This window comes from Cupressus sempervirens, chromosome 3 (assembly GCF_028749045.1).
Source record: "Cupressus sempervirens isolate cs-2001-9-10 chromosome 3, ASM2874904v1, whole genome shotgun sequence".
Classification (NCBI taxonomy): Eukaryota; Viridiplantae; Streptophyta; class Pinopsida; order Cupressales; family Cupressaceae; genus Cupressus; species Cupressus sempervirens.
Window position 1 is genome coordinate 470,782,119 of NC_143120.1, and position 72,089 is coordinate 470,854,207.

Here is a 72,089-nt window from a genome sequence, read left to right on the forward strand (position 1 = left end):
GACTTCAGATTTATGTAAGTTACTTGCAAGTAAAAGGACTTTACAAAATAAATGGATTTAGGCTAAAAGAAGAGGATGGAAGTAAGAAATTTTTTAAAGTTAGGTTAGTGGTAAAAGGACTTACACAAAATAAGGACATTGATTTTGATGAGATTTTTCTCCTATTTTTAAAATGACTTCTATTTGTATTGTTTTAAGTATCATGGCTATTGAAGATTTGTATTTGGAATAACTTGATGTTAGAACAAATTTTCTTCATGGTGATTTGGATGAATATTTTTATATATAGAACAACCATAGGATTTGAGGTCAAAGGTAAGGAGGATTTAACATGAAAATTGAAGAAAAGTTTATATGGCTTGAAGTAAGTACCTCAACAATCGTATCTTAAATTTGATAGTTTTATGAATGAGCATATTTGCACTTAGTGCATTCAAAATATTGTAACTATTATAAGAGGTTAGATGATGACAAATACATTATTTTATGTTTATATGTTGATGTCTATGCTTGTAGTTGGGTCTAATATGGATCAAATTAAGGAATTAAAACAACAATTAGTACACTCATTTTCTATGAAGGATTTGGGGATGACAAAATAAATTGTTGCTGTGAAAGTTGTAGTGATAGGAAAAATGGGAAATTGAATCTATCTCAAGTTGATTTTATTGAGAAGGTGTTGCAAAATTTCTATATAGAGAGTGCCAAAGTTCTCAACACACCTTTGACTAGTCATTTGAAATTGACTAAGGAGATGTGTCCAAAGACACAGGTTGAGGAGGATAAAATGTCAAAGGTACCTTATGCTTCACTTGTAAGAAGTTTAATGTATGTTATGTACTTGGCCAAATATTGCATATGTGGTGGGAATCATCAGTAGGTATATGAGTCATCTCAAGATTGAGCATTGGAATGCAGTCAGATGAATTCTCAAAATATTTAGGATGGACATCTAGTAAATGTTTACATTTTAAAGGATTTATTACTAATTACAGGGATATGTTGATCCAAATTTGGAAGGGGACCTCTAGATACTAGGCAGAGTCCTACATGATATGTATTTAATGTTCGTGGTACAATAGTGAGTTTGGTTTCTTGGTTACCGAAGTTGAATGCTTTATCCACTATAGAGGTAGAGTATATTTCTACTAAAGAGGCATCCAAGGAGATGGTATGGATTCAATTTTTCATGGAAGAGTTGGGGTATCCACAAATGGACATTTATTTGTTTACATCTATAGCCAGAGTGTTATTCATCTTATGGGGCATCCATATATGGACAATTATTTGTTTACATCTATAGCCAGAGTGTTATTCATCTTATGAAGAATTATGCTCTACACTAAAAAACAAAACACATATAGTTGTGATACCATTCCATTTGGTCAATTTTTGATGATGGACAGTTAAAGCTAGAAAATATACATACATATGATAATCTAGTAGATATGTTTAAAAGGGTAGTAACAAAGGAAAATTTGAACTCCTCTTCAACTTTAATTGGCCTTCTAGATTGAATAGAATCGAAGAACAATTGAGTCCAAGGTGGTTCAATCCAGTGGGAGCCCCAAGGGGTAGTGGTATTGCTACATGATCAATCTCAAAGTGGGAAATTGTTGTTTAGTGTGGAGTCTGATCAGTCACCAAGAGGGATATTGTTAGCTTTTGGTCACAGATCAAGTAAGTATTGTACACTCACCATGTATGCTCATCAGGGTTCAGGATTGAGTTAAGTCTCGAGAGGAGTTTTAGGGGCGACAACCCCCAACTATAGTCTAGGTTGATAGCCCCTGACTATTGAGGGTTTGAGGGCAGTATCCCCAAAGGAAAAAAATTGGGGATATTTTTCTGGGGTTGACATGTTGTAACTGACTCTAGCTCTAATTTTGTTAGTAGAAAAACACTTGTATAAAATGGCTTAGGATATTGGCCTATTAATGGACTTGCAAGGGCTAATCCTAAACTGAAAAGGGATAAGGTGTGTTGGCTACCACCAAAGGAAGGATGGGTTAAAATAAACTTTGACAGGACAGGACTACTAGAATGTGTTGTGGCAAAAAAGGTTTTAGTCCTAGGGGCTAAATTGGGTATCAAAAGAGTGCATCTGGAAGGGGATCGTAGATAATCACTAATGGAATAAAGCAAGGGAAGTTGGAAGTGTTGCATCTTGACAAACACATACAACAAATTAGATGTCTGTTAAAGGAGTTTGAAGACTTTAAGGTTTTCCATGTTTACAAAGAAGGAAATAAGGGGGTAGACAAGCTAGCCAATATGGGCATGAATGCAGCTTTGGGGATTCAAAACAAAATTTATGAAGACCTTAGACTTCTCGAATTAAATTAAAGAAAGGAAGTAATAATGAGGAGGCCAAAAAATCATTTTTGTTGATAATTTAGGGAGTACAACTATAATCCTAAATCCATTACCCCAACAACATTCATGAGATTACAATCCCCAGTGCATGTTAGAGCTTGTAGTTATTTATTGGCACCCCAGTGGGAGTTTTCTTCCATATTTTTTGAAGTACGTGAATTTAAGGAGGAAAGACAGGGAACTTCACAGGGTTTTTTGTAAGAGAGACAAAAATGGAGGCAAATTGTGTGCTTGAATTAGAGAATCAAACACAAACTTATGAAGGGAAGATTATAGTCTAACATTTGAAGAACATATTCATGTTTGATGATTCAAAAATTTTGGAGGGCATAGAACAAATGTTTGGTGTGGAGTACCTGGACTCTTACTAGAAGAGACACTCCAATTTGGATGTGGCTTCACTCTTCATGGCATTGACACTAGTTGTGGATGAATCCTAGAAGGAAGTCAGCAAAATTATGGAAGCTTCTGTCAACCCACAATGGCTGCAGGGGCTAGAAGAGATTATGGAATGAGTTTTTTTGGGTGTGGGGTTGGAGATGGGATAGGAGCCATGGAGACTAATTGGAGGAGGGAAGACTTCTATACAATCCCTAATCGTCTAATCTTTTGCAAGCCCAAAAGGGGTGCATGTCCCACAAGTAGAAAAAGGATGGAAGAAGCTTCTCGATTTCCTACATATAAAGATATGAGTGCCGACTAAGGATAGGGATGGATTCATGAAGGCAACACTATGTAAGAGTGTGACTGCTTGAGGACAACCCCAACACCATCAAATTATGAGGAAAAACTCAAAGGAAGTGGGAGAATCCACACTGAAAGGAATGTGGGTGGACATCTTTTTGACTAAGGAGGAGGGAGCAAGTGGTATCAAGCATCATCAAGATTTCATTCCACTCGAGAAGCCAAGGTTTAGATCAATGTTGGATGATTGGACTACTCCGAATTTCATGAGGGAGGAGGCGGCTCAATGGTTCAAGGATTAGTCAGAGGTGGCTAGTGGAGGTGGATGATGATAGTGCCTTGGGTACCTAAACATTTCCTTTTTGGTGGTTTGGTGGGATTGGGTTATTGGTGTTTTTTGGTAGGGTGTTAATGCTCGTTTCTATGTTTATACGTTTATGTATGTCTGTGAGGTAGAGTAGATATATGTTTGTAATGACTTTGGCCAAATTATACATATGGTAGCCTGATGTAGTTCCTCTTTTAATATTAATACAAAATCCAAAATGTTACCTATAAAAGAAAAAGGCTTAGGGTTAGGGATTTTAAGTGTGATGATGAAAATAGTAGCTTCTTGCAGCAACATTGAGCTACAAGGGATTGCAAATTGTAATTAGGTTGTAGTGACTAGACAATAAGAATATTGGACTCATTGTTTAGTGGATGTAGCCCATGGATTGGGTGAACCATGTTAAATCTTTGTGTCTTGTGTTCTCTTATGGGTGTTTTATTATTTTATGATATTGATTATATTTGCATGCAATTGTTATTGATGTCTCTTTAATCCTAACAATTAATGTGTTGAATATCTTTATTAAATATTAGCACATAACATCAAATTATGTTGGACTTGTTTAGTTAACTAAAGGAAGAAGAGTGAATGAGGTTAGAAGGGAAATTGTGAATTTTATAATCCAAAAAAGGAAAATTACATGATTGTAGTGTGTCACCCTTGTGACACAATTTTGAATTGGTATTGGCTTACAAATAGATCCTGGGAGAAAATAGTGAAATAAAAGGTAGATGTAGATAAGTGGGAAAATAAGGAAAATATATAGGGCAAAGTGAGTAGTTGATAGGATGACACTTATTACACATGGATAATTTTGTGGGATAATTTATAAGAAGCTAGATAAATAGGTCCAAATTTCCACAAGATTGTATTATCTACCGCTATGTGATTTTGTCTCAATTTACATTACTTCAAATTAGTTACAAAGCTAAATGTGAAATTTTATGGGTACATAGATTTAACCATTACATTTGTCTCCCATTTTGAGGTGTATACAAATCTCAAGGTGATGATAAATATTCTTGGGACTCATGGATTAGTGAACCAACATGGTGAATAAAAAAAGGGATAAACATGACCAATTCTTTTATAAAATCAACTAAACCTAAAATTGGAGGAGAAACTTGAAACTCATGCATGCTTTAAATTTAAATATGCCAAAATAACATAAATTGTAGTACTCTAAATTAATTTCTAAGTTGCTTGAAATTTTCAAAAATGGATAAGATTAAGGGGGGTTAGTGCACCAAAATATTATAGAAAAACATATCGTAAAGTCAAAAATGTGCAAGAAAAATGGATATAGCTACATTCAATATTTTGAAAAAATCTTTTATAAAAAGATAGTTAAGAGTGAGAACCGTAAATTGTGGTTTTTTTTTTGGAAAATTTTTGTTGAGTATTTTTTTATGAATTTTCAAATTAAATACAATTAGATACATGCTCATGTACTTCAAATAACTTGCACTTTTTTTAATAGTAAAGAATGAAATGTAAAATACTAATATGGAATTCATTTCAAATTTTGACAAGTAGGTAAAATATATATTAATATGTTAGTTCTAAGGGATCAGATTACTAAGAGGGGTGGTGAATCAGTGATCAACCAATTAAACAACATTTCAACTTGTTAAACCCTTATCACAGTAACAAATTAATAATAGAAAATGAAATCATTAAACACATAAATATGTCCACAAGATAATGCAATACTGATATGGATATTTTCTCTCATAAAAACCCAACTTGGGTGAAAAATATGGTGGACATTACTACCCATAAATTGTGCACTCTTGTGAAGTACACCTTGTTTGGAGTTCACAAAGACATTGTTAAGTATCACTTGGTCAAGGGGGTTAACCTCTACCCCTGTTAGGAGCCTTACCTTATAAAGAGTAGCCTTGTCAAAGGACTTATAACACTAGTTAATGTGCCACCTTGTTAGAGGATTTACAATAAAGGATCTATTAAGATCCACTTGGTTAAGAGATTTTACTATTGCAAATGTTACGAAACAGGTAGAGTAATCTATAGAATAGCACCTACTTTACCTAATCAAATATAATATAACACCTAAACATTTTATTTTATATCCAACCATCTTGTGGTTTAATCACACATTTACATTAATAGTCACCACATGATCAACACACAATTCTCTTATCTTCATCAAATATATAATGTTCTTCAAACCCTAAAATATTTCACAACCTTAATCTTGTCATAAAACATTTCATTTTGAATTTTAAACACATAAATCACATACCACATAGCCAAAAATATATCTTGATGCACACAAAAAAAAATTCCTATATAGTGTTGTTCCACAATTAACTTTATATTTGAATTAATGAAGAACAATCAATCATTTTTTGACCTAACAAACTCTTCCTCTAGAATCTTCATGACATGCTTACATCGATCACTGAAATGCTAGATCATAAACTCTAAATGTTAATAAATGTGACCACATAATTTCCAACTCAAAAACATTCACCATGTCATACATAGTAGTCATTGATCCAAGATCTACCACCAGTAACTTAAGAACACAAATGCATTATCTAGAAACTTTATTTATCACTACAGTACTTGTTCACTAGTCATTCAAATGAGTTACAATTTCAATCGTAGCATAAAAGGACTACATTCCACCTTGTCTTGTGACTGATACACTTAACTCTTAATAGATTTGACAAAGCAATCAATTCACCTATAGCTTGGCAATCACTATTCTAGTCGTTGCACTATCAACCTTCATTTGATCATAATTTACTCAAATCTTTACATGAAGAGTGGTAGTCATACATTTGACTTTCAAAGGCATCCCCAAGTATCTCGTAAAGATAAAAACCAATAATACTCATTGCAACACCTTATTCAACAAATTTATACTTAGGAACATGCTAGGAATACTAGGTCAATACTTGACATCAATGACAGCATAATAAATAATCATCATGCAACCAAATGTGTGTCATGAAAACTCTAGACATCACCTATTATTACTACATCAATTATACAAACAATCCCTCCCTTTGGTATTGATGGAAACACCTCTAAACATCTTCTTCTATCTAAACTAGTAACAAAAAATCACACCTCTAGCATCTGTAAGGTTTCTCTCCCCTTCACTGATCTTTTATCTTCTTCTTGTCTTCTTTATCATCTTAATGCACATTCTCTTTGTCACATTTTCTCTCCTTCTCATATTTCCTTCTCATGCTTCCCCTTTCACACTCTCCTTGTATATTTCTATCTTTCTGTCCCCCTTTGACAACAATGCCAAAGGTGCCAAGCACACCAACCAGTAATATAGATGCAAACCTTTGACATGATTTCATTGATCTTCTTGACCATATTGACTGAATTACTATGTCAACTTCTTCATTACACTTCACTATGTTGACTAACCCGCTATACTAACTTCTCCCCCTAAGGAGTAGTCCTAAACCATCAATTCATGCATAAGATATTTAGTTAATACAATGGACTGATGCACCCACATCTTCTTCTAGTACAATTCATGTATGGGAATAACCCCTAACCTAAATCATAGATACTCAAATGTCTCCTTAAGTAATAAATTTTTGAATATATCTTCTACTTTCTCCTTGGTTGGCACATACTCCAACCACACATATTTTTCCAAAACCTATTCTCTAAGAAAGTGACATTTGATAGAAATATGCTTGGTCTTAGAGTACATCATTGGGTTATTAGATATGTTGATAGTACTTGTATTGACACAATAGATAATCAATAGTTTAGTTAAATTTCCCTAAATTCCTTCCAATATCTACTTGATCCACACCATATGTGTATAGTTAATAGAAACAACAACATATTTACCTTCACTTGTGGATTAATATTTAGAAATAACCATTTTGAGCATACCAAAGACCATAGTCTCTAGTTCCCTTCAAGTACCTAAATATTGTTTTCACTTCCATCAAATGAGATTTTGTAGGATTAGCATAGAATCTAGAAAATAATCCAACTACATGTGTTATATTTGATCTACTATAAAAATAAAATTATAACTTCCCTATTAGATATTTGTGCAATGGCTTATACACTTAGATTCATCTTTATTGGACAATTCACAACTAATCATCATAGGTGTACCAACTAGTTTTGAGTCTTCTAACCCAAATGTGCTCAAGATCTCTCTCACATATTTGGAAAAAATGATGTATATTCCATCTCTAAGTTGTGATACATAATCATCATGCAACCAAATGTGTATCATGACAAATCTAGACATCATGTACCATTACTGCATTAATTATGCAAACAATCCCTCCTTTGGTAGTGATGGAAACACCTCTAAACATCTTCTTCTATATGAATCAGTCACAAAAAATTATACCTCTAGCATCTATAAGTTTTCTTCCCCCTTTACTGATCTTTTATCTTCTTCTCGTCTTCTTTATTGTCTTAATGCACATTCTCTTCATCACATTTTCTCTCCTTGTCATATTTCCTTCACATGCTTTCCTTCTATCTTTCTCTCTTTCTCTCCCTCTTTGATAACAATGCCAAAGGTGCCAAACACACTAACTAGTCATATACTTGCAAACTTTTGACACAATTTCACTAATCTTCTTGACTAGATTGACTGAATTACTATGTCATCTTCTTCATTACACTTCACTATGTTGATTGACCCTCTATAGTAACTTCTCCCGCTAAGGTGTATTCCTACATCATCAATTCATGCATAAGAAATTCAATGAATACAATGGACTAATGCACCCACATCTTCTTCTAGTACAATTCATGTATGGGAATGACCCCTAACCTACATCATAGATACTCAAATGTCTCAATAAGTAATAGATTTGTGAATATATCTTCTACTTTCTCCTTGGTTGGCACATACTCCAACCACACATATTTCTCTTTAACCTATTATCTAAGAAAGTGTCATTTGATAAAAATATACTTGGTCTTAGAGTACATCACTGGGTTATTAGATATGTTTATAGTACTTTTATTGACACAATAGATAATCAATAGTTTAGTTATATTTTCCTAAATTCCTTCCAATATGTACTTGATCCACACCATATGTATAGTTAATAGAAACAAAAACATATTTAGCTTCACTTGTGGATTAATATTTTTTCTTTGCTTGTCCAAGATACACACTTATCACCAAGAAATAATGCACCTCTACTTGTGCTCTTCCTATCATCCACATTTCATACCTAGACTAAATTAATAAGAAAATTCAAAGAGAAATCACCATTTTGAGCATACCAAAGACCATAGTCTTTAGTTCCCTTTAAGTACCTAAATATTACTTTCACTTCCATCAAATAAGATTTTGTAGGATTAGCATAGAATATAGAAAATAATCCAACTACATTTGTTACATTTGATCTACTATAAACAAAAACATATTGTAAATTCTCTATCAGAACATATTGTAACTTCTCTATCAGATATTTGTGAAATGTTTCATACACTTCCTTAGATTCATCTTCATTGGACAATTCACAACTAATCACCATAGGTGTACCAACTAGTTTTGAGTCTTCTAACCCAAATGTGTTCAAGATCTCTCTCACATACTTTGATTGACTGATGTGTATTTCATCTCTAAGTTGTGGTACATGCAATCCAATGAATAACTTGATCTCCCCAGTCACTAACATCTCAAATTCCTTCTTCATCTCATGTGTAAATTTTATGCTTAGCTCATCATTTCCTCTAAAAATAATGTCATCCAAAAATATCTCCATAATCAACTATTTATCATCCTTATCTATCTTCATATGTACATCTCTATCATCACTTATTCTAATGAAACCAATCTTGGTAATAAAACAAATGTGGTCTTTTATACCATACCCTTGGTGCTTGTTTCAATTCATATATAGATTTCTTTGGCTTGCGTACCATATCATTTCCATATGATGAAGCAAACCCTTCAAGTTTTTTAACATACATACATCTTCTTCCAAAACATCTTTCAAAAATGTAGACTCAACATCCATTTGGTATACCTTGAACTTTTGTATGAAACATATATAAGTAAAATACTCACACCTTCAAGTTTGGCCATAGGTGAAAATGTTTCATCATAGTCCAAACTTCCTCTTATGCATAACCTTTACACAAGAATGTGGCTTATTTATCACCACTTCACCATATTCATTCACCTTATTCCCGAAAATCCACTTGGTACTTACCACATTCTTATCTACTAGTTTGGGAACTAGTGTCCATGTCTTGTTTTGCTTAATTTTCTCCAATTCATCTTTTGTTTCCTTCCCCCATTCATCATCCTTTAGAGCTTCTTCACAATTTTAGGTTTAAATTTAGAAAGAAAACATGTAATCTCTCTTTCCTTCCTTCTTGTTAGAATATCAACACTCCTATCTCCAATAATTTTGATCAAAAAAGTGATTCAATTTCATATACCTTAGTAATAGAGGTTCATGTCTACAATATTCTTCTTTTTCTTGTACTTGTTCCTTTTTAGTGACTTTCCTTTCTAGGTCTTCAATAACCTTCTCAACTAGTTGTACATATACAATTCCTTTGTACTCTTCTAGTCCCTTCTTGTTGAGTTCATCTAACTACTCGAAAAATCCATTGACTCCCACATTTGCACTTTCTAATATCTTGTTAGATCCTGTTCAGACATTTGTAGGCCCGCTCTATTTAGAATACCCTAAGAATATCCCTTCATTGCTCTTAGGATCAAACTTGCATGTGTTCTCATCTCTTTTAACTAAACATGTTGAAATAATTCACATTAGGTGAATGGCAATGACATAGCTCATATAGAGTTCTATTTTTACCTTTCTTTATATGTACCAAATTTAGTGTATACATTAAAGTCCTTTCGCACTCAAAAAATGATTTCTTTCTTCTTTTTGTAATACCATTTTGTTGAAACATTCTAGATAGATTCTTTTTCACTTTGATTCATTTCTCTTCATAATATGCAATGAACTCTTGTGAAGTAGATTCACCTCCTTTTTTTGATCTCAGACACTTTAGGCTCTTATCAATCTCCTTCTCTACTTTGGCTTTGTACATCTTGAACATATTAAGGGCTTCTAAATTTTCCTTAAGAAACACATGCTACATCATTCTTAAAAGTGCACCAATAAACAACAAAAATTACTTGTCACTATGATAGCTTTGAGTTCTCATAGGAACATAGAAGTCAATATGTATCAAATCCAAAATAATTGTAAAATAGTACAACTTACTCATGAAACTAGAACTAGTTAACTCACTCCACTAAAAATCATTACATAACACATTATTTGGCTTAACTAAATATGGAAATTCCCTTACAAATTTCATTAAATTCCTCTAATAATACCATCAAAGTCAATATGACATAATCTTATTTCCATAGCCAACTATCCTCAACCTTAGAAACTATACAATGTCTAACAATAGTGTTAAGATGGAACAAGTTATCTTTAGTATGTTCACTAGTAACAATCAATTCTCCTTTTTTTACCAAGAATCATGCACATATTTCTATTGAACTTTAACACATATCCTTTATTGCTCAATTTTGCAACACTCAACAAATTATACTTCAGGCCTTCAACCCAATAGACATCACCAAAAAATTTCTTTTTATTTAGTGGATTATAACCTTTATCTTTTACCAAACAAGGACCATCCTTACTAAACCTTACTGATCCTCCATCACATTCCTCCATTTTGATGAACATGCTACTATCACTGGTCATATGATGAGAGCATACATTATCTATTATCCAATCTCCTTTGTGGTTCCTATTAAAAACTAATGTTTTCTCACCAATTTTTGAGGGATCCTCCTTAACTGCAACAAATACTAATTCTTACCATCAGACTCTTCATCATTGAAACCCCCTTCATATAGATAACATGTCTTCTTGATCTTCTCCTTGTATTTCCTTGTCTTATCTTTCCTATTATTGTCAAGACATCTAAAAGCATTATGACCGATATTTCTACATGAGAAACATTTTGAAGACAATTTATCCTTGTACAATTACCATTTCCTCTAGGCAACTTCCTAGCAAGACATGATTCCATCTCTTCCTTCATGAAACAACATTTCTTGATATTGATTGACAAATTCTCTTCTTTCAATCTACACAATACTTTTTTCAAGTGTGAAAAATGGTCTTCCTTATTCTTACTAAAAAATAGAATATCATCCTAGGTACATGATCACAAATTTACCCAAGAATTTATGTTGGTTTAATTAAATATGACTAATTACACTTTGATTAAGTTTACTTAGGATAATGCATTTTCATATCAGTTCTCATGTAGACACACACAAGTTTGCACTTTATTTGAGAACACATTCTCTCACAACTCTCTTTGTGTGATACATCATTATGTTCTTATCCTCTCAATGTTGCATGTATATTTTCATGTACAATGGAAAATAATCCACCTTAAGTGGACATGTGATTACACCTAGTCTAGTTGATAGATTATCACTTCCATCACTCCTAGTTCTCATGCATTACCTATTTATTAAGGTACATCTATAGTTATTGTATTTGATTATAAATAAATCAAGTCATTTTAGGATCATATCATTATTTACACTCTTGTTCTATCAATTGATTTTCTAGATTTTGGCATTTTCATTCATTGCATTAAGAAAAGTTTAACAAAATTTTTTATACAGTTCATCCATCATCTCATGAAAGTAATGTGTGTTAGTTAAATCCAAAGGCATAAAAAAAAATTCATACAAACCTTCATTAGTCTCAAAGTTAGTCTTCCATTCATCACCTTCTCTAGTTCTAATATGATGATACGTAGTCTTCAAATAAATCTTGGTAAAATACTTTTCTCTAGTCCAACAATTCATTATGTCATCCATCCTAGGCAAAGAAATTCTATACATCATTGTAATCTTTTTGATAGCTCTAGAATATGTACACATTCTACATTCTTCTTAGGAGCCAATATTATAGGTACTTCACAAGGACTCAATCTTTCTCCAATCATACCTATCCTGAATAATTCTTGTACTTATCTATTTAAATCCTCAATCAATACAAGTGTCATTTAGTGTGGTTCTTTGTTCAATAAAATTTCTCTTGGTACTAATGTTGGAAACTACAATTGGAACAATTGTTATGTTGTCATTGATGTCAAACCTATTGGCGAGATAGTTTGCCACCTAATCTAAGTGTCATATCTAAATTGATTTCTTGGGATGTGGAAAGCATGTTAGAGACATAGATCGATAAGTTGGCTAATTTAATTCTAGGAGAGGATTGGGTAAATAACCCAAGGAATGGATTCCAAGAGAAGTTTCTAGAAAATAAGAGGAAAAATGAAATGGCAATCAAATTCATTGTATGTGACAAATTGAATCGTAAACCCTAAGATCTACAGTGGTGTGTAAGTAGAAAAAGATTAGGGTTACCTATTTAAGGAGGTAAAAGGCCTAACCTACAAAGTGTTTCTGTGTGTGCATGTATGAGGATGCTTGTAAAGTTGTAGTGACTGGTGTTATTGATTGGAAAATCTAAGAAGAAGGCTGAGAAGAGTTGAGAAAAAGAGTGATTTCTTGAAGGGTTGTCAAGAGAATCAAAGACAAAGATGAGAATGGAGGCCAGATAGTGAATCAATACATGAGAGCTGAATAGAGATATGTACATGCAAAGTGAGTTGTACTTAACATATCAAAACCTTGCACTATTACTTTCTAACCATTGTGAATAGTATTTGAAATCCTTTAATCAAGGTTGACCTAACAATTAGTGACCTAATAGTTGTATGCAAATCCTTTAACAGGATGACATTCTAATGGAATGTTCTAAAGTCCTCAAACAAGGCCACTCATAATAGGGTGATTAAATCATTTTAAAAGGTCACATTTAATAGTGTGTTTTGTAACCTTTAATAGGGTTGGCTCCTAGCAAAGCTCACTTCAAAATAGTGAAAAAATGGTGACATGTTGCTAGTGGTTTTTTCCAAATTGGGTTTCCACATTAAATCCTAGTGTAAAACTTGTGTGGATGTTATTATGGTGTTTGACTAATTAATATTTACATTCTACAAGTTTGTCATTTTAGGACAATGAGCTAGTAGCTGATGTTGCTAAAAGTTTACAATAGAGACTGAGCTATGGAATGATAAGATTTGAAGTTTCCTAAGTTTTTGTTTTTTCAATTGGTACATCTAGACCTTGGATAACAAATCCCTCCCTCTCAGTTATTCTAAACATTCTAACAACTCGATCCATATAATGATTATTGTAGACACCTAAATTTGATTACACTGCTTTAGTAATCCTATTTAGTTATCTCTAAAGGCATCATTAATTAAATTTTTATTTAATTAATCCTTTGCCATCCCTAGTTGATTAATTTAATTAATCATCTATAGTCCTAATTGATAAATCAAAAAACTTATTATTTATCAATTAAATCCTATTCTTCTATCTAATTCTAAAAATCCCCATTTATTAAATAAATCTATTTGATAAATAAAATTCTCAAATCTAAAAACCCCTAACTTATCCCTAATCCTCCATTTAGCCTAATCCACCCCATCCACCCATACTAACCTAGCTTAGCCACTAACTCACCCACCCTCATTAATGCCATCCACTTGCACATCTCTAACATCCTTAATCTAATCCTAAACCCAAGCCTAATCCACCCCCTAATGTTGTCACATTCCTTAAGCAAGTTTAAGACTTTCCTAATCCAAACCAAAGTCTCCCCTCAAAAATCCCAACCAACAAGTCATGAGTGCTCTTACAAACCATAAAAGACTCTTACAAGCCCACTCATGACTCTTACATCCATATTCCACACTCTTCCCTCTTCCACACTCATTCCTCTTACATCTCTCTTACATACTCAACCACACTCATCATGCCTTTAACCAAACCTTTACCCTACCCTCTCACACTTATCCTCCTTGTGACAAGTGTCACCTTCCCATTGGTGCTAAACAAGCAAAATCTATGTGCTCTCCTTTGAGTGCATCTTAGCCCTCCTTAACCATCTCCCCATCCTTGCATCTAAGCCCTCCATCCCTCTACCCCTTGGCCTATAAATTGAATCCCATCCCAAGCCATTTCAACAAAAATCTTTGAGCTGAAGTTACCATGCTATTTTGAGAACCAAAGTCATCAATCTTAACCTTATAATGCCAAATTGAGAGCTCACAAGGCTACCAATTTGCCATTACCCATCTTCACCATTGAAGCAATTGGGCAAATAATTGAGCATACATCCACATCAAAGGACACATCTACAAAATCAAGGAAGCATGGAGTGTTTTCTCTTTTGAGGTTTTCATTTCTTGTTTGCTTTCTTTGTCTAAGCTTATATGTGAATTTAGTTTTAGTTTGTGAATATTTCTCCTATTGGTAATGTTTCTTGCACACTAAGATCTAGTTCTACATTTTGGCACGCCCGGTGGGACCCCACTATGGGTCATTTAATCATCCATTTTCATCTATATGTTGTTTTTTCTAATAATCTAATGTTTCTTGTTGTTTGAGTGAGTTGTAGGGTGTTTCACTTGTTTTTGCAGGTTAAAGAATGCACTTGGGAAGAAGACATACCCTCAAAAATCCGAAAATAACAAAAAAAAAAAAATTCTGGAAAAAATTTGCGTTTTTTAGCTTTTTTCGCACAGTGTCGTCTCTGCAATTTGGTGTCTGCGCCTGCAAACTGTCGTCTCCACCAGCTACTCTGTCGTCTCTGCAACCAAATTGTCATCTCTACAGTTTGGCATCTCCAATTGTCGTCTACGCATCTTGGATTGTTGTTTGCGTAGATCAGTGCCTCCGTCGGCTATCCTATCGTCTTCGCTTCTTTGTTTGTCGTCTCCGCAGTTTGGTGTCTACACCTGATGAAATGTCATCTTCACCTATCTCTATTGCACTTCTGTCGGATTTAGACCATTCTAAGCATTTTTACGCATAGGAAAAACAACAAAAAAAAGTTAAATTTTTTTTTCCCATAGTTAAGCTTTCATTTTTGAAGATTTTGGGTGACTAACTAAATTGCTTTTTTTGTCTCATTGCAGGTTGGAGCACATATGAAACCACTAACCATGTTTCTTGCAGGTTCTCATGTTGCTAAAAAATGAACTTGAATGTTTAATCATTTGTCTTTGAATGCATGTTGCTAAAATGAACTTGAATGTTTAATCATTTGTCTTTGAATGCATGTTGCTAAAATGAACTTGAATGTTTAATCATTTGTCTTTGAATGCATGTTGCTAAAATGAAATTGAATGGTTAAACACATTTTCCATTGAATGAATGTTGCTCAAAACACACTCTTGAATGCCATGGATTAAAATCAATTTTCCTTGGGATGCATGCTTAAAACAAACAAACTCAATCTTGAATGCAAAGAATCAATGAATCAATGCAATATCTCACACTTCAATTTTTGGGGCATTAAAAAGAACAAACAAATCTCTCTTTTGCATGCAATTTAGGCAAAGTTTGATTTTTGGAAAATTAAGAAACTTTGTTAAGTTAAATACAAATTTGCAAAAATCAATTTGAGTAGTTCCTTGGACTCACCTCTTTTCTAATCACCCATCAATTCAACCATTGGTTGCAATCTCAGCACCATTTATGGGGATGGGTCTACTTGAAAAAGGTGTTAAGTGTTCCACAATCTAACTAACTCACTTGGTCTATGAACGTTTGCTTTAGCTTTATCAAAATTCTTAAATGACTAAAACTCTAGATTAAATCGATCACATTTCAAGTTTGGGCACTAAAATTGAACAAAAATTGACGTGGAGGGCCTCCAGGCATGTGCTTGAAATTGAATCTCACACATCTTTGTTTTGGGTTTAAAACGAACACACACTCAATCTTGAATGCCTTAAAGAAAATTAATCGATACTTGACGTGGAGGGCCTTCGGGTGCGCGAGTTTGCTTTTGTTGACCCTAACTCTTCTTCTTGTTTGCATTCTTTGATCGATTTACTTTTGTTGGCGCTTCAAGTTGGAATTGAACATTATCTCTTAAACATGAGTGCTTGGAAAGTCTAGATTAGCACACATAAGAGTCAGTTGGTAAAAGAACAAGCGTATTTTTTAGCCCAAGGTCATCCAAGTCTTCTCTCCCCTTGTCCTCTTTCGAGGCCATCTTGGGTGCATAAGATTAGGATCCAAAACCTTGTTTCTTTTTAGGAGGCCTGCTTGGGGATTTCATCACCCTTGGATGACCTTAACTCCAACGTTTTGGCAGAGTATAAGAATCGGGAGGTGAATCGAAAGACACCTCTCTTGGGATCAAGATTTTGTCACTCGAGCTAAGCCTCAAGGAACTTTATACCCTTGAGAAGTGAAAGAGGAGAAGTGGGTTACCGCTCCTCTCGGCTGTGTGACATCTTTTTGGTCTCATCTACGGATTTGGGCCTCACGTACCTTGCATATATCGAGGACTCCCTAGCTAAACCAACTGTTAGCCTTGCAGAAAACCATTTAGGGTGTTAATGTGTTTGGAGTGACTGATCAAAAAATTTGTAGAACATACACACTCCTCGTCGCAAGTATCACATTCTGAGAACCACAAACTTCTATCTGGGTGTTCCTATTTATTGCTTGATTTTATTTGACTTGTTGAATGAATGTTTGCCAAACTTGGTTAATCCTAGCTTAGGACACACTTAGTGTAGTCATTGTCTATTTTAGAAGTTGAACAAGTTGAAGCAAAACAACCAGAATCTCCTAAAGTCAAGCAAATTCAGGAATTTATGTCGGAACAACCCAAACCCAAACAGAAGTTTCACAAAGTCAAAATCAAGCCATCTCTAGCATACCAAGAACTTTTAGCCAAGAGAAAAGAAATAACACCAAGCCCGTGAGTTGCCAAACTCCACAAAGCAGAGGACAAAGCTACCGACGAAGCACTTCAAGAGGCTTGGTTAGAGCGCACCATCAAATTCAGCCAACATCCAAGAGTTAATCTTGCTTATGCCTTACCAACTAGGCATGATTTCTATGATTAGACACCCTTGTTTCTCCACATCTTCTTAGATAAGCTTCACCTTAGAGTCATCTTTGTAGAAAAGCCAACCATATTAGGTTATCCCCTTAAGCATTATTAGCTCATCCATCTCATTTAGAACCAAACCATCTAGCCAACAATCCAAAAACATTCACATCCAAGCCTTCAAAATTGTTGTCACCTTGCCAAAAGTTTGCCATTCCTAAGATCTTTCAAATCCACCAATCTCACCAAGGTTATCCCTTTGATAGAGCTTTGTATAGGGTAATCTAGCTTTGTCACTTGTTATCCCTCATCACCTTGAGCTAAAGGTTGGGATCCACAAGTGGTCAATCTCATGTTATTCCTAAAGGATCATCAGTCTATCCTTAAGTTGACACAATCATCACCAAGCTTGCACATATGATAGCAGACCTTTCGTGCTTTGGCAACATATCTTTGAAGTTAGAATCCCCAACCAAATCCTCCTTAGGTTTTGTCATATAGCTTTGCCTCAACCTAGAAAATCATTTGCATAGAAAAGCCTTCCCCCTTTTTGCATCCACCAACATTTGTTGCATCTCATCCCTAGGAACATTCTGCATCTTCATGCCACCCGTCACCCGCTTAGCTAAGAAGAAAGAAACAATGGAGCCCTATCATTTGGATCAAACATCATCACCCCCCTTGAGCACTCAGCCATCCTTTAGCCCAGAAAAAGCCATGGCATCACCTACTAACATTGAAGCTTTCATGAACCAACTAGGAAATGCAGTATTGGTAAATGCCATTATAGACAAGAACAAAGAGACAATCATGGCTAATTTTCGAAGGGACAATGTAGGAACCTTTGACTTTGGAAGACCCCCTCCATTATCAGATCCATCTCACCCATTGTTTGGGCAGCTGCAAACCACCCATCGGCTCTTATGATCCAAATTATCCTTAATATATGCCAAAAGAAGAGCCTCCAGCCAATCCATATGATCCAACTGACCCAAACATACCAGCCTCCACTCAAGTTGAAATCTCCCTTCCACAAGCCAATCTAGCCACCACCACTCCATCCTTGGTTCATACCTCTCCGCTCCAAACCCCCTTTACCCAAAACACCTCACTATTCACTCCCTTCACTATTGTTGCTACTGCTCCCCAACGCAGCCTTCCAAATCCACCCATCTCCCAAATCAGTGCTAGCATATTTGGCCAACCTCAGCAATATACAACAGGGATGCCGCCCATGGGGCCAAGTAATCAACCTTTCATTACCCCCAGCTTGTTCACCACAACCCAAAGCAAAATCCCATCATTTCCATTAGGTCTTGGGAGCTCAATACCATCAACCACAAATCCACAAGCTACTACCTTCACTCCACAAAGCTATCAAATCCCACAAGCTACTGCCAATTTTTTGCCAAGCTCCCAAGTGACCCCAGCTCCCGCCACCACTCTACCAAGCTTTCAAATCCAGCCACCAAGCTATCAAAACCCATCAGTTCCATTCCCAAGCTTTCAATTCCCACCACCTCCACCACCAACTAATCCATTACCTCCTATTACCAACTACTTTTCAATGCCACTTCTAGGAGGTAATCCACCACCCCAGCCAACCACCAATTATTTGCAGATACCATCCCAAATGGGGGCACAACCCACATATATTGGTCAAACCCCACAAGCCCCCTAATCCTTTCCCCAAGCCTCACAACCATCTTATACCTTACCTCCACAAAGAAATCCATTTATCCCATAGCCAGCTTGTGTTCCTCAATCCGAACCTCAAATCCCATATCAATAGCAAGCGTCGCAACACATGCAGCAATATGCACCACCTCCCCCTCAGCAACCCATCATCCACCATGCAGCTACCCAAACAATGTACAATCCCTATCAGCAAATCCCTCACAACCATCCATATTTAGTGGCCCCATCTAGTGCATACCTACCTCAAGGCACTCCTACATTGGGGGCACCCCAACCATCACCTATCAATTCAGAATGGGAGCAAATGAAGACAACTTTGAAAGCCATCCAAGAAGGGAATGATCCAAAGACATTCAAGTTTGAGAATGTGTGTCCTTACCCATTTGACAGAGCCATTACCATGACACCGTTTCCCAAACACTTTGAGGTACCCAAATTTGACAAATTCAAAGGAAAAGGAGACCCTGTCACACATATCAAAGAATTTTACATGCACTGCCAAGATGTGACATACAATGATGTCTTCCTCTTGTGCCTTTTTCCAAAAAGCTTGGCTGGACCAACTCTTGAATGGTTTTATAGAATCCCCTATGGCACAATTAAAAACTTTGCTGAATTATCTGAGGCATTCGTAGCCCAATATGCCCATCTTGTTGAAACAGAGCTATCAATAGTTGACCTTGTCCACACTAAGCAAAAAGGTGGAGAAAACCTTGCTAAATACCTGCAAAGATGGCAAACTCTTACCACCCACATATCTTGCACCTTGCCAGAGTGCCATTTGGTGAAAATGTTTATTGATAATGCCCATCCTAGCTTGGCTCACCACATGACCATGAACTATTTGTAGACCTATAAAGATATCAAAGAGAAAGGAATGATCCTTGAACAAGGACTCATTAAAGATGGTGTGGTTAAGATTTACAAAGAGGCCAACCAAAATCAATCACATTCCAATGACAAGTCTAGGTATTGGAACAAAAACAAGCATGTTGCAATAGATGGAGTTACTAACACCAGACATGTGAATATTGTTGGTCCTTCTCAAAACTAGTCTAACCCACCATATCAACCAAACAACCAACAAGCTATCAACTACCAACAACGGAATAACCAAAGCTATCAAAACCACAATACAAGACCCAACTTTCAAGGGTCTAAAAATCAAGCTAATGCCATCAATGTAGCTGCAAGGCAAAAACCCAGATTCCAACCCACACCTAGAAACTATACACCCCTTGGTGAGCCATTGGATGTCATTTTTGAGAAATTGGCTAAGGAAAACCTCATCAAATTTTCTCCTACCCAGCAAATTGATCCAAGCCAATCCAAAGTTGCATGGTACAAGGACAATGAGTATTGCAAGTTCCATAGGGTAAACGGTCACACCACCCTCTGATGCATGAAACTGAAGGATTATGTGCAGGACCTCATTGATCGAAAAGAAATCACCATTGGTGCCCAAACCTCTCCCAATGCAGGCTTACAAATTTATCAAAATGCTTTTCCTCCACACAACAACCAAAATCCTGGAAAAGTACCTATCCAAAACAACACCAACAACCGCCAGCCAAACCAACAGCATGGGAAGAACGATGACCACACTTCATCCTATATAGACTATGGTAGCCTTATAGGTTGTATAATATAGAGAGCCTTCTGTCAATGTTATCAATATTCGAGGACCAGATAATGAGTGTGCAGTCACCACTCAAAGAGCACGATTTAACATCGCAAGCTCACCAGTTTTATCAGCACCGTCAGCTCCATCAAAAAGCTGGTACAATATCTTGGAACACCTTGGGAACATGCCAGCCGAAATCTCCATTTTAGACCTTCTCCACACTAGTCCTGTGTACAAAGACATCCTTGACAGTGCCCTCATAGAATCCTGTGTCCCTTCTGATATCAATGCAACTGATTTTCATAATCTTGTTGGACACCTTTCATCCTCATGTGCCCTATCTTTCAAACCCACCGACATACCCATGGTCGAGCCAGATCACACCCTTTCTCTTCGCATAGCCATCATGGTATCCAATTTTGCCGTGAAAAGAGTAATGATAGATAATGGATCAGCCTTGAATATTTGCACCCTAAAATTCATAAAAAAAAGTTGGGTATACTGAGGCAAATATGATCAGTGAAGTTATCACCATCAAAGCTTATGAAAACTTAGAAAGAACCACAGAAGGGACTATTTTGCTACCAATCAAGGTTGGGCCGATCATCTAAGAGATAGTTTGCCATGTTGTTGATCTAAACCTACCATTTAACATCCTCCTTGGTCACCCATGGATTCACACTATGAAGACCATTCCATCCAACTACCATCAGTGCATCAAATTTCTGCATCAGGGCATTGAGGTGACCATCCATGCCGATCCAGAACCCTTTGCTTACTGCAATGCGGTTGAAGCTTCATATACAAACCATTTCCCTGGAATAGACATCGGCATAGCCATCGCCAGCTCATCCCACACTTGTAATGATGTAGAAACCATCCTCGCTTTCACCCTATCTACCCTAAAGATCAACAACAAAGGCTGTGGAGAGTATAGTCTATCAGATGCATTTGTTGTAGGAGCAATCCCACTTGATCCACATACCCATGGATGATCGACATATCACAAAGCTAAGGAGATTCCACCTCCTCGATACAAACAGTTTGGCCCAACAACCTTTGTATCCTCAAAAACCCCTCTTCATGAGGAGCTCACTCTAGATATCAACAATTGGTTACATAAGGATGGACCTCCAAGAAATCAAGAATGCCTTGACCACTTCAGCCAGAAGTATCCCCAAGAACATAAGCTCATCACTGAAAAATGGAACTATCAAGGAGGTTGACTAGGACTAGAAGAAAGGGACATGCAATGTTCCATCGAAGCACATAAGTGGGAAACAAAGTTAGGTCTTGGCTTTGGCATACCCACAACTGGGGGCACCAATGAGAACGGTCACGCTTTTTCCAACATCCACCGTGACCTTGTCAAAATCAAAGACATTCCCGAGGAAGTTGAAAAGAGAGCCTACGACGATATCCCAGACCAAATCTTCCTAGGAGACTCTCTTCTCCGAGAACTATCCATCCATCTCATTGACCTACCACTCGCTCATCCACAACTCATAGATTGGGACCAACCAAGTGTCATACACATTGATGAGTTTGCATCAGAGGAAGTGCTTCTAAGATTCATGTGAGCTGAAACACCTCACAAGAAGACAAAGCCAGATTTTTCCTATATCTATAAGCTAGATCCCAAGGGGTATTTTGGAGAAAATCCCCAACCTAGTTTCGATACACCCAAGACTGGAACTAAGGTGAATCTAGGACTAGCTAAGACAACAAAGAGAACCCCTTAGCTAGAACATCCAGAACCACAAGCAGAACATGAGGATTTAGTATTGCCTCCTCAAGATAATCGACTAGAGGTGTCATCTATTCTAATAGAGGATACTAGAGAAGTCAACATCGGTTCTTCAGAGATCCCCAGACTTGTTCATATTGCTGCATCCCTATCACAAGACCAAGCTGATCTCCTCTTTGAGGTCTTAAGAGAGAACATTGGCCAATTTGCATGGTCATATCAGGACATGCCAGGGTTGGATCCAAAGCTTGTAGTTCACCATCTTGCAGTCGATCCAAAGATCAAGCCCGTCAAACAAAAGCTTAGAAAAATGCACCCCAAGGTGGCATTATTGGTCAAAGCTGAATTAGAAAGAATGTTAGCTGCTAAGGTTATCCAACCTATCGACTACTCAGAGTGGATCTCCAACATGGTCCCTGTCACTAAGCCTTCTGGTGACATCAGAATCTACACTGATTTTAGAGATCTAAACAAAGCTTGCCCAAAAGATGATTTTCCCTTACCCAACATAGATATGATTGTAGATCTTACAGCTGGACATGAAATTCTATCCCTTATGGATGGATTCTCTGGGTATAATCAGATCAAGATTGCAGAAGAGGATCAACATAAGACAACATTCACTACCCCTTGGGGAACCTTTTGCTACACCATGATGCCCTTTGGCCTAAAGAATGCTGGGGCTACCTATCAAAGAGCTATGACAGCCATTTTCCATGATCTTATCCATAGCATTTTGTAGGATTATGTGGACGATATCCTAGTCAAATCTCACACCTTCATGGATCATCTCACTGACCTAGAGAAAGTCTTTGATAGGTTAGCCCAATATCATCTCATGCTAAATCCCAAGAAGTGTGTCTTTGGGGTCACATCTGGCAAGCTTCTAGGATTCATAGTTTCTAAACGAGGTATAGAGATTGACCCAAAAAGGTCAAGGCTATCTTAGACATGCCTCCTCCCTAGACACTACGACAGCTTCACTCTCTTCAGGGAAAGCTTCAATCTTTCGGCGCTTCATCTCCCAGCTTGCAGATAAGTGTACACCATTTTCACATTTACTAAAGAAGGATGAGAACTTCAAGTGGGATCCTTTATGTCAGCGTAGCTTCGATCAGCTCAAGCAGTATCTCACCAATCCCCCTATCTTGGTTCCACCAGTTCTTGGTCATCCCTTGATCTTGTACATATCAGCAACACCTACTGCTCTAGGGGCACTTCTAGCATAGCTTGATGATTATAGAAGAGAAAGAGCCATCTACTATATTAGTAGAACCCTAGTTGGTTATGAACTCAATTACACTCCTATGGAAAAAGCCTGTTTGGCAGTTGTTTTCTCAACTCAAAAGCTTTGCCACTACATGCTAAGTCATACCATCCAACTAGTATCAAAAATTGATCCTCTCAAGTATATGCTCTTTAGAATAGCACTCACAGGTTGGCTAGCAAAATGGGTTATGCTACAAAGTGAGTTTGACATCCAGTATGTGGATAGAAAGGCAATCAAAGGGCAAGCTATAGCAGATCACCTAGCTGATGCACCTCTAGTAGATGCATATCCTTTGCTCACCGAATTTCCAGATGAGCATATCTACCTAATTGAAGAACAATCCCCATGGAAGCTTTATTTTGATGGCTCATACACCTCTCATGGATCAGGGGTAGGAATATTCTTGGTTACACCTTAAGGAGATTACATTTCAAAAGCCTTCAAGCTACAATTCCCTAGCACCAACAATATAGCAGAATATGAAGCTCTTGTAGCAGGATTAAAGATAGTTGTAGAATGGAATATCACTGAGTTATAGATCTTTGGTGATTCTCAGCTCATCATCAAGCAAGTCCTAAATGAATATCAAACCAAAGATGAAAAGCTATTACCCTACAAAGAGCTAATTGATCAGTTGACCCAACATTTTACAAAGCTTCAGTTTACACAAGTCCCTCAAATGCAGAACAAGGCAGTAGACACCATGGCCACTATCGGCTCACTCTTGGAAATTCCCCAAGAAGCTACGTAGTATGAGTTTTTAGTCGAGCAGCTCCTCACACCCGCTTATGCGAATGAGGATTCAAACCGTGTTTGTATCTTGGTTGGTCCCCAATCCCCTTGGTACCATGAAATTCACGCTTACCTTAATGATGGTATCATATCCCCTCACCTCACACGTACCCAATGCCAGAACCTCATCCGAAAATCATCCCGCTATGTTATCATAGCCAATACCCTATATCATCGAGGTTATCACAATACTCTCTCTCGATGTTTAGATGAAAACGAGGCCGCAATGGCATTAAAAGAAGTACACGCCAAACTTTGCAGTGCCCACACGAGTGGTATTGTCCTAGCATGACAAATCCTTAGAGTAGGCTACTATTGGCCTACCATTGAAGAAGACTTCTGTGACTTTTTTAGAAAGTGTCTCCCATGTTAGCAACATGTAAATCTTGTGCATGCTCTAGCACAAGATCTACAGCCTATTGCACCACCTTGGCCTTTCGCTTGTTGGGGCCTTGATCTAGTTGGAACTATCACACCTCTCTCATCTGATGGACATAAATGGATAATAACAGCTACAGACTATTTCACTAAGTGGGTGGAAGCAGTCCCCCTAGTCTCAGCTACAGGAGGTCAGGTCTCCAAGTTCATCTTGTACCACATTGTTTGCCGCTTCGGCATCCCATCCACCATCTTCACTGACCACGGAGGTAACTTTGAAAATCTCAACATGGAAGAATTATGCACTTCCCTCTGCATCCATCACCACTTTTCCAGCCCATATTTCCCACAAGGTAACGGCCAGGTAGAGGCAACTAACAAAACCCTCCTCAAAATCCTAAAGAAAGTTGTCAATGATTTCGACCACCATTGGCACCTACAAATAAATTCGGCTCTATGGGCCTATTGAACCTCCTTTCGTACATCCACAGGAACAACTCCATACTCCCTAGTCTATGGTGCCAAAGCAGTATTACTTATAGAAGTTGAACTTCCCTCACTATGCATATCTTTGCGAGGGTAAATCTCAGATGAAGAATACAGAGTAGCTTGGCTCACCCAGCTAGATCTCTTAGACAAGAAGAGACAACAAGCCTATGACCATCTCACAGTCTACCAAACTCATCTCAAAAGGAATTTAAACAAGAAGGTGCTCCCACGACACTTTCAGCCAGGTGACATGGTCCTCAAAGAAAATATGAAAGTCTAAGCGGATCGAGAAAAGAAAGCCAAGTTTGAACCTACATGGCTTGGTCCCTATGTGGTTACCACCTCCTTTGGCTCTGGAGCCTATCAATTATCTACACTAGAAGGAGAACTCTTGAATGATCACACTAACATCATTCATCTGAAGAAGTTCTATGCTTGAAGATCCTTGGTATACCTAGCTTTTAAAAAATACAAAAAAATAGTAAAGAAAAATAAGCCTCCAATGGTGAAAACTTGGCAATTCAGGTGCCTTGGATAGGTACCTTGGCGAAAACCTGGTAATTCAGGCACCTTGTGTACTAAAGACTAATCCATTATCTATCACTATCCTATCCCTCCTTCATCCACCCACCATCGCCATAAAAACCCTGCTTTTTCCCTTGGTGTTCCAACCAAATATCCAAAATCTGATGAAGCCTGTAAATACCTCCTGTACAGCTTGTAAAATCTTGTACCTCAGCTTGTAAAATCTTGTACCAAAGCTTGTATTATACCTTGTAAATCTTGTACCATACCTTGTATATCCGAATCTTTTCCAAAGCTTGTACCATATTCCAACTTGTAAATAATCTTGTATCCTAGCTTGTATCCTATCACATGCACTCAAAGAACCCCATTTTCAGTTAAGCTTTTTACAAATCATCTAACTATCCACTTATCAACTATGGTAGGCATCCCATCCTTCACAAACATTTCCATCTCACAAAAAACCAAAACATGAACAAACTTGTACATTTGTAACATATCTTGGTCTGTTAGCTTGTACATCCTTTTTAGCTTAGTACCATTGTATCTATCCAGCTTTCATGTTAGTTCGTCCTTGATCAACATCTTGCACACATTGCACACCTTGGTTAGCTATTCCAATGCATCCTTTAGCTAGATTTCCTATCACCAAAGTGTTATCCTTTTTAGTTTAGCTTGCCAGACGCATCACTCATCCAAATCCACCAGCTTAGGTGCTCTCTGATAGGTCCTTGCAGGATATAGCTTTCCTCATGTCTGATCTTGGTCCGTTAGTACCTCATCCTACCCATCTCATTGGCAAACGGTTCTCTTTTGGATTTTCACTTTCTTTTGATTTGGGGATCTTCCCTTTTGGGTCTTGAAAATATCTTTTCCAAGCAATCTCCTTGTTCCCTCCTCAAGGTTGCCACGATCTTCCATATCATGGTATGCTGCGAATGGGGCAATTAGAGCGTAAGGTCTTGATCATGTCTTTTGCTTGTTTTCTTTTTCTGCTTGTGGGTTACCTAGTGTCATTTCCACACTGCTTCCTCTGGGATTCATGTGTGATACTGGGGCAATCCTTGCATGTTTGTTTCGAGTTAGTTCATCAATCTTCTGGACGATTGGTGAAAAGGCCTTGATGTTCTTGGTAACCTTGGCAATTAACTAACAGTCCTATAGCAAATCTAGTGCTCAACTACATGGTGGTACTTCTCTTTGAAGAATCCCCCCACTCAAAAAGCTTCAATGGATTCCCTTCATCTCCATTATCCTCCATCCATATCCTACATCTGTCGCTCCTACCCTAACTTATGCATCAGTATCTCTTTGAATCACTCCTCACACTTAACTTTAGGGATCCACAATCCTATTCTTAGGGATCCACCAATCAAATCAAACCACCAAGCCTCATCTTTCGAGATCCACAATCCTAGTCCTAGGGATCTCTGAAACCCATCTTCCGCCAATCTGACTCTTTGAAATCCTGTTGCATCAGCTTTATCATTCCATCATCCATCTCCCTACCATGGATTCCTTTTATAGCGCTCCACTCCTCCATCCTCCCCCCCCAATCCTGGAAAGTCTTAAGCTTTCTTTACTTTTGTGCCTCTGATTTCCCTTTATCATTCTCCCATAGTGAGAGTTTGAGCTAATTCAGCCCCTTCTCTTCGCCAACCTGCATCTCAGCTCATCTCAATTTCTTGTACTTTTCAAGAAGTCGTCCAGCCTCATTTCTCTCCCTGCCACCTTCTTGAGGGGGCATCATCTAAGTCTAGTCTCTCCTCTTCTTCTCTAAGACTGGGGCAACCTCATTGCTAAAACATCTTCCTCGTGTCGTCTTCATTCGAACTTCTTTGAAATAGTGTTGTCTCAACACTATGTCAAAGAGGGGCAAAATGTAAACACCTAAATTTGATTACACCGCTTTAGTAATCCTATTTAGTTATCTCTAAAGGCATCATTAATTAAATTTTAATTTAATTAATCCTTTGCCATCCCTAGTTGATTAATTTAATTAATCATCTATAGTCCTAATTGATAAATCAAAAAACCTATTATTTATCAATTAAATCCTATTCTTCTATCTAATTCCAAAAATCCTCATTTATTAAATAAATCTATTTGATAAATAAAATTGTCAAATCTAAAAAACCCTAACTTATCCCTAATCCTCCATTTAGCCTAATCCACCCCATCCACCCATACTAACCTAGCTTAGCCACTAACTCACCCACCCTCATTAATGCCATCCACTTGCACATCTCTAACATCCTTAATCTAATCCTAAACCCAAGCCTAATCCACCCCCTAATGTTGTCACATTCCTTAAGCAAGTTTAAGACTTTCCTAATCCAAACCAAAGTCTCCCCTCAAAAATCCCAACCACCAAGTCATGAGTGCTCTTACAAACCATAAAAGACTCTTACAAGCCCACCCATGACTCTTACATCCATCTTCCACACTCTTCCCTCTTCCACACTCATTCCTCTTACATCTCTCTTACACACTCAACCCCACTCATCATGCCTTTAACCAACCCTTTACCCTACCCTCTCACACTCATCCTCCTTGTGACAAGTGTCACCTTCCCATTGGTGCTAAACAAGCACAATCCATGTGCTCCCCTTTGAGTGCATCTTAGCCCTCCTTAACCATCTCCCCATCCTTGCATCTAAGCCCTCCATCCCTCTACCCCTTGGCCTATAAATTGAATCCCATCCCAATCCATTTCAACAAAAATCTTTGAGCTAAAGTTACCATGCTATTTTGAGAACCAAAGTCATCAATCTTAACCTTATAATGCCAAATTGAGAGCTCACAAGGCTACCAATTTGCCATTACCCATCTCCACCATTGAAGCAATTGGGCAAGCAATTGAGCATACATCCACATCAAAGGACACATCTACAAAATCAAGGAAGCATGGAGTGTTTTCTCTTTTGAGGTTTGCATTTCTTGTTTGCTTTCTTTTTCTAAGCTTATATGTGAATTTAGTTTTAGTTTGTGAATATTTCTCTTATTGGTAATGTTCCTTGCACTCTAAGATCTAGTTCTATAATTATTACTTCCAACAATGTTAATCTATCTGGTACATTATCTGAAATGATGTCCTAAAATTCTATTAGTAATTTAATATCTCCTTAGGATAATGTTCATTTTTCATTCCTAAATTAGGCTTCTTCACAATTAGGGCATAACACATATTTTCTTTGTTTATACCATCCAATAATTTCCTTCCTTCAACTAAGAATATCCTCAATGCAATGTAGTTTTCATTCTTAGGATCTCCTATCAAACGTAACAATGCACACTTCATCCCATTGGCTACTATAGTATATCTATTTAATATACCATCATGTATAGCTTGGTTATCATACTGCCAAGGTCTACCTTTAAAAAAGATATGACAATATCTCATCGACATAATATTACAAAGAACTACATCATGATAAGATCTAATTTTAAATTTCACTACATATTGATAATTTTCTAGTACTTTAAGATCATCCCTTATCCACACAACTTGATATGGATTCAGATGCTTCATTCTTGGAAAATGCAACTTAGTATGGACTTTCTTCTTTATAATATGATTTTTCTTTGTTTAGATTTAAATAAGATCTTCCTCCTCTAGTAAATGTTCTACCTCTTTGAAATCTTCCACCTCTTCCTATTTTCCTATGTTCACGTGTCTCTTATTCAATTTCTCCATATCCTTTTGGGAGAATTGATAATCTTCCTCAATACATTCCATATTGACCAAACTAATCTCATCCTAAATAGATGTTCTCAAATTGGTATCTTGCAATTCTTTCAATCTCATCATCCATATGTCCAAAATTAATACCCAACCTATAATTTTCTTCATTATGATCCTTTACAAAAGATTTATTTTTCTTTAACTTCTAGACCTTTCTCAACAAACTAACTTGATAATCACTAGAAAAAGATTTACCCTTTGACTTATTCACTATCTCATCCCATGATTTGATCTTTTTATTTCCTCTTCCTTTTCAGTTAGTCTACAAATGTTCCCACTAAAATGATGCATAACAATTCAACTTCGTGCTAGAAATTTTTACTTTCTTATTTTCACTTGTGTTTTTACATTTGAAAGACTTTTCCATCTTAGTAATCCAATCAAGTAATTCATCTAAATCTAGGTTACCATCATTGTAGATAATAAGTTGAAATATGGTCTTGCATTAACTCTAGTAAGGACTCTTAGAAATATTTGACCCCCTTGTTCAAGTACAAGTTAAATATTACTTACAAAATCTTCTTGAATTTATTCATCACATACATTTTCAATAGGTTTTCCTCTTCTTTGGGTAGTTTCTACTACTTTAGTTTTATCCAAAAAATTCTTTAACATATGATCCATTATTGTTGGTTCCACATCTCTCCTTCCATGAACCATAATTATGCCACTTTCTAATTGTAGGTCGGATCTCAACTCTACCACATTAACCAAACTCAATTAAGTCCTTGAAACCTCAAATTCAAAACACAAGTTCATAAGGAACACAACCTTACCTTTGATATCACTTGACACAACCCCCAATTCTCAAGTGACCCAACCTTAGCTATGATACCACTTGATATAAGAGAGACGTCAATGAGATCACTCAAATCATGCAAAAAGAGTAAGCATAATGGAAACAATAAGTATATGGAGAGAACCAAACAAGATCAACATTTGTTCAAAGAAAATCATATATACAGAGATTCAATAATTAACCTTCTTACATGTCAAGCTTATACATGCTTGATTTCTTACAATCATCATTTAGAAACCTTAGATCTACTTCTAAAGAATAATAAATCAAAATATTAAGTAACTAATGTCTCAAAAGATACATCATATTACAATATATAAGTATCATGCCATGCAATTTATTTTCAAGATCTAGAACATTACCCAAGATGAGGAAACATGTTACAACTAAATAGGCCTGATCCTAAATCATAAGGAATAAGTTAACTAAATATTTTGAAATATTGTGGTTCCATATTCAGTCTTCACATGTTCCAATAACACTTCAAGATGCACCACTAAATATTCATACTCATAGATTTCCATTGCAAGATCAAAATCCACCAACCATTATGAAAATTGGCAAGAACATTATACTCAAAAGAGAAAATGAATCACAACTTGAGAAAAAATAATCCAAACAAGCTACACACCTAGGAATAGGAACTAGAATAGGTCTAGATCATACTCTAAACATTGTAAATGTTGACTTAGACAAACCAAGGTTTTTTGAAATGACCAACAAACTGGAAAAATTTGGCAAACTTGCAAAACTGGAAATAGAGTATTTTTGGTTGATACAAGATCTCTCTGAACCCAAGTTGCTCCTACATCAAACACTTAGGGTTAATAAGAGAGTGCATTCCTCACTTTTATGTCTAGAATCACATATGAATGAATAAGTTTCATAGAAGGGAATAGTGCTAGAAAAATGGCATCCAAATTTCTTCAATTGAAAGCCCCAACTGAAGTGGTGGTCTCAGACAAGCTCTCCACATATATGAAATATAAATGAAAGGATATTGACTTTGAGAAAATTTCCAGGAGTATTGATATGAACTCCATAAAATTTTAAACAAAAATTAGAAAACCCTACATTCTTCCCCAACATTGCAAAAGCTAAATTATTAGATAAGAGGGAACAATTAAAATGATCATGCATTTTAGGGTTTGGACACCCTATGTCACCATGAGAGTTTGTGAAGCTTACTACCTTATTAAAAAAAAGGATATTTATTACTTATTAATTTGTGGCCACAAAAAGCCTTACTGTGCTAGGAAAATAAGTCTGACGGTATTTTTGTTAATATTTATTTAAATATGTTATATACACTACTTAGAAAATATTATTTAAAAGTAAAGAGTATTATTTGTTTAAGTGGTTTATTTAGAATATTAACTAATATTAATTTAAGTATTTTATTAAAGTTTTATTTTTTGGTATTCTTTTAATTTATTTTTTATAGAAATAGTGCATCATCTACTATTTTACAAAATATTAAATTTAAAGATGCATGGATATAAAGGCATGGGTTATGACTTTCATAGGAGAGTTGAGTTTTGATAAGTGGTGTGGTTGCACAATGCATTTCTCCTAGAAATGTAGACACTCTAGTAAATTTTTTATTTCCCAAATCCCCTAGGTCTTTTTTGGAACTCCACCTGGAATCTGGGTCAAGCCCTAGTCCTTTAACTGAGAAACCTAGATGTCAAAATAGAGATTTTTTTGAGGAAAAGAGTGTTTTTTAGTGCTAAAGGGCACACTAGTGCACCTAGTGCATGTGCACCCATCTATGGTGTGTAGGTGTGCCATATACACAAGTTTTCACTTTACCCCTTTGGAGATGTGCACATACATAGGTGCAAATCCCATCTCCTTCTCTTGTTTGCACACATGCACCATGTGCACCTTGTCAAGGTGTGCAGGTGCGCTAGTGCACAACTGCACACCATTAAAGCATTAACTAGTCTAAATGCAAGATTAGGGTTTGCACATGTGCATCCCACAAGGTGTGTAGGTGTGCACCCTTAGTTTTGAAAGCTTGAGTAGATGGTTAAGCACAACTAACGCACCCTCAAGGTGTGCCAAAAATTTCATATCAGAGGTTAAAATGAGGGTTTTGAGTGTTTTTGTGATGTTTTAATGTTCTGGGTTAGATTTTTTAGTAATTAGGATTTGTTTAGGGTTTAATTTGCAGCTTTTCAAACTAATGTTTTCCTCTTTGTGCAGATAAAAAGGCATCCTTAACTTGTGAGGGCCATAACTTTTGACTTAGAATTCAAAATTCAAAACCGTTTACACCATTGGAAAGAAGAACTAAAAATCTAATTTCAATCTCTAAAAATATTAGCCTTCAGTGCCCCAATTTAAGAGACTGATGAAAGTTTCAACTTGAAATTTTGAGCAAAAGATCTCCAAAAAAGCAATAAAAAACACCTAGAAAAGCTTGTTAAAAAAAGATATGAAAAAGTTTCAAACATTTGATCATTTTGGATAATCTGAATCACTTGGTCTTTGACTAGGAAGGATCCGAGAGTTCAGATAGAAGAAGCAGGAGGAGTTCAAATCTATGAAAATGTTTGGCTATAAAGAGGGTATAAGTCATCAAAAAAGGGAAAATAAGTACACAAGAGTGCTCCCAGACCTTGTCTGAGAAAAACTTAGAAATCATTTTCAAAACTGATAACTTTGATTTTTTGGTGATTTGAGCACCTTGCACAAATTCCTTGAAGGTGTGTTGCTCCAAAGGTGTGCAAGGTGCGCTTCTCCAAAGGTGTGCCAAATTTTTTGAAGAAGTCAAAGGTGCACCGACAGTTAACTGTCAGTTCCAAATTTAGAGCTTTCCATGCACTGGAAACACATTTAGATGATAATTTAACTCCTAGAAACACCCAGAGAAGGTCGAGCTTCCATTTTTAGAGCTTCCAGTGACTCTCAAATCCTCTTATAACTTCCTTCTTCTTATCTACTTCTTCTTTCATTATTTTTAAGACATGTAAAGGCTAATGCACCTCTTAATTGATATAAACAAGGGTAGAGTCCTACTTAGCACCATTAAGAGAGTTAGTTTGTACATAATTAGATTTGTTTTATTAGTTTTAAGCATATATTTACATAAAAAGATCTCTCACTCTCAATACAAATTGAGGAGACGATTTCTTATAAATTTAGGAATGTAATAAGTATTCCATGTCATTATTTTGATGCAATAATATATGCTATTGGTGCTCTCATTCAAAGTGTAGTTATTCTTGCTTAAATGTGTTATATTTTGTGAATGTATGCTCATGGAGTGTAATGAAGCCAAGAGTTTTTCTGTATTATTTTGATTGAGTGATCTTTTAATTCTAGTGTTTACCACTTGTTTACAAACTCTACTGATATACTTAGTTGGAGAAGAGATCACCCTAATGCTCTTGCATAGCTTTTTGTCTCACATGTGCACACTTTCTGTGATATTCAATCTTATGAAAAGTGAAACATCTTATGGTTACTAAATTCCCATCAACGATTGCATCAGTGGAATTGAGGAAGCACTGCTCCTATTTTCATTGGTTTCCTACCAATCTTTTCAAAGGCTTAACTCATAGACATGTTGATTTTGTAGCTTATGTTTGTTAGGGATTTTCTTTTCAAGTTATTTGCTTAAACTTCTTGTTACCTTATCTTTTGCTATTTTCTTTTACAAACACATGGTTAATTTAGGAACTCATACAGTTGCATAGTTAAAATTTTATTAATTATAAACAAAAATTACAAAAAATATATTTCTTTTTGTGTGGTTACTTTTTTTAAAATAGCAAGCAAATTCAACATCTTATTTGAAATTGGTCAGAACCAAAAAAGGCCTCCTCATGAACACTCACATTTATCTTCTACTAAGTAGATTCCAGTAGGTCGCAAGATTTCTCGAAACCTTGGAGTTGATCCAAGATCATCTTTTCAAGAGAGGAGTTCAAAAGGGTTCCTGACGTTAAGCATCATGCAAAATGACATCTCAACAATAAGGAGAGGGAGATCATTGTTACATTTGGCATGTGCATGAGTTTGATGGAGGTGAGATTGATTTAGTTTTTGTATGGTAATATTGTGCATGGAGGGGTTACTTTTTCTCCTACACTTATTGGCTAGACTTAGAGTTATTTTTATAGTGGTTGGAGGGAATTTTTTTCTCTTAGTTTTAGTGGTCATTTAGAGTTAGATTTTTATATTTAAAGGCTTTTTGAAGTTCATTCCAAGATTTTTTTATCAAATGGGAAGCCTTTTGGGATAGTTATCTTAGTACTTTACTATCCATTGAGCTCATATTTGTCAAGGATTTGTTCTTGCATCCAAACCTTTCAATTTTTTCTTATTTTGGATAGATATGAGGTAGTTAGATGCAATTCCATATTAGTTTGGATGGCCAAATGTATGGAGATTGAGTTAAGAGGAGTTTTGCTGTAGTCAACTACATGTTTCTGGAAGTTTAACCCTTTTTTTTCTCATCTATCTAGCCATTCTTCTTTCTTTCCTATTTATTGTACTTTTTACCTCATAATTGGGGGTTCAAACTCTTTTCCATTATTTTGCATATTGTAAATTTTGGTAGGATGATTTGGACATATAGATTTGTACTAGATTTCTTGGTTATTCATATACAAATTTATTGATTTCTTCTCCATTATTTTCCTGTGTCTAGATTTTATTGTGAGTGATTTGATTAAAATAGTGTATTTCTAGCTTTGTCTAATCAGTATGAACTTTTTAGGTTTTATGCAAAATTTGATATCCCATGGTGCAAATATGTAGTCGTGTCTTACATTATGATGATTAAATATGAGAAAACATTAGTATTTTCCTATTGAAATATTCAAATACTAGGACCTTTCATAAGAGTTGAAACTTTGCAGCATTTTTCTAATTGAGTTGTGAGTTCAAGTGGTGTTCTTTTTTTAAGTAACTCTGTGAGGTTTATAAGCTACAAGTTTGAGAATTAATTTGGTGTATCACTAAATAGTTTTATAGTTTCATTTCACACACACATTCTTCTATCCATTTTCCTATCTTGTTTCACTATAGGTGAGTAACATAAGGAACCATCCTTTTAATCTTAGAGATTCACTCCCCCCTTAGGATTACCCGCATCGTAAGAGTGTTTACATGTTCTAACATGATAGATATATATCACATCTTGATATAGGAGTAATCTTGTTTGATATATGAGCTACATGTCTAAGAATTAATTTGGTGCATTACTAAATAGTTTTAGATTTCCATTTCACATGCACATTCTTCTATCCCTTTTCCTATCCAGTTTCACTATATGAGAGTACAATAAGGAACCAACCTTTTAATCTTAGATATTCACCCTCCCCTTAGGATTACCCACATCCTAAGAGTGTTTCCATGTTCTACCATGATAGATAGATACCACATCTTGATATAGGAGGGATCTTGATTGACAACACTAATAACTATGGACCTCCCATATTTGGACAAAGACCTCCAACACCTAGAAGTTTTATAAATCCACAATTTCCTTCATGTTCCATATATTATGTTGTTTGCAATAGATTTGTTACTTCTTATAGAGATTTTTTTTAAAATGGTCATGATGAATTAAACCATAGAATATGGTGTCGTCCTCAATTATGGGAAGTGGTGAGAATTTTAAAATTAAAAAGTTACATTTTTCAAGTACACAAATATCTTTTATCATTACCAATATGCTTCAAATCATCCAAATTCTACATTTGATGAAAAAGAAGTTTTGTTTTCATGGTTGTGAGGAATTAAGCATGGTATATGATGCTCTCCTAACTTATAGAAAGTGACAAAAAATGCTAAACTTAGAAAATGACCTTATCTTGATTCCTACACACCGATTCCCAAATGATTCAAATCATCCCAAGCCTATATTTGACATACATACAAGACTTTCTACAACCAACAAAAATTGTGTTTTATGTGGAATTTTAATGTGCCAAACAAGTAATCACTTGATCATAAAATTGATCAAAGTCAACATGGAGGCAAAATGTAAGGGGTGCATCCTACCACTTTTCTTCTGAATTTTGGAGTCACTTTGACTCTTTATTCCTAAATAATATATTGGTAGTCTATTTATATGATTGACTTCCCATCCATGATGCATTTTGTTTAAATTTGGGTACATATTCCCCAGTAGTCCAGAGCCAGTCTTTATATATATTTTGTTTTAAATCTTAAATTAAAATTACAAGTGTATCACCTAAACTTGTTTTGAAATACAAATCTAGCATTGAACAATAAATTGAAAATTCAACTTTTATTTGGGCCCAAGTTGATGTACCTTTGACTAGCTATTACACATGGATTTGAATGTGAAATCTTTATATTTTCACACAAGAATAATATATAAGTGACAAAGGCCTAGTTAATTTAGAAATCATAAGACTTTTTTGATATTACTCATAACATCTTTTTAAAATGAATGTTTGATCTTAAAAAATACACATTTGCATATGAATTCATAAAAATAAATTTATTCATATACACACAACTTTATTTATCTACAAATTTATTCCAAAACATTAAATTCTTTATTTACCTACAAACTTGTTCCAAAACACTAAATTTATCTATTAACTTGACTAAAACATATAAAAAATTATTTTTCTAATACAAACATAGTGCTCTTTAACAGCACCCATCCTATCCAAATTATTGAAGCCTGAAACTATGACTTACAAGATTGAAAATTTTAGAATATAGAACAATTATTTTGTAACTATTTAGTCATTTATTATTAAAACAAATCACAAAACACAGAATAGAGTAAAATATGTCACTATTCCAAAGACCACATAAGCATATTCTTCTTTGATCAGTTGACACTCTAAACAAAGACTTAGACTATATTCCAAAGATCACACAGACGTGAGGTGCTATTCTAAACAGCTATATCATATGATTGGACAAGAAAAGTTATTACGTGGGTATACTGTAATACATGCAACCAACTTTTTATGTGCTGAACGTATTGTTTTAGTGTAAATTACATTATATATAAATGAAATTGGATTTTTATATATGGTTTATGTTGATAGTTTCTATATTGATATTTAGATTATATTTTTTTGATCTATGGGAAGAAGGCAACTATATTTATGCACTTCTCCAATCTGAACATAATAGATCGTAAAGTATAATCTTAATTATTGATGTAAAAAAAATCACACAATATAACATATAAATATATACAAAGTCAAAGATAACATCTAAATATAGTTATTCTTAGTATTCTTAAACTTTTTAATGATTGAAATGGAATCTTAAAATTACTTACTCTTTCATCCAGTCCATAGATCACCAAATACAATCTGAAATATTGATGAAAAAATTATCACACAAAATAACATTAATATATATGAAATACAAAATAATATCATAATAGAACATTGTATTCTTGAAATTTTTAATAATTAAAATAAAATCCCTAAATTGTGTATTCTTTGGTGACAATAGATGTAAAACATAATCTTAATTATTTTGCAAAAAATATTATACAAGATAACACAAGTATTAACAAAATACAAAAATTACCATAATAGAAGCATTGCTGGTGCTGTTGAATTTTCAATGGTTGAAATAGAATCTTGAAGAGAGAGAGCAGAGCCCATGAGATTTATATCTATGATTGTAATGGCTATGCTCTCTCTCTTCAGGAACCCATCTCTCCCAACTATTTATCCTTTGCAACAATCTGCAAGAACACTTTATTTTCAGAACTCATCATCACCATTAAACAAAATGAAGATTTATGTACACAATATAAACCCCCCCAATAAACATTTATTTTGGTCTGTCCGGCCAACAACAGAAATGCAAAGAGCTTTATAAAGTGGGATTGTTCTGATTAATGTACCAGCTGTGGTTTGTACTTAAACAACCAAATATTCATGACAGAAATGAGTTTAGCCATAGATTATTTCTTTCTGATCATAGTTTGTATTCCATTTTCATGGCTTATTTCTTTATATACTATTTAGAAACTGGTTTATGTAGATATAATTTTCTATTCCATTTTTAATTTAATCAGCCAAATAAGTTCTACAGAAGCATAAGAAGAAATGCCAACAATTGTGTTAGTTCAGTGTTCCTCATTTCTAAGTCTTTGTTCTTTGTTTATAATCTATTTATATATTATAGTTTTTAATAATAATATAGCTTCTAGTTAAAATTGTATCTAAATTTTAGAATCAATATTTTTAGTCATATTTTGTTATTGTTGGCGGAGTAATTTCTCCACCTACCCACCGTCAATAGAATAGACCACTCATTTTCCATGTGCAGTCGTCCAAGCACCGACCAACTAACTCAGCCATCCATCTTAGCTACCCTCATTAATATTGTAGCTAATTCTATGCCATGGTCAAGATAGCATTTACTATGTATTTTCTATAAATACAATGAACTAGGCTTGTGATCAGCAAAGTCCATTTTGGGTTTTTCATTGTGGATCATGAGTGGATAGAATGTTGAAGCATTGAAGCATTCTAAGGACTTGTAATAGATTTTTGGTTATGTATGAAGTGCTGTAGCACATTGTGATAACTCTTTGTATTTTACATACTGAATTGAATGCTTATGTTTTTAGGTGGTGTTTGTCTTTGATCCACTCTATCCACCTCCTTCAGTTATTTATCATTATTTCTTTTGACTCTTTATCATTCTTATAACACTATGAAGAGTTCTCAAAAATCTGCATACAATTGAAAAATAAATATTACTATTTACAATATGAATTGTAGAAATCTCTTTTAAGTAGTCTTTCTGATAATGTATCACTGAACGTAATTCTTCAACTTTAAGAAAAATATACAAATAAAATTAAAAAATATGTATGATACCATAATCAAATATATTTAAAATTTGTTCGATTTGTGTCAAAATCTTTAATAATAACATTTTCAGACTGCATTCATCTCAACTTTACTACAACAAATGTGTGGTAACATAACAAAAAAGAGTTAAACATCTTTCTCTGGTAGCATCTTGTTATTGTTTTGTCTCAAACTTACTATCAAAACTTTTTTGATTGAGTGGCGACTGCCATACACAATTTAAATGATTTAAGGATGGAATCAAAAAGAGAAATCATAGCAAGTGATCATAGATAATTAAAAAATACATGGGCAGGGTTTAATATAAATTCATACCTTGAACAAATTTTGATAGATCTGGAGCCGATTGTGTCTGTGATAAAAAAGTCCAATACAATTAAACTCAGAAACATCTTTAAATAAAATATATCTTGAAAAATAAAAATTTAATATTCTTACACGTAAATTTTTGAACCGATTGATTTTAAGTAGAGCTTAGATTTTAATACCCAAGCGCTACTTTATCTGTACTATTATCTATAATATAATTTTAGTACAGGGTACAAATATACAGATTTCTGACAGTAATAATTGAAATAAATCATAGAAATTTCACCTATTGCTTCTGCTTAGAACAGATCTTTAATCACCCAGCACATACTTAATTTCATAAAACATAAAACATATTGCCAATCAAACATATCACGAAAAAAATTGAACATACAAACTTGGTTTCCTCTGGAAATTCTCTGTACCATGCGTTTGAATAAACAATTCAATTATTGGATTCATTTGTTACCACAAGAAATATTTTTTTGTGTTGTGTTGATGATCAATTGAGCACAGCCATACAAGGCAAAAAGATCAGAGAAAAAGTGATGAACCCCACATCAATGATTAATGGTTCCACCTAAATTGATAGCCAAAAGTGGGAACGAGGGCCCCTTTAAATGCTCACTTATCCTTTGTGGGGCTCCATTTATTTGGTGGATAAGGTGTTGCACTTATGGGGGGATGTATATATTCAAAGGGGAGGGGAGGGTATGGTTGATTAAGGTTTTGGATTTGTTTCATGTAGATTTTATAATGGATTGATCATTCTTTTTTATTTCAAGTTGCTTGGTGATTTATTTGTTCACAGCACTTCGGTTGCAAGGAAATGATGTAAGACTATTATTGTATTTGCCGAAGGCAATATACTATTGCAATCAATTCTACTTAAGTTGTGATTAATTTTATTTATTTCAATCAGTTCTTTTTTAAATTTTTCTAATTATATATGCGAGATTTCTAATCTCTAAAATTCGTAAAATTATTTTACTTCAATTTTATTGGCTCATACTTTGGGGTCTTATAGAGCGGATTTCTAGGAAGCATACCCATATTATGAGGCGATATTTTTGGTAAGAATATATCAAACAAATTTTAATACATTTTCAAAATATTAATACTTTAAATGCTAACAATTGAATGATTAATTTTAAAAATTATAAATTGAATATAAGAATTTTTAACATCTCAAGATATTAAAATTATAATTAAACTATATTATTCATTATCATTACCAATGAATAATTATAATTATTAGGTTTAATGTACTACTCTATCTAATTAATCTATTATCTAATTAAACTATTATAACTTCATGGCAAATACAAGCCACTATGTGGCACTTGTTGGTTCTGAAACTATAGTATTCAATGCACTTTTATTAATTTGTTTGACCAATTAGAACACTTTATATTTATTGTATTTAAAATAATTCAGCACAATATATTTATTGATAATTTGAGTGGTTGTTTTGTGGTCGAGTAGGAGTGCAAATTTTTCCTTTATTTGTTTGTCCAATCAAAATAAATTATTATTCAATTACTTTTTGCAATTATAATGTTTTCATCTATATTATATTTGAAATGATTGATAAAAATTATCCTTGCCATCAAGGTTCAAATCTCATGGGGATGAGGTCCCCCGTTTGTGGCCTCACTAGTTCATAGTCAAAGCGTTTACCCCTCTTTAAAATCAAATATTTATTGATTGTTGTTTTGTAGGGCTTTTAATTTTTTATACACAAAATACAACAAATTATTTTAGAGTTACTATTGCATAAAATTCATATTATTTTCAAATTATTTTAGAAACTTTATACATTTTACTATTGCATAAAATTCATATTATTTTCTTTCATTATTGATTGGTGTTTTGTAGGGCTTTTAATTTTTTATACACAAAATGCAACAAATTATTTTAGAGTTAATATTGCATAAAATTCATATTATTTTTTTCTATCGGTAGGAACTAGACGCTTTGCATCCTTGTTATAATTTGAGATGGTTCCATATCTCTTTTGAGATCAATTGATCTATTATTTCCATAAGAAGAAAGATTGTAGAAGAAGAAAAAATCTTAGTTGTATAATGTAATGATATATATTTTTATATATTTTATGGTACCAAACTTATGGTCTTGGTTTGGTCAACCAATTATTATGTGCACCTACAATTGTTTGAAGATCATAAAAGTTTCATAATGAGAATTTATTTTCTTAGCCATAAATATTATTATTCTTGTTTAACTATTAGGTATAATAAAACAACACATACTTTATTTTCTACTCGTAAGTTTCAAATGGTAGATTGATGACTTTTTTTGAATAATTAATTACCTTGTACTTATATAGTATGTAATTATATTTTAATAAGTATGACATGCATTTCTTTTCTTAAGTCTATATCTAACTTTGTTCCCCATGAATATAAGAATATTTTCTAGGGATTCAATCTAGATGTACTTATCAACACTCCCATTCTCCTTTTGACCTAGGCTATGTTCACATCAATATTTTTTTCTACAACATTTGTAAAACTCCTAAATTTAAGAGGAGAGGGAGGCTTTGTCTACAAAAAGGATTTAATTTAGTTGATAGAAGGATCTCTCTCTCTCTCTCCCCCATTTTGTCAAAGTATTAGATTTTTTTATTTCATCTAGTGCATGTAACAAAAGTAAGTTTTTTAGTCTATTATTTATTGCACAATATAAATTATTTTTTTGTGTTCTCTTGTGTTGATGTGTATTTATGTTTATCATTTGAATAGTTCATTGTCAAAGTAAGACCTAGGATTCTACTAATGCTAAAATAGATTTTAAGTCCACTTCACTCTAATATTTATTTTTTGGATATCTAAGTTTTTTAGATTCATAAAGAATCTCAAACTATTATGATCCCTCTTCACCACAATTTTCCCACAAAGAAGACATTATTTGAGATTTTCTAGTGCAATAACAATTTTTAAGATTTCTTTGCCATAAACGAAATATCCCCTTCCCAAACTACTTAATTTTCTACTCTCACATATTATTGATTGTCTTGTTTGAGTTAGGACATGTAAATACTATGAGGAAGGGGTTGTGAATTAGTATATACAAGAACATAACTTCAAATCTAGTTGAACACTAGTAGAGTTCCTAGATCTTGATTTGGCAATAAACTATCCAAATGATAAACATGAACACATGTCCACACAAGAGAACACCAAATAATGTGGAAATACAAAAATGAAAATGATGATAAGAAATTTTCTTGGATCTATTGTCCAAATCTAACCTCAAGAATATAATAAGGAATTTGCAAGATGAAGTAGGTACCAACCTATCAAAGTGGTGCAGGAGCCTCCTTAGGTCATTGGAAATCTTTCATCATCCAAAAATATCTCCTTTTAGTTTATCTATTTATTTCTCATTTGGAAGGTTTTCTTTTTGTTTTAGGTTGAGATTGATCTAGATTTGGATCATTTATTTTGCAATCCTTATGGTGTGGTTGAGGGATCTTGGAATTCATATGTCTAGTTTTGCATCATGTTTTAATGTTCCTAGATGAAGTTATCTTAAGATTGGTATGATCCTATACTAGCTTTCCTATTCTATTAATAGTCAAGTGGCCAGTGGCAAGCTACAATGAAGATTTACACCATGTGATGCATAATGATGTATGTTTTTATTTTGTAATATATTTGATCAAACTTCGTGTATGTGTGCACACCATGATATATCTATTTGGAGTTATTCTTATGATTTGGGTCTCAACCTATCTATTTGTAATATGTTTCCTTTTTCTTGGCAATCAATGATTAGATTAGTTTACTTATGGCTAGTGATCTTGTATATAAGTAGGGTATAGTAGTTCTTGTTTAGGTAGTTCAAAGAATGACAAGGCTGCTAGATGATTAGGAGGTTAGACTAGATTTGGAGAAGCAACTGGGATACCTTAGGTTTTTTTTGTGGTTTCATAATTTGGAGGGATGATCAACTAAAAACCTATAATAGTTGTATATTGAACACGATGATGTAATATTTGCATTGTCAGGACAACTTGATGAGAATCTAGTGATGTTTCTTCCAATTGTGTTCATTGCTTGATGATTTGTTTGAGTTTTTTCATTATTTAAATATTCTTTCTAGAAGTTTATACATCTCCTTTGGAGATTCTCTATCCTTGACTATGTTGCAAATATACCAGTTATTAATTGTATTTTCATATGCCAACTTATAAGAGATACCAATCCCATAATCTAAGATATGAGAACCAACTCAATATGTGAGACACCAATGTCATTAGAATGTAAGAGATAAAATTTGTGGACCTTCAATGTTGAATACTTAGGCTCCTCCTCATTTGATCAAATTCAAAATTTACCCAACTATATACACAATAATTTCAAATGAAACCTCACATGATGATTGAAATTATAGTTGAGTACACCATCACTCACATACTTACAATGTAAAGTCACACCTTTTAAAATATTTACCACACCAAAAAATTGAAGTGAACCTAGATCAACTATATAAGTGTCTGTTATGATGATTAAAAAATTTGCAAATTGACCAAGAATATGAACAAAATATCTAAAAATTGGCCATAAAAAATAAACCTTGAAATAATTGTGTAATCTTGGCTAGGTTCAAAATCCCATAGTTACTCCAGGAGAGTGAAAAATATATAATTTACTCAACACAAACTCTATGGTGTAAATAAATTTAACATGATTCATTCAATTGGTGCACATAATACTTTTTTAGAGCATCAACTAGTAAAACTAACATCATTTGTCAACTACCTTATCTTGAAAGACTTTGTCACTAATAAATTTGTGTTTGCACTAAAGCAAAACCTCTAAAATCTAGGAAGTGATACTTCATATGTAGATTTACTTTACTTCCAAACCTCAATATTCCATAGATCTCTAGACTATGTTAGAATGCATAAACATCCCACATACTCATGCTATAGACTAATCTTGTTCTTCATTATAAAACATTAGGAATGTATCATGTAGGATTCCGAAAAAAATCACATCTAATAGATACTTAGGAAGTACTTAAACCCTTTAGCATAATGGTAAAAGTTGAATATTTATCTAGAATTTTTGTCATGGTCCCTCTACAACTCAAATTATAAGACATTACATGATAGTAATTATAGTTATCTCAATGTACTAACATCAATGAAAATAATCTTCTCAACAATCTCCCCCTTTTCTTTCATAACATTGTTGTACTTCACAACTCATACCCTACTTATATAATTTTCCAAGTGAGGATGTTCCAGAAGGATAGATCCATAGTCAATATTTTGGAAAAATTGGGCACAAAGTAGGCTAATGTTCCAACATAACTACAGTTATAAGCATTGTACAAAAAACCTACAAGGGTCATGAAAGTGTGCTAGGAATCTCCTAGAGATTGAAAAATTTATTTATTTACACAAGAGAATAATGCCAAGAATAAAGTTAAGAGAGAACGTCCTCCCAAAGTTGGGTTGTGCATGAAGAAGAAGTGCAAGTATTCCAAGAAAAGAGAAGATGGCCCTAGGAGAAAAGGTATTTATGTTATTCCTCTCACAATTTTCAGTACTCCAGCATGAATCATGTTGATTTATTTGACAATTGGTGGCACATATATCCATCCTTATTTTGTGGATTCAATAATTCTTATATGACCAAATGTTGGAAAATTCTCTTCGCTTATAAAAGAAATCTTGTGAGAAGAATTATTGTAGAGAGAATAGGGAATTCATGATGTATGAATGCTCTAATTTTTAGCAGATCCTTTAGGAACAATTTTTTTCCTACTCTTTTTAAATCAACCTTGTGGATTTGGGAGCCTTATTGTGAGGTGATTTGAGTGAGGATTTGGTATCATGACTTTGTGGATGAGCTACAAAATATTGTACAATAGTTTCCAAGAGGCTCTATTTTAGAGATAGCATTACATTTGGAACATTTTTAATAGATTGATCACTTATCTACAATATACTTAGAGACATAGTCTACTCAAATAAACTATGTTGTCAATCACGTGTCCTCTTCTCTCTCTTTATTTTTTTTAATAATTATCTCTCCCTTTGATGTCCCAATTGATCCATTATTGAATATCATTCTAGATAAGCTTAAGGTATTAAATTTTTGTTCACTCTATGTGCATTCCCATAGAAACAGTCTTCATAGATGTATTCTACATTAGAAATAATTAAATTCCTATAAAAAATAGGGAATATTGAGGGTGGGGGAAGGGGGGGAGGAGGGGTGAATTAGTATTCCAACACTTTTTGCCTAGTTATGAATTTCAATAATAAACCATAAACATGCATAAACCACTAAAATGAATAGAAATAAAGAACATCCCACAAATAAACTCATAACATCATATTTTCTTAACTATGGAAACCCTAGCCAAGGGAAAACCCTAGTGGACTAGATGGTACCCACAAAATGATACACTAATTAAAAATACCTTGTAAGAGGTTTTGACCCTATTAGGAGTCTACTACATCACATATAGTACATTTATCCTTGTTATAGGACTAGACCTTGTTAGAGGTTTCAAATATATTAGGATTTTCAATAAAAAAGGAGCTTACTACTCTTACAATAATATGCAACTATCACAAGTGGTATAAAGACTTTACCAAAAATGAGTATACTGATGTCTTCAATATCTAATTAGTCCTTATGTCCCTCACATCTGATTATGCCCATATAACCTTTGTTGTCCCATGATCATCAAAACATAATCTATCCAACATAAAAAGTCTTACATAACATTACCATAACATATCATAACCATGTATAGTTTTACATATCAAAAAGTTCTTCATATATACTATTTTCCTCAACTCTTTATCTAATTAACCTGATAAACTAAGTAACACATTTCCAAAACTTGTTTTCATAATCTACCAAGTTAGGGTAAATATCTAGGATATTGTCCCTACATTTATAAGGTCTTGAATTTTCAAGGTAATTCAATACCTTAGCCAAATTATCCATTCTTTCCTATATACTCTACCTTTGCGATAACATGTTGCTTACTATTTATCCATCCAAAACTCATGTCAAATACCATAGTAACATTAGAGGACATAAGTATATCATGTACACTCTCTATATTAACATATCCCAAAATCGTGGCCTTATATCTATTTCCTATGAATCTTGCTCAAGAAAACTATATTCTTGCTTACTAATAATCCTGGATGTACTTAGTTAATTTCTTCAACATAACATCTCAAGACTTTATCTTAAACATGAGTGGACATAATTGTATATAGTATTTCCATTGATTACAACATCTAACTTCTTTCCTTTAAAAAAAATTCTACCAATCTCCCCCTTTGGCATCAATGGCAATACTTAGGACAACAAATTGGTGAAGTGTTAAAATCATAAAACTTCAACTCTGTTGATACAAAATTGTATCTTCCTCATACATATCTCTAACCCTTCGATGTATCCTTACTCACCCTTTGTACATATTTACTGTCTACTTATTTTTCTTATCTTTTTTTCACTATCTAATATGCCCCCTTTGAAATCAATGGAAAAAGTGAGTTGACTATGTACAAATCAAATTGTAGTTTCAAAACTCCTTATTTTACATACCTCGTGAGATCTACAAAATTCCTCCTCAGAATCTCATACTCAGTATCACACAATTTCTTCGTTGATTTTTCTACTTGAATAATAGCACAAATATCATAGGCTACTATCTTTGCCCCATTTAGGTCCAAAGGTGTAAAATACTCATAGTTTTTCTATGAAGATTATAATGTCTCAAGTTCCTGTTGGAGCATATCCACTTTGGGGGTCAAAAGACTTCTCAATGAAGTGAATGTCCCCAATACTCTATTCTTTTCATTTTCAAAAGTATGAATGGTTCGAAAAAAATTTCTTACAATTGTGTCCATCTTAGTAACACTTAACTCCTTCTACACAAACTCAATATCTAGCTACTCTAGCATTTCCTCGCCCTCTTTGATGCATTTTGTGACATCTTCCACATATTTATGTGATCTAATATAAGCAATATACATCTTCTTACCACACATCCCTAGATGTCTATTATACACTCATCTATCACTTCAATCTCATTTTCTATGTTTACATGAACTTTTTGGAACTGTGCACACTCAAACTCTCTATTTTCTCTAATGCTAGCAGATTCTATAAATGTAGCTTAATGGGTATCAAAATAATCAGTTAGCTCATTCAGGTTGTCTACAATATTAGTGCCTAGTAATTGTGTAGGTGTAGGTAAGGCCTTTTGAAGTCTTTCCAAAGCTTTCTCAAGTACCCTTACATTTATTTTTTCTTGATTTCTCTTTGGCCTTAGCATATGCAAATAATGAGATTTGCATGAATGTATCTTCATTTGTGTCTTTTTCACCAATTTAATGATATATTCTCTTAGAATGCTACGTGCCAACAATGTTTAAATAGATGTAATTGGTATGCTAGGTGTAGAAATTTCCTTTCCTTTCTCAATTGTGACATCCCTTTGTTCATTTGATCTTTGTTTAGGCATAGTGGACTGAGTTTCCACTTTATTATCATCATCTACTATAAGAAATGAATATTTTTCTTCATTTTCCATAGATGTTAATTTTCTTTGATCTATATCCATTTCCTTTTGTCCTAAGTCATCTCCTTTATTTTTAATGCTTTTTTATTCTACTATGTATCACTATCACTTATCTGTTCTACCATATCAACTACTTCTATCATGATATCACCTATATTAGTTGTGTTATCCATATTTTCTTCATGTTTTTCCTTTTCTTTCTTTTCATGTGTAGAATCTAGATTAATAGGTAGTCCACTTATAAATAAATTTGGTTGTTGGACTATGCTATAGAATAGATTTGTGTCATCTTCATCAGTAGGCTCAATAAATCTTATTAGATAATTGATTTCCTCTTTGGTTTAGGTAGATGTGGCTTTGTAGGATCATTCAACACTTCTATTAGTGTCTTTTTTAGTTTCGTCTCCAACTTCGCCATATAATCCTGTCATCGACTTAACTAACCACATCTTAGTCCTTAGTTTTGGTCTCACATACTCCAATACTTCGTCCATTTCCTCATAAGTGATGGGTATGTGAAGGATCATGGAATACCAAACTAGGGCCTTAAGTGGCAATGAAAAAATAACAATCAGGGTTAGTAAATTTGATGTGAAAATTTTAAGTAGTTATGCATTTTATATCAAAAAGTTGCAAGAAAACAATATGTAGTAAATCTAGTTTACTTTCTAAACTACTAGCCATTTTTTGGAAAAAATAATTTAATTTGATTGGTTAATTTTTTGGATTTCAATGGAATGGTATGAAATTTTTAGGAGAAAAATAAGAAGTAGGTGTGTGTCTGACCACCTTAATCACAATAAAATAATAATAATTTTTTATAAGATTGTAGACATAGAAGGTAGACTCATGCCCAAATGAAATGTATATTTTTGAGTAATTTTATCCCAAATAAATAATTAACTATGAATTTTATGCTACAACATTTTCATAATTAAAAAAACTCTCATGTCTACCCACCTTAACTCATTCAAAACTTAACAAAATTATTATTTTTCCCCTCATAGTATGTGAAGCATAAAATGTAATGCATCTTTCAAATTTTAAAAAGGTTGTACCATTCAAAAGTAAAAAATGTTTTTGAATCATTATGTCAGTCAACACTATATAGGTAACTGCATTAGGAAAAAAATAATAATTACTTAATCAACTTGTATTTTGACATCAATTGTATCAATGGAAAGGTGACAACATTCTTAAGAAACCTTTTTTGTTTCATCCAAATCGGGTGGATCGAAAAAGTTGTTAGATGCACCCTCAAAGTATGAAACTCAAAGAAAGAAGGAAAAATGCATGATTTTGGTAGTTTTTGGGCATTGACCATTTAGGTTTGGTATACCAAGCCTAATCAAATATGCAATATTTTGGGTACCTAAAATATCAAGTACACAAAAATACCCACCAATTCAAATTTGGTATTTGAAACTAGAAATGTATTCCATGTTTCAATTTAAATGATCTCAATGTTATTTCAAATCAAATACATGTTATATTATAATACAATATCTTATGAAATACAATATTTGAACATAATATATATGAAATTATAATATAGTATATTATTATATATTACAATAATATTATATGTTATAATATGATATATATTATAATAAAATGTATTATGTTATTTTTAATGTTTTAGTAGTATATAATATTTTGCATACTTTATTTTTTAGTACAATACACTTCTAATTGGTCAAAGGAGGTCATATGTAGTGAATACTAGATGACCCCCTTTGACCTATTTGATATGATAATATGTGACTTAAGAACCATTTGATAGGATCATAGGGGGCATGTGTTGTCATGAAATATGTCGAATGGGAAATCTTATGACCCCTTTCAACCAATTCTAACAATTGAAATAGGTCATATGACCCCTAGGGACATACATTGTCATGAAATGTGTAGAAAATGGTCATATGTTACTTTATTACCCCTTTTGACCCATTCAAAGAAATGAACTATGACCCCTAGGAACATATATTGTCATAAAATGTGTCGAAAGGGGTCATAGCTTATCCTGTTACCCCTTTCAACCCATTTGAATAAATGAAATAGGTCCCTAGGGGTTCTAAGACCCCTAGGGACATATGTTATCATGAAATATGTCAAAAAGGGTCATAAGTTATCCTATGACTCCTTTCAACCCATATGAAAAATTATAATATGGACCCCTAGGGACATTTTTTTTGTTAAATATGTCAAAAGGGGTCATAGGTTAACCTATGAACACTTTTGACCCATATGAACAAATGAAATAGGTCCCTAGGATCCCTAGGGACATATGTTTACATGACATGGGTAAAAATGAGTCATAGGTTATCCTATTACCACTTTCAACCCATTCAGACAAATAAAATAGGTCCTTAGGGGTCTGAGGACCCCTAGGGACATATGTTGTCATGAAATGTGTTGAAAGGGGTCATAGGTTATCTTATGATCCCTTTTGATCCATTTGAACAATGAAATAGGTCCCTAGGACCCATAGCAACATAAATTGTCATAAAATATATCAAAAGGGGTCATAAGTTACCCTATGACCCCTTTTAACCCATTCAAAAAAATGAAATATGTTCCTAGGGTATGTTGTCATGAAATGTTTCGAACCCTTTCTACCCATTCAAATAAATGAAATAGGTCCTTAGGGGTCCTAGGACCCTTAGGGACATATGTTGGCATAAAATACATCAAAAGGAGTCATAGGTTGTCCTATGACCCTTTTTACCCTTCCAAAAAAATCAAATAGGTCACTAGGGGTCTCAAACCCCTAAGGACATATGTTGTCATAAAATACGTCAAAAGTTTGACCCATTTGAACAAATGAAATAGGTCCCTAGGAGTCCTAGGACTCATAGGGACATATGTTGTGATGAAATGATGTGAAAGGGGTCATAAGTTTTTCTAGGACCCCATTTGACCCATTCAAACAAATGAAGTAGGTTCCTAGGGATCCTAGGACCCCTAAGGACATATGTTGTTATAAAATGTGTCAAAAGGGATCATAGGTTATCCTATAACCCCTTTCAACCAATGACCCCTTTCGACCCATTTGAACAAATTAAATAGGTCCTTGGGGGTTGTAAGTGTTGACCTTATGGTCAAATCATTTGTCTATTAGTGACTTAACACTTAGTCAGTTGTTTATGTTGCTATTGAGCTCCATATGCAGAAAGAAGAGACTCTTGAGCTTCATAGTGTCTACCGAGCATCAAAGATAGAATGTAGTGAAAGTCATGCTTCACAGTGTTTATCAAGCTTCTTGGAAAAGAGTAGTGTAAGGCAAGCTTATCAGTTGCTACCAAGCTCTTTAGTATAAGTGTTGATAGATGTAGTGTTAATCAAGCTTTGTAATGTTTTTTAGAGCTAGCAGTAGTAGTGTAAATGAAATGAATGAGGGTAATGTTCACTGAGCCATTTAGTGTCAACCAAGTCTACCAATTTCTTCAATATTCATCGACTTATCTAATGCTAACCGAGTTCCTGCTACTCCAAGTGATCAATGTGGACTGAGCATCAGCGTCAAAAAAATGCCAAAGTTTGTCGAGTTGACAGTGTTTTTGAGTGTCAGAATATCACCCAAGTTGTCTTTTGAACCTGAGTTATAACAGTAAGCAGACTTAGTGAAGATTGTTTGAATTTGGTAATGTAGTTGACTCCAGAAGGTAATTTATTGGATAGGTATATATATATGTAATATATCATTTTAAATCCAATGTAGCAGAGATGTAACATAGAAGTGAATCAAGCAAGGAATATGAGTACAAATTAAGAAGGCTACATGAAGTATAAGGAAAAGCAAAGTCTTATCTATCATAGTCATGCGATCATTGTATTTCAAAGGAATCTCATTCAGCAAACTGAGTTGCAGATTAGAGATCAGCCACTAATTCATTCTAATATGTGTATTAGCCAAATCCTCTAACAAGGTACATTTAATAGTCTTTTCTAAATCTCCTAACATAGTGCATACTTAATTGTATGTTTGAAATCCTTTCACAAGGTGAACTTAATAGTCCTTATTGCTCCTAACAAGGAAGATCATTAGAGGTGATCAATTGTAAGCTTTAACAGGCTAACTTTATACTATAGTAATAAAGCTTGTGGGTATCATCCCCATCACAATTTTACTTTCTATTTGGAATGTTTCTAGGTTACCAAATATTGTGTCAAGTGTTATGAATATTTTATTTCTTTTCAATATTTCATGCATGCAATTACATCAGATTATATGGTAAATGTTTAATTGGTGAATTAAAGTAAAAAAATCATTGGTTCCTAATTCACCCCACTGCCTCAGTCACCCAGTCTATACTAAATTTTCAACAATTCGTATTAGAGTGTTGGTTCTCATATCAGAATTTTAACAACTTGAGAAAAGATAAGAGGAAATGGAAGTATATAGACTAGAGAAAGATATTGAAAATGAAAAGTTGGATCTACAATTGGTCATGGAACAATTCAAGAAAATGAACAAGCAACTCTCTCAATTCCTAAAAAGAAGAAAAGATCTTGCAGCACAAATGAATGACAATTTCTACATTGAAGAAATAATTGAAGAAATTTGTCAAGAAAGAAGTTTAGATGAAGCTGATGCAACAATCACATATCTGCTTGAAAGTAATCTTACTCTTTGTAAAGAAGTCAAAAAGTTGAAAAGAGAACAATAAATTCAATCAGTCAGAATGTGTGAAGTCATGGAACAAAAGGACAAAGCCAAAGAAGAAATAGAAGAAAAGGACAATGAAATTCAACAACTATCTCTTCAACAAATAGATATGATTGATCAACTTAATGATTCAAATCAAGAGCTTATCAACTTGAGGATAGAGAATGAATGATTGTAGAATGATCTCAGCATAGAGAATCAAACCAATGAGAGGATGATGAAATCTCATGAAAGCATGAATCAATTGAATGAGAAAACTCAATTTAGACATAAAGGCAAATTTGGATTAGGATACATAGAAGAAGGTGAATCATCTCAGCGACGAGCTCAAAAGAACAAAATACCTACATTTAATCATTGTGGAAAGATAGGACATACATCAAACAAGTGTTGGAGAAATGGTAGATCAAAGTTGAGTGGAAAGTGTTACAGTTGTAAAAAACTAGAACATAGAGCAAGTGAATGCACTTAGAAACCTAAGTTTGAAGGAAAGTGTTTAAATTGCAAAAAACAAGGGCACAAATATTCAAAATATAAGACCAATAAATGGAACCCAACTAAACAGATTGTCAAAGCTATATTTGATTGGGATTAAACATATGGTATAGATGTCACTATTGTGGTGAGTATGGGAAGATTGGAGAAAATTGCATAAAACATCACACAAGGAAGAGAGACACTACAAAAAGATGTTTTGTATGTACATAACTTGGACATTTGGCCAAGAACTATATGAACCAAAGAAGAGTTGAAGATGAAAAGAAAGTAAAGGCTTATAATATCAGAAGTCATATGAGGAAGCAATGGGTAAGGAAATCTTCTAAGGATGCAAATCAAAGTAATGAAAGTGTTGACACCCAAGTCAATGAGTTGGGTGACTCAACCATTTCAACCTAGTTATTTATGGAGATTATTGGAACTATGATTCAAAAGGAGATATCTCACATTAGTTCTAGTCAGCAAGTAGAAGATCCATGTCAACATTCTAGATCACTAAGTTAATATGATAGTTCAAGTGATATATTAGATCTTACCGAGCATGGTCAGGTTGCAAGACCTAACTGAGCTTCGATGCAGATGATGAGATCAAAGTTTGTGCCAAGTTGAAGACTCTATCGAGTTGAAGACTTTGTCGAGTTTGAATTTCTTACTGAGTTTGAAGGTATCTTCCAAGCATTGAAGTCTTAGCCAAGTTAGATAGCCTGTCATTGAGCCAACTATTGTATGATGCATTAATGTTGATTTTAAGACATAATTTTGTTAAAAGGAGAAATCAAAGGTTATTATTTTACTATGAATGTATAAGGTTAAGATTGAAGAGCATTCCAGAGCGTTTGAGCAATTCAAAGCAATTTCATTGAAGTATCTCCTGCATTTGAAGTATTATTGAGTAGTATGGCATCCTCCAGTAACAAAGTAAAGAAACATTCAGAAATGTTAGTTCGAGGAGTTGATTACAAAGCCCCAATATTCAAATTGAGTCCAATGATTGTGGAAGAACTTGAACCAACTAGAGCTCTATCGTGAATTCTTGCTAAAGTACTCCAAATTCATGATATTTAGTCATATTATCATTGTTCTATATAAGAATTAGGAACCCTAGAAATGAATCAGGTGTATAATGAGCTATGTGTGGATGCGAATCTAAAACCTGAGCACAAGCACTTGGAAACAAAAGGTTTAATTCATATCCTGCATATGCCAAGAGATTTTCAAGGGAAGTTGATTAGGTTTATCCTAAGCCAAATCGATGACATAAATTTATGGTTGGTTCAACCTATTCAGATCACCAAGATGATGATTCATAGAATCATAGGGTTGTTGATGCTTAACAAAACAAAAACCACCAAAACCCTAGTTAGGTCGAATAGGCTAAAAAGACTCTTGCCAAATCGAATGGGAAAGGAATGCAATTAAATAAAGTAACAAATATGGAGATAAAATTTGGTATTCATGTTATTACATACAAGATCTATAACTCAAGCCATCTAAACAATATTCTATGTGAAGCTATTGACCTAGCATACAAAATTGTGAAGAACAACTTATCTTTCATCCTTGCTGAGCTACAACTCAATTAGCTTAGCAAAAACATGGAAAGCATTCATTCATCAAAGAATAATCCTTGTATGTTTGGATCTCTTTTGACATTCTTATTCTTTTATGTACAAAATTTCTTTCCTTCCAAAGGAATTTTGGCATGGAAGAAGGATACACCAGTTGTGTATCAAATCAATGAATTCATAGTAGAAATGGGAGAGAATTTCGAAGGAATTATGGATGTATATTTTGAAACTTTTAAGGAGAAAATGTAGAGTAAATATAGGATTCCAAAGAAGTTAGTGGAAGACTATGAGAAAGATATATGTTTTATGGTGGATTGTGACACAGTTCATATCCAGGCAACAAGGCCAAGAGTAGCATGGGTTAAGCCTCTAAGATATGAGGTTAACATTGATGATACAAGGGATATAATTGAGGCTCTTATGAATGATTCAGTGGACCCTAAGGCACCATAGTTTGGAACCTATGAGGAAGCCAAGGCTAGGATTTCATTGCAGAAAGCTTCCTCAAGCTATGAAGAGAGGAAGAAAGCAAGTGGAAAAGATCTTGAAGGAAACAAGTTTATAAAATTCTAAAGGACATCAAATCATCCAACTCTCCTCTCCTACTGATAGAGAGAAAAGGAGATGAAATTGAAGTAGAGGAAGAAGCTGAGGAACCTATAGAGGAAGAAAAATTTGAAGAGGAAGAGCCACCCAAGAAGAAAGGGAAGGTTATCATAATCAAACCTAAAAATTCCTCCCCTATTATGTTCACAAGGCGATCTACAAAGTCTAGGAAGAAATTGAAATTATAGGATGAAGATGAAGAAGAAGAAGTAGTCTTCAAGAGGTCTGCCCCTACCTTCCAAGATAGAATAAAAAGACTAAATAATGGAGGGGATATGATAGATTTCAAATCCTTTGGATATAAAACAAGAACAAAGGAGGAGAAAAATTAAATTTAAGAAGCCCTAGTGGCTAAATGGCAAAGTGAAAGTACTCTCCAAAGGAACTGATAAAGCAAGTTCCTAATGTCTTACTGAAGGTAGCTATACCACAATGGAATAATGCATTAAAAATTGCCAAGGACATTAGAGAAAAAACTCTGAGACAACTAATGTTGAGTCTATCTAATAAGGAAGTGAAGGAATCATTGAAGAAGAATGAAACAAAGTTGAACCCTAAGTTCAATGCAAACCTAATCCTATCAAAAGACATTAAATAAGTTGAAAAGTCTAACACAACAACATGGAAGAACATCTATGGTCTACATAAGCCTAATGAGGAGGTTGTGCAAATAGATGATATTGAGAAAGAAATAAATGATGATGAAATTGACAATGTAGATGAAGAATTCAATAATGAAGAGGATTAAACTACTAGTGGAGACCTCCTTGAAATTCAAAGTATTCAAGATTCAGATCCATAGAAAATATCAATAGAGGTAATGGCATCCCTCCCACTCTCTTTGAGAAAATCCTTAATGCAATCCAACTCAAAGAAGGCCACTACCAAGTCAATTGAGGCAAAAACTATTTCATCTAGCATGACAATTGGAACCATCTTACCGAGTGCTATGCTGACATCTTCATCTACTGAGCAACAAGTTCCTGTTGTTACAAAAATGGATCAAATAGAGTCACAAAAAACATCAATAAGTTTTCTTGTTATAACTACTATTGATACTATTGTGTCTTTTCTAAGTGCATCTACTGTTGGAATTAAAGATAGAGTAACTGAGAGGGGGGGTGAATTAGTTACTGCCAAAAATTAATCCACTAATCCCTTAGATGTCTTAAAGATCTAGTTACTATTTTTACTTGGTAAACAGCTGCTATAACTCAGTAAATTAAACTATTACAATCATGCATGTAACTAAAAATAAAGTGAACACAAGAGACACCAAATTTAACGTGGAAACCCAATATGGGAAAAACCACCAAGTAACTAGTCACCAATTTTCACTCTTCTGAAGTGAGCCCTGTTAGGAGCCAAGCCTGTTAAAGGTTACAATACACATTGTTAGGTGTGACCTTGTTAGAGGATTTAACCACCCTATTGGGAGTGGCCTTGCCAGAGGTCTTTAGAACAATTCAACTGAATTGTCACCTTGTTAGAGGATTTACAAAATGGCTGTTAAACCAAATCTATTAAGAGATTTGAAATCACTACTACAATGGTTAGAAAGAAACAATGAATTGACCTGAACAAGATGCAACTAAATTTGCTAGATACATGTCTCTATTCAACATCATTAGATCCTTCTTGATCAAATATGACTTTGCTGCTCCTCAATGATCTCTGATCATTTTTCAAATTTGCTTCCACAATAATCAGTCTTCATATCACATTAACTTCTCATATCTCCATACCATGCTACTTTGAATTCACAACTTGACTTCTTACTTATACCATTCAGATTGTCAGGTCGGCTCATTTACATGTTACATTTACCAATAAACCATTCAACAGTCGGCTACAGATATTATTCTTAAACAAATAAACGTCCTTTACTGGCCGATCCTGCTCAGTAAATACTAGTTCCAAGAATTTCCAGAGTTAACCTTCTTGACTCGGTTAACATTACAATATCTTAAAATCCTTTGGCTACCGAGTTTACTCAATAAGAACTATTTCTATCATATTTTCTTCGATTACCGAGTGAGCTCGGTAAGAACTACATTTGTCATATTTTCTTTGATTATCGAGTGAGCTCGATAAGAACTAAAATTTCTTTGATTACCTTGAAGGCTCGGTAACCAACTGTCTACTTGGTAGACACTGTAATCTATCTTTACTAACCTTTTGGGCTCGGTAGACACTGTCTATTGCCTTGCTGACCTTTTGAGCTCAGTAGACACTGTCTAATGACTTATATGACATTTGTGTGACATCAAAGACAACACACAATTGAACATTTGTATCCAAAAATCTCCATCTTTGGCATTGATGGCAACACAACATGTCATAGCAGAATGAAATTTGAAAACAACTCTTTTTAATGACAAAACTCCCTCTTACATATAATCTCTCCCTCTTACACAAACTCTTATTATTTGAAAATTTTAGAAAGATATGACAATATAAATTCTCCCTCTTTGACAACACATGCCAAAGATAACTCAAAACAACTGAATAGTATTGTACCTGATGTACTGATTCATATGCAATGTATTCATTGGTTTGCTACATCAACTGATAGATCTTCAATTCTGTTCCTATTGATGCATCACTAAAACTGTATTTTAGTGAGCTTCAAATAGGGGAATGACCCCTAACTTACCTCTTAGATAAAAGAATGCATCCTTAGGTAAAGTCTTTGTGAATATGTCAGCAATTTGTTCCTTTGTATGCACATATTCCAATCTTATTTCCTTTTCTTGCACCAATTCTCTAACGAAGTGATACTTTATGGCAATATGTTTGGTTTTTGAATGCATTACTGGATTCTTGGAGATGTTAATTGCACTGGTGTTATCACAAAACATAACAACTGGTTGTATGGTTTCTTGCTTCATACCTTTCAATAATTGTTTAAACCACACAATGTTTGAGCAATTTACTACTACTGCAACATATTCAACTTCTGTTGTGGATTGAGATGTACAATTCTATTTTTTGCTTGTCCAAGAAACCAACCTTTTTCTGAGAAAGAAAGCTCCTCCACTTGTGCTCTTTCTGTCATCAATATTTCCTGCCCAATCTGCATCAGTAAACACCTTTAAATCCAATTTTCTTCCAAGTTTATACCATAATCCATATTCTTCAGTTCCTTTCAAGTATCTCATGATCCTTTTGATTGCCATCATGTGATTTTCTTTTGGTTTTGCTGAGAATCTTGCTACAATTCCTACTACAAGGGCAATGTCTAGTCTTGTGTGCACTACATATTGCAACTTTCCAATCATAGATCTATACATTGTCTAATCCACTTCCTTTGAATCATCATCCTTGGTGAGTTTTAATCCAGTATACATACGAGTCCCAACTGGTTTGCAATCTTCCATACGAAACTTTTTTAGCATCTCCTTGATGTATTTAGATTGAGTGATGTAGATGTCATTCTTATTTTGTTGAATTTGAAGACCAACAAAGAATTTGATCTCACCAAACATTGACATTTCAAATTCCTTGTTCATTTGTTCTGAAATTTTTTTGCAAATATCATCATTTCTTATAAATAAAGTATCATCTACAAATATTTTTGCCAAAACAATCTTATTATCTGGACCTTCCTTTATGTACAAACTGTTGTTGTCGTTAGTTCTTTGAAAACCAATCTGAATAAGATAGTTATGCAATCTTTCATACCATGCTCTAGGGGCTTGTTGTAGACCATATAATGCTTTATGCAACTTGCAAACCATGTCCTTCTTGTCTAGATCAACAAAACCTTCAGGCTGCTCAATGTAAACCTCTTACTCCAATATGTCATTGAGAAATGTTGACTTGACATCCATCTGATAAACTTTGTATCCTTTGTATGCAGCATATGCAAGTAAGGTTCTGACACCTTCCAGTCTTGCAACAGGAGCAAAGGTCTCTCCATAGTCTACACCTTCTTCTTGAGAGTATCCTTTGCATACCAGTCTAGCTTTGTTCCTTGATACCTTACCATCTTCATTTAGTTTGTTTCTAAATACCCACTTTGTTCCAATCACATTCTTGTCTTTAGGTCTAGGTACAAGAGTCCATGTTTTGTTTTTCTCTATCTATTCTATCTCTTCATTCATAGCTTCAATCCAACTTTCATTGTCTAGTGCATCTTTGACATTTCTAGGTTCAAAATCAGCAAGTAACCAAGTGCCTTTCAACTTACTTCTTGTCATTGTTCCTTCTGATTTATCACCAATGATCTGATCTGGTGCAATGATAGTTGACTTTAAGCCTCAATTGAGCACTAAAGTTTTGAAGAAAAAAAAGGAAATTATTCCTTTTTCTATTGAGAAAGAAAAGGGTAAAGAGGTAGAAGTCTCTACTAAAGAAAGTGATCTAGAGGAGGATATTATAATACAAGATTGGGATCTTTCCAATCTCACTCCTAATCAAATGGATATCCTTGGTGAGCTATGGAAGAAAAGGGAAAAACAAAAAAAGCTTAGAGAGGAGAAGAAAAAGAAAAACTAATTTCTTGAAGATATTAATAGCATATTCGTTGATGCACTGAGCACAGAGGTTGGTGAAAATGAACCAATTTTGGATCAGCTTGTTGAAGTAGTTCAAAAGTATAATCAGGAAGTGAATGAGCAAGACAAACCTCTGTAGAGGGCAGAAAGAAAATTTGAGAATAAATTTTTGGAGAAAGTAGCCCAGAAGATTGCTATTGACCAAGTTCAGTTGTCTACCATTCTTGTTTCTTTTGAAGATTTTGTAAATAATGTTGTTACTTTATTTGTAAAGCTAAGTGATACATCAAAATTTACTAAGGAAATAAAGGATAAGCTATCCAAGATAGATGATGATATGAAGGAAAGTGTACATCATTTGTAACTTGATCCTAGCAGTAGTTTTGCACATTTTGTGAAGATCAAATATCTCATAGATCTATAAGCAAAATTATTGAGGGAAGAAGCTAGGATAAGGGCCACGTTAGCATAAATATAGGGCATGATACTTCCCAACATGGATGCAATGCAAAAACACATTGCACATGCAAAAACATTGATCTATGACAACAATTTCTCTATAGTTGATCACATGATGGAACTATCAACAGAGCTGCAGATAGCATTGTACAGTTTAAAAGATTTTACAAGAGAATTAGGAAAAAAAAATGTCTATACTTTTGAGGATACATAGTGATTTCCTTTCACATTTTGGCATTACCTTGTGTGTGTGTGTGTGTGTGTGTATATATATATATATATATATATATATATATATATATATATATATATATATATATATTTCATTTGTGTCAAAAAAGGGGGAAAATAGAGAATAGTATTATCATACAAAAGGGGAATATGTGTGTGTGTGTGTATGTGTGTGTGTGCGCGCGCGCGTGCACATGTGTGTCTACATATATATAGTAAGAAAGATGATTATACAAAGTAGAAAATATGTTTACAAAAACAATTTTTGAAAATTTTAAAAAAATAGAGTCAGAGGTTATCGAGTAGTACTAGCAACAAACAATAGTCAAAATCGATTTACAAACCTAGACATTTTGATAGGGGGAGTTTTGACTTGAATTTTGAGTATTTAGTATTTTGGTATGATAAGTGTTTTTATCACTAATGCCAAAGGGGGAGATTGTTGACCTTATGGTCAAATAATTTGTCTATTAGTGACCTAACACTTAGTCAATTGTTTATATTGCTACCAAGCTCCATAAGAAAAAACAAGAGTCTCCTAAGCTTCATAATGTCTACCAAGCATTTGAGACAAAATGCAGTGCAAGTTGTGCCTCACATTGTTTACTAAGATCCTAAGAAAAAGAGAAGTTTAAGCCGAGCTTATCAATTGTTACTAAGCTCTTCAGTATAAGTAATGATGGATTTAGTGTTAACCAAGCTCTATAGTGTCTACTAAGATGGTAGTGTTAACAAAGTGAATGAAGGTAGTGTTGACCGAATCATTCAGTGTCAACCGAGTCTACTGAGATCTTCAGTATTTTCTGAATCACCCAATGCTGACAAAGTTCTTGCTACTCTGAGTGATCAATGTACACTGAGAATCAATGTCAAATGAATGCCAAATTTTTCCTAGTTCATAGTTTTGCCAAGTGTCAGAATATCACCTGAGTTATCTTCTAAACCCAAGTTATAGTAGTAAGCCGACTTAGTGAAGATTGTTTGAATTAGGTATTGTACCAAACTCCAAAAGGTAATTTATTAGATAGGTATATATGTAATATATGTTAATCTCAAATTGGTTTTGACATATGCATGACAATATACTTAAGTCATTTACTTAGTTCATGCCGAACAAGTAATACATGCCGAGCATAAGTTGTCAGATAGTATATGTTAAGTGAAAAATATTTAGTATGTGTCAAGTAATTAGTAAGTGTCCAATCACTCAAGTACCAACCAGATAGTATATGCTAAAATATTCAGATGCCAAGTGATCAATGGATGCTGAGTCATGTAGAGGTTGAGTCAAAACATTGAAGTTGTAGTTGATGTCGAGCATCAAGGACTTTAAGTGCTAAGTTATAAAATTTTGACATAATTGTTTTTAATGGCACAGACTTATATATAAACCATTTTTGGGCCAACTTAAGGATTGTATTACGATCTTTGATGATAAGGACAAATCTGAATTGTGAATCCCTATGCATTACATGCATCCAATCAGAAAAAGGGATTGATTAAGTGACAATATGGGTGAATCACTATATTTGATTCATACCTAACCCTAAGTCACCTAGGTCTTCTTAAGGAGGAAAAACCGTAAACTTTTTTAAAAATGTGTAAGGAGAAAGGAGAGAACAAACAAAGCATTCATGGTGACTAAGGAGTTATAATTTGAGTTACATTGCAGAATCAGTTAGAGGAGAATAGAGGAAAGGAATCATAAGACAATAGAGATACATCTAATTAGAAAGGATCAAGTATACATCAGGAAAGAGGTGATATTACATCAAGTAAAAGAGTGCTAACTGAAGGATTATTGCTAAGACATTCTAATAGGTGATACAGTTAAATCTATTAACAAAGTAGTCTTGACAAGCTGCTATAAATCCTTTAATAGGGTGCTTACTTCATTGTAAGTTAAAGTCCTTTTACCAAGAACACTTCTAATAGGGTGTTGAAATCCTTTAACATGGTAAGATCTAACAATCTTGTAAGCCTTTAATAGGGTAGACCTTTCATAGGGTAGATCATGTTTCATGATCAAAACATTGTAACCTTCATTAGATACACTTTATTACTACAATAGTAAAGATTTGTGGGTATCATTGCCACCCTAGTTTTACCTTCCCCTTGAGGGTTTTCAAGTAATCAAATATCTTTTTTCGTACATGTGTTAATGTTTTACTTTCATGTTATGGATTTATATGCTTAATTTGTTATTTCAATTTATATGCATAGATTGTGAGATAAATGTGTGGGGAATGGTTTTTGAGGTTGAAAGTTTCAAGTGTTGATTCACACCACACCCCCCCCCTGAATTTACTTCCCTATTATATATCTAAAAATTGGTATTAGATTTGAGTTCTCTGGAAAGTAAAGCTTTGTAGCTTTGAGGAAAGATCTTGGAAATGGAAGTCTAGAAGTTGGGAAAGACTATTGAGAACTAGAAGATTGAAATACAACTTACCCTACATCAGCTGAATGAAGCAAGAAATGAGTTAAATCTATCATTGAAAAGAAGGAAGGAAATAGCTATTGAAGAGAATGACACACACTACCAAGAGATTGACACTACTAAATTGTTTGTAGATGGAAACACTAATGAATTTGATGCAGTAGTTACTAATCTGATGGAAAAGAATGAAACCCTAACTGAGGAGGTTAGAAATCTTAAGAGAGAACAAGAAGTCCAATCAGTATTGCTATGTGAAGTGATCAAGCAGAAAAAGAAAGTTGAAGAAGACAAAGTAATGATTAAAGATGACAAAAGGATTTTGACCAATAGACTAGAAGAGAAAACATCAGAGGTAAATAAGATTGCTAACATGCAATTGGAAACTTTGAGTCAAATGATGATTGCAAATCATGAATTGAATACAAAGGATATTGAGATCACCACAGTAAAGTTGCAAAATGAATAGCTGAGAAATAATCTTAAAAAGAGGAAAAAGAGTTTACTAAAAGTTTCAACAAACCTAGTGACATCATCAAGTACTTTGAGCAATTGATGGGATCCCCTATATCCATAGTGATAATTCTTGATTGGGTTACACTAGTACTGAAGAAGGAGAATCATCCAAAAGTGGTGAAGAAAGAAGTAACATAGGTAAGAAATCCAAACCTACTTGTCATAATTGTAGTAAGATATGTCATACTGCTAATGTTTGTAGGCGCAAGATTGTAAATCAGAACCCTAAGTAGAAGTTCATGGGCCATTGCCACAAATGCAAGAAACAAGGACATCAAGCACATGAATGTAGAAACAAGACCATAAGCACACAAAGACTTGATGGATATTGCTATAACTATTAGAAGTATGGAAATAGAGCATATGAGTGTAGATCCAAGCCTAAATGGTCATCAAACAAGCAAACAGAGGTAAATCACAATGGCAATTCTTATAATTGGGATTATAATACCAAGTGTAGTTGTCACTATTGTCAAGAGTATGGACATTTTTTTGAAAATTGCATTAGATCACATCTTATAAGTGACTACAAAAGATAGTTGAGTCAAACTACATGTAGGAATTGTCTAACAAGGTCAAAGGCACCAAACAGTGAGTTCAACAAAGGAAAAAGAAAGACAAATGTTGATTAGAGATGAGATGAACAAGACATGGAAGAGAAAGGAAGATTGCAGCACATCAAGTTCAAATAGGATCACTTCACCCGATGGGTCAAGTGATCACATCACCTCAAATTAAGCAATCAAAAGGAATGTATGGGACTGATATTTAAAAGACATAATATACATTAGCTCCAAGGATTTAGTTCTAAAAAGATTATATATGCAAGAAGAAAGATGCAATGTGTTGATTATAACCTAGAAGAAATCTCTATGTTTTGTCATTTTTCATGTTGCTGACAAGCATGAAAAGTTCCACTATGGTTGTCAAGTGAAATGTTAGTTGATATTGAGCTATCAAATGTGATAGTGTTGACCGAGCTCGTAGTGTTTGTTGAGTGAAAAGGAAACTTCATGGAAGTCAAGTGAATTGAAATCTCTATTGAAGTAGAGCTTATAGTTGTGTAAGCACTCATCATTAAATGTGAGGTTTTAAGGTCTATATCTTCAATTTCTACTCATTTGACATCATTCAAATTTGAAGTGGAGCATGAAGAGAGAAAGGAAAATTGAAGAGATCATTCCAAGCATTTACAAATAGGATTCAATAGTTTCTTGACATCATCTCAACAAGATTACAAAAAGTATTTATCATGTGTCAAGTTATGTAGTTTGAATTTTTGTAAACCCTAGTTTTTTAGAGTGACATCCAGTTCTTCAATTCCTAAGGTCAAAGAGGGTAAAGAAGTCTTGAATGTACAATTGATAAGTAATAAGATCAAAAAACCAAATTTTAGAGTCATTCCTAATATTGCTTACAAGCAAGATCCATATGGTGCAGTATAGATGATACCACCTCAAGTTTTAATGATTCAAGATTTGAGATGTTGCTACACATGCAAGGTGGGTAGTATAGGTGACATGGAAATAAGATAAACCTATAGGAAATTGTCTGAAATGGAGTGTTGAAAGAAGAATTTGAAATTGTAGAGAGGAAAGGGTTAACCTATGCCCTAGATTTCCCCAATGTCTTCAAACCTGAATGGATAAAGATAGTTTTGAGCATAATTCATGATAATTCTATATGGTTGGATAATGGACTAGTAAAGATCACAAATAAAATTGTACAAGAGTAGCAAGGTATCCAACCCTTGACTGACCTAAAACCATGAGGAGTGAATCTAAGGAATTTATTAAGAAGCATATAGGGGAAGTGTGGAACAAATAAGGAATGACATTTGATACTATCTCAGATCCCCTAATTTCTTTTGCAGTGAGAATAATAACACATTAATTCTATCAATCCAATAGGCTCAATAGTGTACCATGTATTGCTATTGACATGGGCTATAAAATAGTTAAGAAGGATCATACCTATGACCTTTCCGAGTTGTAGATGCAACAATTGTCAAAAATTTTGGGAGCAATAAGGAAGACCAAAAGAGCACAATGTAAATTTGGTTCAATTCTTGTATGTATATTCTTTTCTATACAAAATACATTTCCTACTTTTGGTAAAATTACATGAAAAAAAAGAAAGATCTATTGCAGTGCATATAGGTGAATTTATTGATCAACTTGTAAACAATTTTGAGTTTGTAATAACCAGCTACTTTGAGGATTTCAAGTAGTCAATGAAGAAAAGTTTGAGGATACCAATTTCACTAGTTGAGAAACATTTCAATGATGTTTTTTTTCTAGTTGATCTTGATTTTACATATGTTCAAGCTATTGTTCCAAGGGTAAGGAGGTTAAGACCACTAGGCTATGAGATCAACATGGATGAAGTCTCTGCAGCAATCACAATATTACTTGGAGAAGATGTAGATGCTAAGGCTATTGCCTTTAGGAATTATGATGTGGCAAAATCTAAGATAACAATGAATTTGAATACTACCTTAGTCATAAGACAGAAAAACAACATTGTCAAGAAGCTTAAGCAGAAATTTGGTGAAGGAACAGAGGAAAATGAAGAAGAAGATGATGACGATGATGAAGAAGAAGATATACCTACTCAAGCACCACTGAACTTAACTCAAGGTCAAGGAGAAGATCAAGCATAAGAGGTAGAAATTTAAGAAGGTGTTGAGGAAGAAGAATCCAGTGAAGCACCTAAGACAAAGAAGAGGAAAGCCAAAGCCCCAATAGTTAGCAAACCAAGGAATATTGTAAAACCTAAGCCTACAATTCAAGCAACTTGAACTAGCACAAGAGTTACTGCCAAAAAGGCTTAAGAGACAAAAAAGCCAAAAGAGAAGAGTGCTAGATCAGCTAGCAAAGAAGAGGAGCCTAAGAAGAGACCAAAGAGAAAGTACATTACTCTAGCTAAATCTAATGAAGAGAGGACTGTAAAATATGATGATAACAACCAATTCAAAGTGGTAAGTCACCACCCTTCTTCAGATTTAGACAATATATGTGAGAACATAAGGAATAATGTTGATTTATCTGGTCTCATACATATTGAGTTTGAAAAACTTGGAAAAGTTGAGATGAACAAAGTAGAGGAGTCCATATATGCCATGATGACAACATTCAAACAAACTCCAATTGAGATTGCCAACTCTCTACCAAAGGAATTATATGATAGAGGTGAGCAGAAGTGGAAATATAGTCTCAATATAGAAAGACAAATTAGAGAGACTACTCTTGCCCAAGTGATTCCAGAATTGGATAGGGAAACAATGGCTAAGGAAATAAAGAAGCACGCTAGGAAATTTGCACCTAAATATAGGCCATTCAACATATTGTGGAATAACATTGAGGATGTTGTACAAAAGACCACTCTGATTTGGAAATCATTATATGGTTTGACACCACCCAAGGCAATAGTCCAGACATCTATTAAGGTAGGTGAGGACAAAGATGAACAACAACATGTAACCAATGTTACCATAGTTGACACTAAGACAATTGCAAATGAGAAAAGAAATGAGACACATGAAGATTCATAGGCACCAGCTGAAGATGAGCAGCGTATAAAATAGAGTGTACAAGATACACTAGTGTCGAGTGTGAATCCTCAACATGAGTTGAATACAAACAATGATGCTGTAAAGATAAAGGATGTTTCTGATACTGTCACTCAGAACGTCAATCCCCTTTCAAAGGAAGATTTGAAGAAGATACTGATAGAATACACTACCCAAGCCAAACCATGTGAAAATCCTATACTAGTCAGTGTTGATGAGATTGAGAAGGTAGACAAGCCATCTGCAAGGGAGAAAGTTCAGATACAAGAGACATCTATAAACCCTCCTCAATTTCCCTTAATACCTACTATATTACCTATTGTAGTATATCAAAGGAAGGAGTCAACAAATTCCACTTTTAGTACATTGGTACAAAATGCTCCACTCTCCAAAAATGAAAAGGAAAAAGAAAATGAAAAGGTTGAGAGACATGGAGAGCAAAAAGATGAAACTAAAGAGAATAAAGGGACACAAGAATAAATAGGATAGGATGCTACTCCTGCACCTACAACACAAGATCAAGGTTCATCTGTGAATGAAGAGAAAGTAAAGGATAAAACTGAAGAGCTAGGTATGACTATAAAACCTGAGGAGCAACTTGCAATACAAACACTGGTGACTTTACTAGAAACTACTACTCCTCCAAGTCAAGCTCTTCATAAGCTAAGTATAGAATCTATACCGCTACAATATTCTAGAAAGTCCAAGCACATCCAAGATAGCTAAAGTTACATCATTTGGTGATCTAAACTTAGACAAAGTGATTGAGTTACCAAAGTTTAGTCTTGAAACCATCACTATTGAACAGATTGGCATACTACATGATGCTCTTGCAAGGAAAAAAGAACAAGAACTACTCAGAAGGGAGCATAGGCATAAGCAAGATTTGCTAGATATCAAGGAAATATTTCTTGATGCATTTGACCTTCCATCACCTATGGAAACCAAGCCTATCCTAGAGTAGCTAACTAGCTAAGTTCAAAAGATCAATGACATAGTCCTTGATTCAAATGAGAAATTACTTGTATGGTCTGAGAAAAAGTTCCAAAGTAAGGTCAATGAAAAGATATCAAGTGTTATTGCAATATCACAGGTTGAGTTAGCAACCAAAATTGACAATGTCAAGAAGGTACTAGAGAAAATTTTCTCTTTATACACCAAATTGTGCAATCCAACACTCTTCACATAGGAAATTAGGAGCCACATACTGAGTTTGGAGAGTCATATGCAATCATCTAGTATAACTCTACCAAGGTCTCTAGCCCAAAGTGAAAAAAATTTCAAGAATCTCTTGAACTCCTAGAGTCAATTAGTAGTGCTACATATAGATGAAGCAAACTTTAAGGCTAAATTGATCAACATCCAGTCTACACTGACTCCACGTATGGAGATATTGCATGAGGAACTAGCCTTTTCTGAAACACTAATGAAGAAAGACCTGCATCTTTCTACTCATGAAGGCTTAGTTCACCTTGTTGTCGATTTGGCCATCCAAATCAAATCATTGGAGGTAGCTTTTGATAAATGGGACGCTTCTTTGAAAAAAATGCTTGAGGTCCACAAAATTTTTTTGGACAAACACACTATAAGTGTATAACCCTTTGACATCGGTGTTAAAAAGGGGGTGAAATAAGTATGGGGGGGATGATGGAGAGATAATATTTTTAGGGGAGGTTTTATTTTTTATTTTTTAAGAAACAAAGTACACAAATTAGCTAATACAAATCTACTCAAAAGAAGAAATGATTTTTGTTTTAGATATGGAACAAGACAATCAACTTAGGGGGAGTTATTGTATTTTGAGATATGACTAATGAGTCACAAGTTTTTACAAAATTTTGAAGTTTTGAAATTTTGTACGTAAATGGATATTATCTAAGTTATCCTTGAAAGGCTAGAGTTATTCATCAATGACCAAGTATTTTTTCCACTCATGTCAAAGAGGAAGATTTTTAATCTCAGATTGGTTTTGATATATGAGTGACAATAAACTTAAGTCATTTACTTAGTTCATGTTGAAAAAGTAATACATGTCAAGCATAAGTTGTCAGATAGTATATGCCAAGTGATAGATAATTAGTATGCACTAAGTAACTAGTAAGTGTCGAGTCACTCAAGTGTCGAGAAAATATTATATGCCAAGCTATTGGGATGCCAAGTGATTAATGGATTCTGAGTCATTTAGAGGCCGAGTTGCAACATTGAAGTTTCAATTGATGCCAAGCATCAGGGACTTCAAGTGCCAAGTTATATAGTTTTGACATAATTGTTTGTAATGGCACAAACTTGTATGTAAACCATTTTTGGGCCAACTTAATGATTTTTTTATAATCTTTGATGATAAGGATGAATCTTAATTGTGAATCCCTATGCATTACATGCATCCAATCAAAAGAAGAAGAAGGATTAAGTGGCAATATGGGTGAATCATTATCATTGACTCATAACTAACCCTAACTCACCTAGGTCTTCTTAAGGAGGAAAAACCCTTTAAAAGAAAAAATGTGTAAGGAGAAAGGAGAAAAGTTTGCATGCACAAATAGAGAATTCATGGTGACTAACAAGTTATAATTTGAGTTACATTGTAGAATAAATTAGAGGAGAACAGTGGAAAGGAAATAAAAGACAACATAGATATATCTAATTAGTAAGGATCAAGTACACATCAGGACAGAGATAATCTAACATCAAGCAATAGAGTGCTAATTGAAGGATCATTGCTAAGATATTCTAACAGGTGAATGAGTTAAATCTCTTAATAGAGTAGTCTTAATAGGCTATTGTAAATCCTTTAACAAGGTGTTTACTTTATTGTAAGTTAAAGTTCTTTTGCCAAGCACACTTATAACAAGGTGTTGAAATCCTTTAATAGGTTAAGATCTAATAATCTTGTAAGCCTTTCATAGAGCAGATTATGTTTCATGATCAAAATATTGTAACTTTCATGGGATACACTTTATTACTACAGTAGTGAAGATTTGTGGGTGTCATCCCCTAGTTTATATGCATAGATTGTGAGATGGATGTGTGGTGAATGGTTTTTGAGGTTAAAAGTTTTAAGTTTTGATTCACAAACCCCCCCACCCCCCCACTCTCAAAATTTACTTCCCTATTGTATTTCCAACAATATATCATTTTAAATCCAATGTAGCAAAGATGTAACATAGAAGTGTTTCAAGCAAGCAATATGAGTGTGAATTAAGAAGGCTACAAGAAGTATAAGGAAAATTAGAGTCTTATCTATCATAGTCAAGTGATCATTTTATTTCAAAGGAATCTCATTCAGAAAACTAAGTTGTAGGTTAGAGATCAACCACTAATTCATCCTAATAGGTATATCAGCCAAATCCTCTAACAAGGTGGACTTAACAGTCTTTTCCAAATCTCCTAACAAAGTGCATACTTCATTGTATATTTGAAATCCTTTCACAAGGTGGACCTAATAATCCTTATTTCTCCTAACATGGAAGATCATCAAAAGTGATCAATTGTAAGATTTAACAAGCTAAATTTATATTGCAGTAATAAAGCTTGTGGGTATCATCCCCATCCCAATTTTACTTTCTATTTGAGTGGTTTCTGAGTTACAAAATATTGTGTCCAGTATTATGAATATTTTATTGCTTTTAGTATTTCATCCATGCAATTAGATCAGATTATATGGTGAATGTTGAATTGGTGAATTAAAGTAAAAGTTTTGTTAGTTCTGTATTTACCCCCCTCTCAATCACCCAGTCTATACTACATTTCTAAAACTGGGACCCCTATGGGCATATGTTGTCATCAAATACATCAAAATGGATCATAGGTTATTCTATGACTCCTTTCAACCAATTCAAACAAATAAAATAGGTTCCTATGGGTCTTATAATGCCTAAGGATATATGTTGTCATGAAATGTGTTGAAAAGGGTCACAGGTTACCCTATGACCCCTTTCGACCCATTCGAACAAATAAAATAGGTCCCTAAGGGTCATAGGACCCCTAGAGACATATGTTGCCATGAAATGTATCAAAATGAACTATGACCCCTTTAGACCCATTTGAACAAATAAAATAGGTCCCTAGGGGTCGTAGGACCCCTAGGGACATATGTAGTCATGAAATGTGTTGAAAGGGGTTATAGATTATCCTATGACCCCTTTTGACCAGTTCAAACAAATGAAATAGGTCCTTAGGGATCCTAGGACCTCTAGGGACATATGTTGTCATGTAATGTGTTGAAATGACCCCTTTTGACCAATTCAAACAAATGAAATAGGCCCTAGGGTCCTAGGACCCCTTGTGACATACATTGTCATGAAATAAATTGAAAGGGGTCATAGGTTATCCTATGACCCCTTTGAACCCATTCAAACAAATGAAATAGGTCTCTAGGGGTCCTAGGACCCCTAGGGACACATTATTATGAAATGTGTCAAAAGGGGTCATATGTATTTGATGAATTCAAAAAAATGAAATAGGTCTCTAGGGGTCCTAGGACCCCTAAGGACCTATGTTGTCATGAAATGTGTTGAAAGGGGTCATAGGATAACGTATGACCCCTTTCAGTAACCTATGACCCTTTTTTACCCATTTAAAGAAATGAAATAGGTTCCAAGGTGTCCTAGGACCCCTAGGGATATATGTTGTCATGAAAGCATTGAAAGTTTTCACATGTTATTTTATGACCCATTTCAACCCATTCAAAAAAATTAAATAGGTCCTTAGGGGTTGTAGGACCCCTAGGGACATATTTTGTCATGAAATGTGTTGAAAGGGGTTATAGGTTATCCCATGACCCCCTTTCAACCCATTTGAACAAATGAAATAGGTCCCCCGTCCTAAGAGCCCTAGGGACATATGTTTTCATTA

General features: G+C 34.3%; 1 long non-coding RNA gene across 2 annotated transcripts; it reads right to left on the reverse strand.

The window, feature by feature from the left end:
• Positions 1-5,093: 5,093 nt before the first annotated feature.
• LOC149567177 (uncharacterized) lies at positions 5,094-40,134 on the reverse strand. Of its 2 annotated transcripts, XR_016361608.1 has the most exons (5): positions 39,987-40,134; positions 39,599-39,635; positions 37,983-38,142; positions 37,726-37,759; positions 5,094-5,585 (listed from the first exon to the last, which is right to left on the reverse strand). It is a non-coding gene; the product is annotated as an uncharacterized LOC149567177 (long non-coding RNA). The 2 variants fall into 2 exon arrangements; XR_016361609.1 differs by lacking the exon at positions 5,094-5,585 and having other exon boundaries at positions 37,440-37,759.
• Between the last annotated feature and the right edge of the window lie 31,955 nt (positions 40,135-72,089).